A 67,817-nucleotide genomic window follows, 5' to 3' on the forward strand; every position below is an offset into this window, starting at 1 on the left:
TTATAAGGTTTAATACTATCTGTGGTTTTAGACATCCACTGAGGATCTTAAAAAGTATCCTCCAAGGATAAGGGGGCTCTACTGTACCACATGCATGAAAAAAATAAATAAATTGTGCCTATTATCCAAACAAAAACTAGTGTAGGGATCCAAATAATGGTCAAGAGTTTCTGGATCAGAGCAAGAATGCAGTCGATGATTAAATGTTAAATAGTACCAAGCTAGATGACCTCATGTAGCCATCAAAAAGATGCCATTTCTTGGGGACATGAATAAGAGCTGTCTTTACAGAGGGCTTGGGTGGACACCACCTCCATTTGTCTCTAGGACTTTCTTTCTTTTATGCTTCTACAAATGACCAGACATCTCTGTGATTAGCATGTTCTTTATTTAAAATATTTTAGAAGTTTTTAATAGCTCAGATCCTCAATCAAATCCATTAAGTATCAGAACTAAGACGTTTTAAAAACCTTTGCTCTGGCCTCTTGTCTTTTGATTGATGGCTTAAGTTTTAAAGGCACACACATTCCTATTGTTTGCTATTTTACTGGTAATCACTCAGTGGCCTCTGCAACTTTCCGACAGTTTTGGCTGTACCATTACATTTTCTTTCTAAATGTTTGCCTATGTTTTCTTGTCTTGATCAAATTTGTTAGAGGGTTTCAAATTACATTGATCCTTTCAAAGAAACAATTTTTTAAATGTTTTTATCCATTTTTATTTTTCTAATTTAAAAAAGTTATTTTATCTCTTTTTTTATTTTTTCTAACTTTATCTTACATTATTTTCTAAATTCTTGAGTTTAATGCTTTTTCAAGAATTCTTAGTTTGATATTTATGGATGTTTTAGGGGGAATATGCAAAGATTAAATGAATAGTAACCCATTAACTGCTTTGTGTATTTTCTAACGAGAAGGTCCACAGCTTTCGTTCTCAGAACATTTCAAAAATTAATAACTATCCACTTACTAAAGTTATATTCATTCTTTTATTTAGAGAATAAAAGCTTGCCTTTATTTCCGGTGGGGTAGTATAGCCCCACTCTTTAGAACATATGTTCTGCATGATTGTCTCCAAAACTTCTAATTAATTCAGTACTCAGACCACTTTAATTTAGTTTCTTCTTTGATTCTACTGAAGTGTCTTTCCAAATGCTACTTCTGACATCCACATCCCTAAACTGAATAGACACTTTTCAGCATTCATTTTATTTAGTGTCTGAGCAGCACTAAAGTCTGATGACCATACCATTTAATTTTTTGGCATCTGTGACTCCTATTTTCTTTGTTTTTCACCCACTTCTCTGAGCAGTTTTTCAGTTTCCTTTGCTGCTTCTTCCACCTCTACCTAAATGCTAAATTTTACATTTCTTTATAGAGCTGAGCTCAGTTTCTTTCTATTCTCACCCTAACTTTTTGCCAAGGTTAGCATATCAACTCCCAGGTTGTCAGCTACCGCCAGTATGCCTCAGAATCCTCAATCTCCCGCAGGCTTCTTTTCTGTCTTCTTGGATCTCATATCTATCTGCTTACTTGTCATTTCTCTAGGATAGCTGTTATGAACATCAAATTCAATTGTACAAACTGAACCTGTGATATTTCCCCCAAATCTGCTTCTACTCTAATGCTCCAGGTAACAGTAAGTGTTACTATGTTTTACATAGTTGCTCAATGAAGAGAACTGGGCATTGCGAGGAAACTTACTCTGCAATAATTGCTCCATTCAGTAGAAGAGAAGGAAGTAGTGAGCAGAATCTTATTTTTCTCTGTGTCATGTAAAATATAAACTAAGTCTCTGAATTTGATTATAAGAATGTTATTGATATATTGATGGGAAAAGTTTCAATTAGTAAATGCATATGTTTATAAAAAAATACACATATACAAGAGCTGGTGGGAAATGAATTACAAGGGTTGCAAGAAGCATAAAGCTAAATTTTAGTGCATAGTGGTTGGCATGAAACTTGAAGAAATAAGGTATTTTAAAAAGAAACTTATAGCAGAAGTGTCCAGAGTTTTGTTTGTTAGTGCTCTGGCTAGTATATGGCTCAGTGGTGTTAAAAAAGAAACCCCAAACACATAACTAGATCTTGGATTGAATAGATAAAGGCTCCACGGCAGTATCATGTTGATGGAATTCTTCTTACAGAATACACAGATTCTGGTTTTGTATTCACTCATCATGTCGGAGGTGACTAACACCACCAAAGAACCTTTCTACTTCATCCTCATGGGCATTCCTGGCTTTGAGGCTTCCCACATCTGGATCTCCATCCCTTTTTGCTGTCTCTACACCATCTCCATCATGGGCAACACCATCATTCTCACTGTCATCCGCACAGAGCCAGCCCTCCACCAGCCCATGCACCTGTTCCTCTCCATGCTGGCCCTGACTGACCTGGGTCTCACCCTCACCACCCTGCCCACTGTTATGCAGCTCCTCTGGTTCAACATTCGTAAGATCAGCTTTGAGGCCTGTTTTGCTCAATTTTTCTTCCTTCACGGATTCTCTTTTATGGAATCTTCTGTGTTGTTGGCCATGTCATTTGACCGCTATGTGGCCATCTGCCACCCCCTCCATTATGCCACTATCCTCACCAGGGAAGTCATTGGCAGGATCGGGTTAGCTGTCATTTGCCGCTGTGTTCTGGCTGTTCTTCCTTCCCTTTTCCTGCTCAAACGCCTGCCCTTCTGCCGCTCCCACCTTCTCTCTCACTCCTACTGCCTCCACCAGGACATGATTCGACTGGTCTGTGGTGACATCCGGTTCAACAGCTGGTACGGCTTTGCTCTGGTCTTGCTCATTATTGTGATGGACCCTCTGCTCATTGTGCTGTCCTACTCACTAATCCTGAAAAGTATCTTGGGCACAGCCAGGTGGACTGAGCGGCTCCGGGCCCTCAACAACTGTCTATCTCACATTCTGGCTGTGCTGGTTCTCTATGTTCCCATGGTTGGCTTATCTATGACCCACCGCTTTGCCAAGCATGCCTCTCCACTTGTCCACAGCGTCATGGCCAATACCTACCTGTTGGCACCTCCTGTGATGAACCCCATTATTTATAGTGTAAAGACTAAACAGATCCGCCAGGGAATGTTTCGTTTACTCTTCCAGAGAAAAGTGCACTAACTATTGGAATTTAAGTTTACAGAAGAACTTTTATATAAATATATGGAGTCATGAGCAGGGATACTACCATCAAAACTATTAAGTAGCATAGATGGGGTAAGGAATCAGTGCTGTATAAGAAGGTTTCAATGTAAAACAAAAGAAATTGTTTGTTTATTTTTACTAGAAATTAAAAGACTTAAAGTTTTTTAACCTACTTTATTTACTCTTCAAGCCACAAGACTTTGAGAAAAAAATATTTTAAAATATATAATCCCTGTTCTGCTTTCTTCACATAGGTACTGTTATTAAGATGTGGTGAAATATAAAATCCTGCTTTGTAAATTTAAAGTGCTGATTACTGTATAAGAAACTATATGGAGAATGTAACCTGTTCACACTTTGTAAAAAATTCCTGAAGCAAATGCCAGCTTTTAATTAAAAATAGGTGCTTGTGAAATCTCAGTCCACAATAATAAAAGAGAAGCTTCATAATCTAGGAGGTCAAATTAGTGGATAGCAGGGCTACTTAGAAAAAATAAACACCAAACATTGCAAAAATAAAGTGCAAATTGCTTGAGGTTCTGAGAAACTGTTGAACTAATATTTACGGCCATGGTCAGTGAAACTCAAGGGTAGAATTATGATTCATGGAGATGGAAATTACTGTTGAAAGAAGATGGTAAATGGCATATGCTCTCACTAATACATGGACTCTAATGAAAAAATAACTTGACGAACAAAATGGAACTGGAAACACGGACCCATGACACAGACTGGCTGCTGCCCAAGGAGAGGGAGGTGGGTGTGACTGAATAATGAAGGTGAAGGGATTAGCTAAGAACATACATGCATACTCCATAGTCTCAGAAAATAGTGTGGAGAAGGCCAAGGGAGGGGGACCTTGGTGTGAGTGAGGGTGGACAAAGTGGGGGGAGGGGGACAATAATGTCAACATCAAAAAACTTCAATAAAAAGGAAGATGGTAAATGGAGGTAAGAGTCATGATACAGACTATCTCTAGAGAATAAACATAAAAATGAGCTTGAATGTTGAGTGTGACTGTGTAGAAACAACTAAGATTTGGTTATGATTGGACTTGTTTTCTGAACTAGTTCAAATTATGCTTCTATTTTGTTGCAAACCTTTAATTAGTCATTGTGACTTGTTAATAAATGAGCTGAGTTGTTTAACTTTTTGGAATCACAGCTTCTTTGGTTGTAAAATGTACACAATTACGCCTCCATACTGGTATTAATGACTCTTACATAGAAAACGCAGGTAAACTGTCTTAGGTGTGCAGGAATACTTTTGCTAAAGAAACATGAAGTGAAGAGGAGGACGCACTCTCAATAAAACTGTAAATAGTGTCACAGAGGGTAAGGAATAAGGATTGTGGAAAGAAGTTTTTAATGTAAATAAAGAAACACCACTATTTGGAATATAGAGAGTTCTTAATAAAAAGTATGTTCTTCCATTCACTAATTCCAGAAAGTTACCCACATCAGTTGTCCAGGGCTAATGACCCATCTTCTCCAAAATTGTGAGATCAGATTCAATAGCTCATCCCAAATTATGTATTTTTAAGACTAAGTTATTAAAAAGGTTTCTTTTCCTCTGTACATAATTTAATTTTATCGTGGATCATTGAACAGATACACTAAAATAACAACAATAATCTGCTGCTGTCACAAAAACAAGAACATTCAAAATATATATAATTATCAAATTATCAAAGTGGCCCTGACTTTGCCATTTCCCAAAGGAAGATTAATCATAATAGACTTAAAAAACAACAAATTCTCAAACAATTTGGGATCTGTCCTTGTCTCTCCTCATTATTTAAAAGCCGCTAATGGGCCCAGCACCAAGAGGTCGTCAGTTTTATTCCAGGTTAGGGCACATGCCCTAAATGGGAGTAGTAGAATGGAAGAAGGAATCTCCATCCCTTTTTGCTGTCTCTACACCATCTCCATCGTGGGCAACACCATCATTCTCACTGTCATCCGCACAGAGCCAGCCCTCCACCAGCCCATGCACCTGTTCCTCTCCATGCTGGCCCTGACTGACCTGGGTCTCACCCTCACCACCCTGCCCACTGTTATGCAGCTCCTCTGGTTCAACATTCGTAAGATCAGCTTTGAGGCCTGTTTTGCTCAATTTTTTTCTTCCTTCACAGATTTTCTTTTATGGACTCTTCTGTGTTGTTGGCCATGTCCTTTGACCACTATGTGGCCATCTGCCACCCCCTCCATTATGCCACTATCCTCACCAGTGAAGTCATTGGCAGGATCGGGTTAGCTGTCATTTGCCGCTGTGTTCTGGCTGTTCCCCCCTTCCTTTTCCTGCTCAAGTGCCTACCCTTCTGCCACTCCCACCTTCTCTCTCACTCCTACTGCCTCCACCAGGACATGATTCGACAGGTCTGTGATGACGTCCAGTTCAACAGCTAGTATGGCTTTGCTCTGGTCTTGCTCATTATTGCAATGGACCCTCTCCTCATTGTGTTCTCTTATGCAATGATTCTGAGAAGTGTCCTGGAGTAGCCTCCCTGGTTGAGAGACTTTGAGCCCTCGGCAATTGTCTGTCCCACATTCTGGCTGTTCTGATTCTCTATGTTCCCATGGTTGGTGTATCTATGACCCACTGCTTTGCCAAGCATGCCTCTTCACTGGTCCATGTTATCATGGCCAATACCTACCTGTTGACATCTCCGATGATGAAGCCCATCATTTACAATATAAAGATTAAGCAGATCTGCCAGGGAAATTATTCTCCTTCTGTCCCAAGATACATGCATTAAAGATAAAAGAATGATTGTGTTAAATTACTCAGGAATTAGAGTCATGGGTTTATGGGGAGAGTACAGTAACAATTTAGAAATGAAGACTGTAAAATGAAATGCCACCATATTTTTGAGGCAGTATGACATAATCTCGGCATTTAGCAGATTTTGGGCTTGGAGGAGCTAGCAGTCATTCTGTAACTCTGTAATGGTGCATACAAGACACCATGCACTTGCCAAAGCCCATAGAACTTTACAAAAGCACAGAGTGAACTTCAGTGTATCATTTAGTACATGAGCAGATCCCAGGATGCAATGTAGAATGTGAAAAAATAATAGAGTTCTATTACAAATATATGAAACCGCCGCACTGAAAGAGATGGGGGAAATGTTGCTCACCTACGTAACTTTGGAAATGGGTGGGGTCTGTCAGACTTAAGGCAAAAGGAAGTATAATAAGTGCTTTACTCTGGTTGATAAAGTAATTTTTCATGTAGATTCAGATTAAAGTTCTATAAATACTGCATATGTGCTAGAATTGAACAATTAAGTAAAAGGGTGGCAGATGGTGGGAGCCAGGTGTCTCACTGTTCTATTGGGAAGCTACTGAAAAGTTAAGGGCAGGAGGTTTGAATTAGTCTTGAGTTCGAATTGGAAACATCAGGATGAAGTTATGTTTAGCTTAATGTGGATGCAAATGGTTAAATGCAGAAATATTTATAGATATTTGTATGAACACAGGTCAGCATACAGACATATATTTCCTTCCTCTGTCAGCTGAGATGGCCTAGAAGCAATGACAAGCCAGTAGCAACAGTCACAGACATTCCCACAAATTTGAATATTTTTGAAAACACTTTTAAGTTATCTGACAAATAAAATCAGTATAATAAATTGTAAAGCTCAAATGATTAGATTTTCAATTAGAAAATTAACTCAAGACTTTCCTATATTAAAATGTTATTCTGGCATTGTATTGCATGCTGAAATCATGTCAGAAAAAAAGTATTTAAAGTTTGTTTTTTTTTATAGAAATACACAACTAATCTATCTAACAATTCACCCTTACTGAGAATACTAAGAAATTTTGAATACTTGTACAATCTTTCTGCATTTATTTATAAAATATTAAAACATTTTACATCGTGCATATATCTTAAAATGAGCATTTTCGATGAATTTTTATTGGTATGGATTTTTAACCTGACTGTATTTCTTGCATCTCATCTTAGGAGCTATGTTCTAGTCATTTTATATATGAACACTATACATATGTGCTAGAATTTAACAATTAAGTAAATGGATGGCAGATGGTGGGGGCCAAGTGTCTCGCTGTATATCTATTTAAGTTGTCTAAACCTAAGATATTGCTTTCTCTGCACTTCATGTTAGAGTTTTATGACCTTAGACCATCGATTCCCACTATTTTTTTTATCTCATGGCACATATAAACTAATTGCTAAAACTCTGTGGCACACCAAAAAATATATTTTGTGCTGATCTGACAAAAATAGGTATAATTTTGATTCATTTACACCAAATGGCTATTGTTATGTTGGCTATTGTTATTTTTTCATTTGGCAATCTAAGGGAAAAGAGGTCAGTGCCCTCGACTAAATAGGTATTGCATGTTTTAAAAATTCTTGTGGCACACCAATGTGCTGTGACACACAGGTTGAAAATCACTGCTTTAGATCAATGGAATTCATTCAACAGACAAATACTGACAGATAATTTCAAATTCATTACTCTCTTTTACTGTGGTTTCTTGCTAGTTTCCACAATTTAACTTCTGACCTAGTGCTACACAATAGATATATAACATAAGCACAGCTTAGTTACAATTTTCTAGTACCAACATTAAAAACCAAAAAAGAAATAGGTAAAAATAACTTTCAAAGTATATGTTGTTTAACACAATATATCTAGAATGTTATCATTTCAATGTGTAAACTATTAGAAATAATAACATATTCTACCTTTTTTTCAAAATGTACTTTTTCAAAATCTTATCACATGTCATTACAATATATGTCAATTCAAACTAGCCACATTTCAAGGACTCAATAGCTCTGTGCAGCTGGTGGTCACCATATTAGATAGTGTAGCTTTAAACTTAACCATAAAAGGCTACAAATATCTACATTATTGTCATTTGGAAATTGTTATTCAAAGTCACAGCCTTTGAGAGGGTCAGAAAACAGCCAGAATGATTTACTAGATACTTTTCTAATATATTTTTTTTATTATCATGCAACTATTATTTTCTATTTTTCTAAGTCTTGAATTGTTAAACAACTGTGAAATAAATCTATTAAAAGTGATCTGGGCTCTAAGTATAGCTGCTAGGCAAACATTTTTCTCAGAGCTAGTGACTGTGAAAGTAATCTTACTGAAAATGAGATTTGATTATATAGTCAAAATGTATTCATGCATGTTCATTCCTTTGACTTGTGGCTTACATGCTTTGACTTCAGCTCAATAAAGAAACAGATAAAAATATATTGGCCACAGGGCATGGTAACATTACTGAAGTCTGAAGGGACAGGGAAAACAGGAAGAGGAATATCCAGACACAGTGACATCAGATCTATTTGGCCCTAAAAATAGGGCCTGAGATTTTATGAAAGCACAATGTGGTGCTTTTGCTGGAATTCTTAGGATCTGAAACCTGGGCCTTGTGAGGTTGTCCATATTTCATTTTGCACTTAAGTTGAGGCCATTTAGCCACCTGTTCCTCATTCTCAGAGTCTCCTAACACATAAATTCTGGGAAGAGAGACTGTTGTATGGTGGGTCATAGAGATAGTTTGCTTCCTTTCATAAAAAGAGGGAGGTTGCCTCATAGGTAGCTTTCCAATATAATTTATAGTTAAAACAAGGACAATTTGAGAGGGGAAGAGAGTGCTATTAATAATGATGCTGAGGAAAGTAAGTGTAAATCCTGACTATCTGGGGCAAACCAAAAAATATACTCACCTTAATCAAAGGTGTGTTCTCAGGATGATCTTTTATTGGAGTAGATGCTTAATCCCTGCCTAACCCATCAAAACAGAAATTTGTTTTATTTCATTTCAAGAATCATTCAGTCTCAATTTTCTAGGCTCTTTGCTAGGAGTTTTAAGAAGAAAAGGAAAAGGAAATTTGTGATCTCTGCTCTCAAGATGACCATACCTATTAGAGATGACACACTCATGTGCACTCCCAGGGACACATGTACATTGATAGGATATAAGATGGGAAGGGTTATCGATATTTCTTGTGATCAAATTCACGCCTATGTCAACACTTTGAATGCTTTGTTTCAATTCTTCCTCACAACGCCTGGTATAGAGCTTTGTCTGCAGCAGAAACACCATCAGAGTTTATGAACGGATTCAAAGCCCTTGCCTCCTTGGAGTGATTCAGAGCAATTCTTGCTTGCAGGAAAACAAGGTGGCAATTCCCAGTCGGATTGGCTTAGTCTTGATGCTATAGATGATGGGGTTGAGCACAGGAGGCACGAACAGGTAGATGCTAGACATGAGTGTGTGGACCAGGGGTGAGGCATGTTTAGCAGCGCGATGCATCACAGACACACCAATCATAGGCACATAGTACACAAGCACCGCACAGATGTGTGACACACACGTGTTGAGGGCCTTCCACCGTCCCTCCCCAGAAGCAATGCCCAGCACTGTGTAAAGAATCAGTACGTAAGAGACCACGATGAGCAGTGAGTCCAGCCCAAAGGTGGCCAGGACAATGGCCAAACCCAGGATGCTATTGAGCTTAGTCTCAGCACAGGGCAGCTGGATCAGGTCTGAGTGGAGGCAGTAGGAGTGGGAGAGGACATTAGTGTGGCAATAGGGCAGTTGCCTCAGAAGGATGGGAAGGGGTGCCATGAGTGTCACGCTCTTCAGTGTAATGCCCAGACCCATGCAGATAATGCGGGGGAAGGTCAGTATGGCTGAATAACGCAGTGGGTTGTAGATGGCTACAAAGCGGTCATAACTCATGGCCAAGAGGACGCCCGATTCCATGCAGGAGAAAGTGTGAATAAAGAACATCTGAGACAGGCATCCATCGAAGTCAACCTGGTGGGCATCAAACCAAAGAATGCCCATGACAGTGGGCAGTGTAGACACAGAGACACCCACCTCAGTCACAGCCAACATGGAGAGAAACAGGTACATGGGCTCATGTAGGGCCGGGTCTGCCTGCACTGCTGCCATGATTAAGCTGTTGCCCACAATGGCCACAATGTACATGATGAAGAAAGGGATGGAAAGCCAACTATGTTGAGCCTCCCATCCTGGGATTCCAGTCAGAAAGACAGAGAGGAGATCAAAACTTCCATTGTTCTTGGCTCCCATATCACCCACAGCAGAGATCAGTCTTCACCTGCCATTTGAAAAACAAAGCAAAGTTAGCTCCCGCCTATAGGGTCTTCTGCCTCAGCAGCCCACCTCAAAGGCTAAAGGAGGGGGATACAAGGAGATGGGGGAAGTTGGAGTCATTTATATCATTCTGAGCAAAAATATAACTCTCCTTCTTTTCCCCCGACAGCAAGAATCCTAGAATTTACATGGGATGAAAATGTTTGAGACTGCACAATCTTATGATGGACAGCATAACTTAAAAATTAAGAGCAGAAACACAGGAATAAATCAGAATCAAAATCCACATTCAGACAGTTATTAAATGGGTGATGTGGACAGCTCATTTATACCCTGGCCCAAAGCTTGTGTTTCGTTGTTTGGTTTGTAACATGGAGATAGTAATGCTATTCTCTTATTTGGATATAAGAAGCAAATGAGAAAATTAGCATCATAGGTTCAGTGTTTCAGAGCTCCACCGTGGATTCTGGCAAACCTTGATTTGAAGTCCAACTGACAGTGTATTCTCAGTGTGACCTTGAGCAGCGAACCTAACCTTCCCAAGCCTCGACGTGACCATTTGTAAACTAAAGCTAAAAATTTATCTGCCTCATATGGTTTTTGTAAAGGTTAACAAGATACTGTATGGCTTATGAAACACTGAATAAACATAAACTATTTTATTTTTAAGGATACACTAAAACTAAGAGAGAAACAGTGAGTAATGTACCAAAACCCAAAGAATCAATTTCTGCAGAGCCTAGGTTATAGTTCAGACCCACAGAGTTTTCCTGTACTGATTTTTCCATTTCACTATGGGGATGGGAGCGTAACCAAGGCTGGTCGAGGGGAAGTCATAAGAAAGAACTGAGTTGTAACTCTGACAATGTGTGTCTGAGAAAACCAGGATGCCTGGAAAAATGGTCATAACCACTTCACTCCAGGGGGAAGAAAAACAAGTTTTATGAATGAAAGTGAGACTTTGGTTTTAGAAAGTTGAAAAAAAGAGAAACATGAATAAGGGTGGCAACAGATATAGACACTTCATAAAAATTATACTAATACACAAATGACCTCTGAGTTTCAAAAGAGAGTTCAGAGAGGCGGTGGCTTTAAAATAATAGATTTAATCTAGAGTCCATGGAGAGACCAAAGACACAGAGATAAAGCACTCCATTAATGGCCAAGAGGTCAGAATGAAATAGTTAAACCTTAACCAAAAGGTGAAACTATATATAATATAATAAAATACTGTACTATGTAACATTATATAGTGAAATATAATAAATTACATTTGTAAAATAAACTTTAAAAATATGAAGTAGGAAGGTAAAGTCACAATGAGTGCAAAAGCTGAATTATTTTTAATCATCTGTGTATTCATTCACTCACATCAATAAAGGGTTCACTGATTTATTATCAATTCTTTATCCTGAAGTTTTCCAGTATTTATGTGAAGTGGTCCATATAGCTAAAGACTTTAATGAAAATGTTCCCCTAGAATGGATAAACAGGAGAATATATAGCTGAGGGAATACAAAGAGCTATGACCAAGGAGATACACATGTACAACATAAGAGTGAGGATGGCCCAGACTCCACATTCTCTTACTCCTCACTTTCAAGCCCTCTCTTGATGTACCTCTCTTCAGTGTCCCTACAAAAATTCCATGCATTCTATCTCTGCTTTCCTCAAGATTAACAACTTCCTTTAAGGTGAAATATCCTTGCTTGTGACTTTTATCCATTAATGTCCCTTGCTTCTGCCTTATAGATCAATGGTTCTCAACCTTGGCTATACATAGTAATCACCTGCTGAGTTAAAACCCCCCTGCCTAGGTAACACTCCACACCAATTAAATTAGAATCTCTGGATGAGGTATCTAATAATCGATATATTGTAAAGCTCCCAAGGTGAATCTAAAGTTAAGAACTACTCCAGGCCCATTTGGTGACGTTTCAGTCACTTTATAGTGACACTATTTTAGATAAAAAGTAACTTGCAAGTACTAACCAAGTCTTCCTTTTTTCTTGTTTTTCAGATAGCCTACCGACCCTACTCCTGACCTGCAGCGTAAACATTCCCTTGTATTTCACCAATTGCTGGATCCCACAGCATTTTGAGGCTTTATCTAATTATCTTACCTGATTGCAGTTTTGACCTGCCTCACCTAAGACTTCCTGCCACTGGTAAAACCTCACCTTGGGCAGGAAGAAACAATGAAGGCTTGGAAACACTAGCCATGACCCATGCCATGGTGGAGAAATCTGCACGATGGGAAATGGGAAGAGCAGGAGAGCACAGCTACAGGAAATTAGCTCACTCTCTGGGTGGTAGAAATGGTTGCCAGAGAGGTAATTGCCTCACTACCAAGCTCCCTCATATCAATCTCATACAACCATGTTAAGTGACTAGCTTTAAACCAGTAACTGGCTAAGCTGGAACTAGAATCTAGTTTTTCCAAATATAAGTCCTGTGGTCTTTCCTATGAAGCCCAGCAGCCAGCTTTCTGGAGCTAATACCACCTAAGTAGAAAGAATGAGCAGATACTAGAGATATTGTTATTATTTTTATAGGCTGAAAAAAAAATAACAAAATGGCAGACAGATTTTTTTTTCTTGCCTTATATGCTGACTGGGAGTCAGCTGGAAGAGAATGGGAGTTAAGTGACCTTCTAAAGTGGCCCCTCTTAGAAGTTCACTGATTCAGCTCCCCACATGACAGGCTTTCTAAGACCTGAAACCAGAGTCCAATCTTGTATCCGCTAAGAGAACCACCTCCACAGCATCCTTATGAAACTGTCACCCACAATCAGCTTGAATGCTCTAATGCTGGGGAGCTCACGGCACCTGAAGCCATCCTGGTTAGATGGCACTGCCTTATAAAGTTCTTTCTCACTTTGGGCTTAAACCTATTTCTTCCACATTATGGATAATGCTGCAGACACAGAGACTTGATCATCTTTTGAGGTGTCACTTAAATACTGCTTCACGGTATCTGTTGTTTTCTTATAAAACACATCTTAATTTGTAAACATATGTATATACTTATGTAATTATTTGTTTGATGACCGTATTCTCTAGTAGATTGTAAAGTCCATCAAAGAAAGGTTAGTATTGATGCTTTTTAAAGAATTTTGATCACTAGATACTCAGGGTCAAGCACATGGCAGAAGCCTAGCAAACGTTTAATTGGATTAATGGGTAGTTGAACAGATAAGTAGTATTTAAAAGTTTCAGTCACAATATTCTGTAATCTTCCTTTCTTCCAATTATCTATCCTAAATTCCTTTAGCTACTCAAAGTACCTGATTATTAGTTTCTTCACCACAAATCCTCCATTCAGGGCATCTCATGGGTAATCTAATAAGTCTAATATGAGTCAACAATGTAATTTGCAGTTTACAAAAAATTAATGGAGTTTAGGCTTTGTTAATAGGATTATTTTATTTAGAAGATAATATGTCCTAAAATGTACATTTACAATTCTGTAGTTCCTTTTCTGTCTGATCACATTGTCTTTTTTTTCCATATTAGTTTTTTTAACTCTTACTATTATTCATACTCAAATTTTTATTTAATCTGCAACTTTTTAAACAGAAATAATTTTCTCATACTATTTTATACAGAGTTTTCCTATTTTGTTAGAGTTACATTTATTCTCTGTTCTCCCTATCATAGTTTGGACTTGTTTAGGGTTAGACTTGTGCCTAGTTCACTCTTGTATCCCCAGCACTTCATGATTCTAACACAAACACATGCTCAAGAGATCAGGAATTAATTAAAGCATGAACATACTGCTCAGAGCCATAAACATAAAAGCATTCAGTTTTGGATTTTATAACCCAGGTCAGAGTTAAACCAACTGAGACACACTCAAAGGCAAAGGGGATCAAGTCTCTTAAAGAGAACCTAAGGTACTTTCTGCCCCCATCTCAGTTCCATGTTCCCCACAAAAAATGCCCAGCGAAGCCACAGAGACCACCCTGCTACAAGCAGGGGTTGCCACAGACCCAGGCTGAGACAAGGTCTGGAGCAGAATCTGACAGTGGTGAATCAGTACCGGAGCCAGAGGAACAAGGTTCCACGTAGACAACCACACACCAAGCCCAGCTGGCAGCAGCAGCTGAAATCAATGCAGAGCCAGTCAGTACAGCAGAACAGAGCCGGTGTGAACAGAGGACATGAAAGGCTATGTCCAACCTCGGTCATCGACAGGGTCACTATTCAAAAATTTAAGAGTATCTGTTTTGTCATCACAAAACCAGATGTCTACAAGAGCCCAGCTACCGATACCTACATAGTTTTGGGGGAAGCCAAGATCAAGAATTTATTTCAGCAAGCACAGGTAATGTCTGCTGAGAAATTCAAAGTTCAAGGTGAAGCTATGTCTCAAACATGCAAGAAAACACAGAGACTCCAACTGTACCAGAGGAGAGTGAAGAGGAAGAAGTTGATGGAACAGATGTGGGAGTTGAAGACATAGAATAAGTCATGTTACAAGCAAATGTGTGGAGAGCAAGGGCAGTCTGCTCCCTGAAGAACAACAGTAGTAATATTGTAAATGCTATTATGAAATTAACAACATAACCATCTAAAAGATGAGATTTATTTATTTATTTATTTGGTGTTTGAAAAGAGTAAGTGCAGCTTGGTTTGAATTTGTTCTGTTTCTATCATTAATAAAGTTATGGCTCCTTGTGAGATTTTTTTTAAGAGCATTTAAGGAAACGGTGATGCTTTGCACTGAGAAGCGGAGACCATAGAAGAGATGGAGATGGGGTGGGTGCAAGAGGTAGTGAGTGAAAAGTGGAAATCACAGTGAGACAGTCTGGGGCTCAGGTAAGGAAGATTTTTCTGAGAGTCAAAGCTGCAGAAGGAGATAATATGTTTCTGGTCAGTGGAGATGTTCAAGTAAAGACTGAAAAACCCTTGATGGCAGTGTTTAACTGGGATTCAAGGCCCTTTGAATTCATCTTCTGCCCTCAAGCTGATGTTGCAGATCGTCAAGGTCTCTCCTATTTCGTGACACTGAGAATATCACGGCTGTGAGTCTGTGTGGCCAAAACAGCAGCAAGTTTTCAGCCCCTGTCATGAGATCATCATGTGTCTTTCACTGCTAAAGCAGTCCCTAACAGCCTTATCCGGAAGTGTTTTTGGAGGATACAGAGGCATTTGAATGAATAGTAGTCCTTTCATCTACAACCTGTATAAAAATAAAATCTGGAGATTTTCTGTCTTTTTTGTTTTGTGAATCTTCACCTGAGGATATTTTTCCCATGGATTCTTAGAGAGAGTGTAAAGGAGGGGGGAAGAGAGAAAAACATCAATGTGAGAGAGACCCATCGATTGATTGCCTCCCGCAAAACACCGAACAGGGCTGAGGATTGAATCTGAAACCCAGGTACATGCCCTTGACCAGGAATCAAACCTGAAATCCTTCTGTCTGCGGGCTGATGTTCTAACCGTTGAGCCATACACACCAGAGTAGATTTTCTGTCTTAAACCTCTCCATCATAGGCCAAACATATCATGGCTAAGTACACAAATACCTACATTTACACTGACAGAGACTCACTTAAAGATACACATGAAAGAGACTGAAAGAACCACACAGAGGCACAAACAGAATTGTAGATGGAAAGACATTTTTTGTCCATATACCTAGAAGACACAAATAGGTTTAAACTCACGTTAGAAAGCTTTGTGAACTGTCAGTTGTATTGAAAGACTGAAGGCAAGAGCTCACAAGGGCACCAGAATGGGCCTCTGGCAGGCACTAAACAAGAGAGGAGGCACACTTTATGTTTCTGAATGAGAGCTCCTAGAGGTCAGAGCCTCTGGGGTCCTGTTTTGCCTGAGTGATGGAAAACCAAGGGGAATTAGATCTCACCTTGGAAAGCAAAATAAAAGAAAAAGCATGTCCCCTGGAGATACTGTCCTCTCTGCACAGAGAAAATAAATTTTCAACTCCTTCCTTGTGATGAAGAGGAAGATGAAGACAAATTTTTCCAAGCACCATAGCAACATCCTTACCAAACTCCAGTTATCCAGTTTCAAAATTGGAACCCTTACCACAAAACCCAGACTTTATTTTTCTGAATTCTGAGCTTAAAAGCCATATTCTAAGAAGAATCTAAAGCTTAGAGCCTAATGGGCAACTCCAAGACTCCGAGCCCAGGGAACAGAGCTTCAGGCCAAAGCCAGACCCAGAATTTAACCAGGGGAGGATATAATCATGGCTGCCTTTACTCAGTATCACTACTGTTCTCTACTCAGTTCACACTCAACCCTTAACCAAATTTCACAAGACTGAAGTGTCCTCCAGGAGAGATATCCCAGGGTACCAAAAGACCATGGAATTCAGTCACATTGATGTAAATTTGAGTTCTAGCTTTGCCATCTACCAGCTTGTTGAGTCCAGGAGATTAGCATTTCTTCAACTTGGAACCTGATTTGTAAAGAGGATTGTACTTATCTACAGAGGGCAGAGATTCAAGTAATAAATAAAAAAAAACTGATATTTTAATGTGATTGTACCATACGTAAGTTCTCCTGAAGGTCTCAATTTCAGATCCCCCAAATAACTACTTTCTCAAGTACCTAGTCTTTCCATTAACTATTTAATTTTACCTCTTCCTTATTTCAGTTTCAAATATAGTAAGAGTGTATTGAGGGAAGGGATGGCAGGAGAGAGAGCTCTTTTATTTTTGTATCAGGTGGTGGGTTGTATCCAGGGAAGCAAACAGAAGATGGGCATGGAGAATATTTTTCCTTCCTTTTATGAAACTTTGAAGTATCCCAAAGAGACACTTTGAGAACTCTGCCTACTTTGCATTATTGTAGAGTGACTATCGAGTGGCTAGAAACTTCATTGAATCTTCTTTGTTGCTATTTCTGTGCTATATCTGCACCACCTCATAGAGATAATAGGCCATGAGTCTGCATTTTCCTTTACCTCCAACACCACATTCCTAGTTTCAGTTTCCCTCAGCTTTATAAACCACTCACAATCTGACTTAGGCAACCTCTCAAGATCTTATTTCCCAAGCTTTCCCATGTGAAATCTCTGCCTGAAAAAAGCTACTTGCAATTGTCCTAAATATGCTGGACCAGTGTTACAGGCAGCCTAGAGACCCCAGAAAAGATGTTATTGGACAGTTCCCTAAGTCAGAAAGAGAGGGTCATCCCTATCCCAGTTCTTGTCTTCTCATATAAATGAATTTAAATGAAAGACCCTGATTGTGTTGTATTAAAGCAAACAAATTTATGAAAGAAACAAGGCAAGCAAATCTATACGTCTGGCTTATGAAGCACAGACAGGCTCTCAGCTAGTCTGAAGCGTGAGTTGGATGGGGTTTTGAGGCTTTATACACCTTTCTGTCTATGTGTTTCAAAATTTATGTTGAATATTTGGTAGAGATTAATTCTCAAGGTCTCTTTTTACTTTGTTGTGGCCTTCCCAGAATTCATGAGAAGCACCTGGCAATCTTATCTTGCTAAGCCTTGAGACTGCTGACTTCTCTGTTAGGGAGTCAAAAAATAACCCCCCCTTTTTTGTTTATTGGTTTAGAAACACTCCCCCCCCTTCTCTTCCCCTTCTCCCCTATGTTCCTGCATTATCTCATTAGGGAGGCTTAATTAATTAATTAACTAATTAATTAATTGTTTTATTTATCTTTATTGTTGAAAGTATTACAGATATCCTCTTATTCTTCCCCTCATTGACTCTCTCCACCCAGCTCCTGTCCCCCCAAGACCTTCACCAAACTATTGTCTGTGTCCCTGGATTATGAATATATGCATATAAGTTCTTTGGTTAATCTCTTTAATCTCTTCGCTTCCCACTTCCCTCTGAGATCTGTCAGTCTGTTCCACATTTCCATGTTTCTGGATCTATTTTGTTCGTCAGTTTGTTTTATTCATTTGTTTCCACATACAAGTGAGATCATGTGATACTTGTCTTTCTCTGACTGGCTTATTTTGTTTAGCATAATATTTTCCAGGTCATTTCATGCTGTCTCAGAAGGTTAGAGATCCTTACCCTGCATAGTATTCCATTGTGTTAAATGTACCACAGTTTTTCTTTTCATCCTCTCATCTACTAATGGTCACTTTGGCTGTCCATTTGCTCTCAAGTGTCCTTGATTTGGGGAAGATAATGGCTCACTATTTACAAGCCAGCTTCAAATTCTCCACACTGTTTGGCTTTGTTTTAACTTTCTTGTCTCCGTTTCCCCATTCCTCTTTCCCTGGAATTTTCCTAAATTTCACTGTACTATAACACCATTCTTGTAAGTTAAATGTTCTCAAACTTGAACATATATCAAAGTTACTTGGAGAACTTATTAAAAGAGATTACCTGATTTCACTCCTTAGACTGCTAGTTCAGGATATCTGATCAAGGACCTGAGAATTTGCATGTATAACAATTTCCCAAGTGATGCTGATGTTGCTACTCTGAGAATCTCACTTCGAGAACCACTTTTCCTGACTCCTGTTACTAATGAGCCTTTTTACTATTGTTACACATCAGATCGGCATTACCTGAGCAGTGTTAGAAAACAGAAGCACTGTGCTTCTCAAGTTTTAATCACCCAAGGGTCTTAATCAATGCAATTTGAATTCAGTAGGTCTTCTGTGGGGTCTAAGATTCTGTTTCTCTAGCAGGCTGTCAGATATGTGAATGCTATTGGTTATTGAATTGTACTTGGAATAACAAGGCTCTAAACTTTCTTTCTTGAATATTTTTCTTCTCATACTTCTGTCAAAATTATTACCTTCCCTTCTTTCTGCCACCCTCTACAAAGTACTCTAATCTCTTTTATCCTTTACAAACTATTTCACAAAAACAGGAAAAAAAAAAGTATCCTGCTCTCTACAGACCAAACGGGCCCTCTCTGTCACATGAAGCACCAAGTTACACATGATTTTGTTTGTCTCCAGTGTTTGTCATTTCCCTCATCCTGGGTGGAAGCAAAATTATTCATATTCAAACTTTGTTGCTCAATAGAACTTTCATCATGTCAAACATTTTCAGGGTATCTTTACTCTGTTTTTACATTTTTTCCTTAATATATCTACCCCCTTACTTAATATGTCCCACTCACCATTATAAAATTCTTAGCAATTAGCACAAGGTTTATCACACAGCAAGTGTTCATTGTACATCTGTGTCATTTATGGAGACAAATGTTCCTTTATTAGTTCCATATTAATAACTATCAAGGTCCTGGTTCTTCTCCTTTCTTCAAGCATTTCTTAAGTTGACAAACATGTCTTAGTTCTTTCTACAAAGGCGTTCTCTCAGGGTCTGCTGCCTTCCTCAGCTCTGGGATTTATAAAAGCCTTTGAGGATTCCTCTGCGTATCTCCTTTGTCCTCACACTGTAGATGACCGGGTTGAGCATGGGGGGTACAAATAGGTAGACGTTGGACATCATGACATGAACAACAGGTGGCGCACTTTTCCAGAAACGGTGGATCATGGAGACAGCAATTATGGGCACATAGAAAGCCAGAACTGCACAGATGTGTGATATGCAAGTGTTGAGTGCCTTGAGCCGCTGCTCCTGGGATGCAATCGCCAGCACAGCTCTCAGAATCAATGCATAGGACAGTAGGATGAACGCTGAGTCTATGCCGTAAGTGAGAATGACCACAAAGAGCCCATAGATATTGTTAACATGGATGTCTCCACATGCCACTTTCATGAGATCTGGATGGAGGCAGTACGAGTGATGTAAAACATTGCCCTTGCAGAAGGGAAGTCGTTTCACCAGAAAGGGGAAAGGCAGGAGAGTAGTGAAGCTCTTGGCAAGGATGCCCAGGCCCATAGCCAAGATGCAGCTGTTAGTGAGCACAGTAGTATAGTGTAGTGGGTCACAAATAGCCACAAAACGGTCAAAGCTCATGGCCAGCAGTATGCCTGATTCCATGAAAGAGAAAGTATGGATGAAGAACATCTGAACCAAGCAGGCATTGAAGCCAACATGGCGGAAGTTGAAGCAGAAGGTAGCAAGCACGGTAGGGAGTGTTGAGAAGGACACGCCCAGATCATTGAGAGAGAGCATGGAGAGGAAGTAGTACATGGGTTGGTGCAGAGCAGGCTCCCGAACCACCAGAGCGAGGATGCTGAGGTTACCTACAATGGAGATCAGGTATAGGATGCAGAAAACCAGGGCAACCCATGCTTGGCCTCTTTGCATCCCAGGAATGCCTGTCAGCTGGAGTGTATCTGGCTGGAAAGGGGTGCCATTGAGGTCCAACATGGTAGTCAGGTGAGAAAAAACAGATGAGAATGAGCCCAATAGAGTATTTTCAGGAGTTCTTCACTTTCTTTCAAACATCCTGTCTCCAACACAAAAGGTCAGAGATTGAAAGTGTTTGTCTCTGTTCCTACTTCCCCTATTAGACTACGAGTTCTTTAAGGATAGCACTGGGTTCTACTCATTTCTCTATCACCAGTGCTCTGTACCCTGTCTAGGCCATAGTAGACACTGTGAAGGTGTGATGATCAAGTGAGTGCCCATATCCTGCCAAGGCAACAAGGCAGGAGACAAGAAGAAAAAAGTCCCCTAATTCTCACCTTTACTTCCCCATCTTACCCCAGAAGCCACATTTTGGGAGTTTCGGGGTAGAGGGCTAGAGGTTAACATAAACAGGGGGGGGGGGGGGAAACAAACAAACACTGCTCATACCTTTGGAAACCCTTTGGTAGATGGTATAAATGAAACATTTATAGCTATAAAATTACAGTTGTAATAACCTTTACTCAGATTTCACCTCAGCCTCCCAATTCTTCCCCATCAGCCTACCCCTGAATATGTCAACACCAAAAACTGTTCCACCCTGAAAACCTTCAGTTACATTTTTTAAAACATTCTAACCACACCCTTCTACCCTCCAGTCCTCTTACCTTCTTATGCTTGCTCTCAGAGTCTTAATAATTCTTCCTCCTTTTTTTCCAGTCTGTTTGACTTTTAGTACTTTCTTCCTCCCTTCTTTCCTGGCCTACTCTCCCGCTAGAGCTGGCATCTTCACCTCCTCTTTGCTTCTCTTTCACACTCACACAGAAAATCCCAACTTCTATAAATTCTATAACCAAACTGGATGTGCAGATGGATAAAATGAAAGAAGCAAGTGTTTTGTTGGGGGAGAGGGTGGATTATTTACCACTGCTTAAATTTTAAAGGTATTCACATCTTTATCCATTCTTATCACCTAGTTCCTGAGGAAGAGGTATCTCTCCTTCTCCAAGTCCAGGCCATCCACCATCAGAATTTCACACTTCTTGCCTTCTCTTGCAGACACCTCTTCCATTCATCTGTTGTAGTGCATCAGCCTCTCTCTTACTGTCTCTGTCCCTTCAGGCAATAAGCCTGTGCAAGACCATCCCATTATAGAAACCTCTCTCTCTAGCTGTTACTCTATTATCTTTCCCCGTTTTTAGTCAAGCTTCTTGAAACACAGTCTCTCCAGATGCCAAGGAAGGGGACCTTGTTTATGTTTCCATTTCTCCCATTTTATTCTAAAATTCTCAAAGTTAGGGATTCGACCTTCTTGACTTTACCTACTATGACTGCTCAATTTCCTATAGTTAGGTTTCCACATTTCACCTTCCCAACTGAAACTAATTTCTCTGTGGTCACCCTTGACCTCTTTACTGCTAAATCTAATAATAAACATTCTCAATCCTCATCCATTTGTCCTCGCTAGCAGTTAACTCTTTTGGTAACTCACCTTCTTAGAACTGCTTTGTTTCTTCAGAGGCACCATTTCTCACCATTTTCCTCCTACTTTGACATCTCCTTCTCTACCTTCTTTACTAAATCCTATTGCTCTGTCCTGTCACTGTCTTTTCACAGCATCAAATTACCTCCAGGAAAAATAAGCAATAGTTAGAATGATGAAAATTGAGAAACAATATCATAAAGGACTTTTTCTCAACCTTTATCCAAAATATCTCTGTAAGAATATTTCCATGGCACCAGGTATCTTAAAACTAAAGGTCTATTCTGGAATTTAGGTATAATGGTTCTCTTAATCCTATGACTTTTTCTGGAGATTTTGTTCTCTTCTTAGTTCCCTTAGTAAAGAGAGTAAAAGTAGATGGTTACAAGAGCTTGGATCATACTCAGATAGCAATCATAATCCTGAAAGTATATGAGTCATGGGAAAAATTTTGTCTATTCACTTGGTTTCTCTCCCTTTCAAATAAGAATTCAAAGGAACTCATTAATCAGTAGTAATTCTTTCCTATACTTCACTTCTAAACTTCTCTCTTCCTCCTAAACCAAGTTCAACAGCAATGTTCAAAGAAGTCTTCTTACATCCAGCCTATCCAGATCTACTTTTTTTTTTTTTAATGATTTTCACTCTAAGACTGTCTTTAGGTTCTGAAGAAATAGGAAGACACTTGGATCATCAACAGATACTAAGGAGTATCCTACAAGATACGTTTACCCCACTATCTTTAACCCCTGATTTGCACATTTAGGCATTCAGAAGGTCATATTTCATTCACACTCCAGATTGTCTTCAGTATGGAAAGCAATGTTGAAAATTTCTCCCCCAAAGGGAATGTGCTCTGCCACCACCAAAACACAACACAGACACACACAGACACACACACACACACACACACACACACACACACAATGTTTTTCTTTGTTTTGACTGTAGAGGTATCAGTTAAGGCTTCCTAAATATGACTAATCTAGGAAGAAACATCAAGACAATGGAGACAGACACAAACAATGCTCTTCTTTGGCACAGCATGTACATGAGCATGTACACACACATACATGGTCACACAAAGGTACTAGCAAATATACATTTCACACAATTACACACTCAGGTATTCATAGGTTCTATCTCACATCAGACAGAAACTATTGCTCTCTCCCTTGGTCACACATAACACTAGCACAAGCACAGAACTTAGAAGGCTCATAGTTGCTTATTGGTTTTATAACTGTTTCAGATATCCTCCCATGTTTATGCCAATTTGAACACATACATATAAACACACACACACACACGCACTGCCCAAAATGTATTAGTATTAACAGACTTATAGTAATATTCCACCAATTATATTCCCATGACCTACTCAGTCCTGAAATGCAGCTAAGGTCCCATTGTTGATAACTTCAGTTCATTTGGTTCTGTGATTTTTTTCTCCAGCCACATACCCAAGACTTAGCTACAGGAGACAATAATTCAAATTGCAGGGGAAAAGGTATGAAATACCCTCAAAACAAAATCTACATCTAATGAATCATCCCTTTCATCTGAGGTTATGTTATTTGGTATTAGAATATTCATTCAGATAGATACCTGGCATCAGAGTCTGTGATCATGGGCTTTGGAAGAGAACAGATTTGTCTCATGTCTGGAAGAGAAATATGAGGGTCAGAGTCAGTCTTTTGTTGCAATGTGAGTGTTAAAGTTCAAGATAAGTCCTAGGTAAGAAGCCCAAGTGGGACACCTAAAGGAAAGGCACTCACTGGATGGCAGAAATTTCTTCTTCCTCTAGCTGGATGTACTGGTCTTTGGGTCCACTCAGCAGAGTGGCATCAGCTCACTCACTAAGACTCATAAATTTATGAAAACCCCAGAATCCCTAAACTTGTTTGATTGTGGTTGGTGGAGGAGAGTGGAAACAATGGAGAGGGAGGGATCAATGAGTAGTGCTGGACCTTAGGAGAATTGGTCCTAGGAGAATTCCTTTCTTGGCCCCATTAATCCCTTATGTCATCATCTATATTCATTACTATGTTAAACCTCCTTGATCAGAGAATGTAAACACTTGTATGCACACAAATATACCTAGTCATTGACATTCTAACAACCCCACAGATAATCCATTAGACATATTTAACTATTTATTTGCTAGCATTCACATTGACTCTTTCAGATCCATACACATACAAACAGATAAATGCCAATACACCCATACAACTGCCCAATATCCTAGTCACCAATCACATATCTTGACACATCAAACACACACTATAATCTGTATATTCTTACATGGATGAGAGACACTACTGTAGATTATAGAGATAATTTTAGAAATCGACAGTAAAATAAAGATTCATTTGCATACTTGAAGAAACAATCAGATATGTTTCAAATATACTCCCATGCACACATATCCAAAAGTATATATCAAACACATGTGCATATTCTCATTAACAAATCAGCAAAATGTCTGCAAATGCACATCTCTATATCTCCAGATTCTTATGTGGAATTTAAATCCATTGCATATTTTTTTATATAAAAATGCATGTTAGTATCCATATAATGTTTCTCATGAAAGCATTTCTTTCTTTTTAAATTTTTTTATTTATTTTTTTGTTACAGATGTTTCTCTTTTTTTACCCTATTGGGACCACCCTCCCCACCCCACCCCCGCCCCATCCCCGGCTTTGTTGTCCATGTCCATTGGTCATGCATACATGCATATAAGTTCTGTGGTTTATCTCTCCCCCCCCCCCACCCCCTCTTCTGAGGGATGTCAGTCTGTGCTCTACTTCCATGTTTCTGGGTCTACCGTATTCCTCAGACTGTTATGTTCATTATATTCCTTATATAAGTGAGATCATGTGGTATTTGTCTTTTTCTGCTTGGCTTATTTCACTTAGGATGATACTTTCCAGGTCCCTCCATGTCGTCTCAAAGGATAAGAGATCTTTCTTTCTTACAGCTGAGTAGTACTCCATTGTGTATATGTACCACAGCTTTTTTATCCATTCGTCTACTGATGGACACTTGGGCTGTTTCCAGATCTTAGCTATTGTAAATAGTGCTGTTACAAACATGGGGGTACATATATTCTTCCTGATTGGTGTTTCAGGCTTCTTAGGGTATATTCCTAGAAGTGGGATCACTGGGTCAAATGGAAGTTCAATTTTTAATTTTTTGAGGTAACACCATGTTGTTTTCCATAGTGGCTGCACCAGTCTGCATTCCCACCAGCAGTGTATTAGAGTCCCCTTTTCTCGACACCCTCACCAACACTTGTTGTTTGATGATTTGTTGATGGCGGCTATTCTGACAGGTGTGAGGTGATACCTCATTGTTGTTTTAATTTGCATCTCTCTGATGATTAATGATGATGAGCATTTCTTTATATGTCTCTTAACCATTTGTATGTCCTGATTGGAGAGGTGTCTATTCAGCTCCTCTGCCCATTTTTTAATTGGGTTCTTTGTCTTCCTTTTGTTGAGTTGTATGAGCACTCTATATATATTGAAAATTAACCCCTTATCTGATATATCATTAGCAATGATGCTCTCCCATACAGTGAGTTGTCTTTCCATTTTGATGATTGTTTCTTTTGCTGTGCAGAAGCTTTTTAGTTTCTTTTACTTCACCACTATATGGGACCTAAAAATTACAAACTTAGTTCAGCTTAACCAAGACGAAACAAACAAACAAAAAATAGAAGAAAACACATTTTGAGCACGATTGTTGTTTCAGGCATTACTCTCAACACTGATGCTATGCACAGAATTAAAGACCGAGCACCTATTCTTTTTTTTTTGTTTTAATTGTTGAAAGTATTACAGATGTTTCCATTTTTTCCCCTTAAGCCCCTCCTTCTCATTCCCACCCACCTCTTGCTTTCCCCAACCTAATGCCTTTGTCTATTGCTTGTGCATATATGCATATCAGTTCTTTGATTTACTCTTACAAAGAAAATAAATATTAAAAATCTGACTCGCTCAACAGTCCAGATGCCCCTAGAGGCAAATATGCCCCCTGACACTACCTAGAAACATAGCATAAACGTATTTCATAACAAAACCAATGTTTTTCTCTGAAATTATCTAATGTGCAGCACATAAGACCTGTGCATTGTATGTTTGAAAAAATAAAATAACAATAGAAATAATTAAACTTTAATGAATTATATGAAGGCCGGAACATTTAAAGAGAAGTGTATTGATGTTGCAACTTAACTTTGAAAAACATTGATAAATGGGTTGATGGGTAAATAGAAGGATGGACACATGGGTAGATATATAATAAAGATAGCATAATAAAATTAATAGTATCATGTAAGCGTTGAGTATACTGATGTTTATTGTAAAATTCTCTCAAGTTATTTGTGTGTTTAAAATTTTCATGATGAAATATTGGGATATTTTAAAAACCTTATAAAGATTTAGTTGGCATACAATATGACATTATTTTCAAGTGTAAACATAGTGATTCAACATTTATATACTTTATAATGTGATCACCACACTAAGTCTAGTCAAATTTTGTGAATTTAGAAACAAAAACAAAAACACAGGTGGAGCAGGATTAGACCATTATTCTAAAAGCACAAAGCATGTTCAAAACTGCAGTGAAATTCAACCAAATGCAAGTGATCTCAAGGCCTAGGTTAAATTAACCCTCAGCATCTTTTGTATTCACTCAGTATTAGCACATGTCATGGAATGAATTTTATGTATTTGGCATAACCAATATCTTTTCATATGGTTAAGAACAAGAATCACATTTCTCAGCTGCATCTTGTTTTGTCCCAAGGTTAACTGCTTATGATTAAGAAAAAGGCACTCATTTCCATAGCTGTGCCACACCCCAGGGTTACCTGGTTCTTCCCCCAGACTATTCTCTCTCCCTTGGAGGCTACAGAACTACACAGAGCCGATGACAATAGAGTATATGATCAATGCTTTCATGGTAGAAATGAACAATGTTACTAAAAGGGAGTCATGAATTCTACTTGATTGGGTAAGGTTTTAGGAATAAGATAGATTTTGATTGTGTGCCAGTCTTGAGGTAGTTCCCGGAAACATCTGGCTATCTTGCTGTGAGAGAGATCGTTTTATACAACAGGATTTCTACTCTTCAGAACTCAAGTTCAGTGACTCTCATCTTTCACAGACTACAGTGAGTTACACCTTACATGGTGCTGATTGTGAAGATCAAAGTCCATGGGAGATTAGTTATCTTACAAAGCTAGTGATAGAGGAAGACTGAGGTAAATGAATGAATTATCTTCTAGTCTGTATCAAGGATATGCCTGGTTAAGGTTCACTCCCACTCTTCTACCTATCACAGGAGTCAAAATATTATTGGAAGAATATCCTAAACTCTATTGATAAAGACCAGAGGTGTCCTAAAATGTCCTATAATGCACAGGACATCACATCAAGACAAATATCTATTTAGTCCAAAATGTGAATAGTGTGGAGATTGAGAAATACTGTTTTTATTAATGTACAATGGAGTTATGAATTAGAGAATTTACAAAAATATTTCTAGAGATTCTTTGAAAAGAGCTGTCTCATACCCCACATCCCATACTCAAGAGAAAGAGAAGGGTGGCACATTCCATCTTACCTGGAGTCGAGAGAAAGGGACCTCAAGGATTCTACTCAGGAAACACGTGTTCCTGAAATTTGGGGAGAGAGAGACACCACAAGCCAGTCCCTTATTCATGCCTGGGAATATAAATGGAGAGATGAACGTTACCTTGCTGTTCTGATAGCAGGATTGAATGGCAGCCTGTCTGTTTAGGGTAGGGGATTTGTTGCAGTGAGGAAGGCTGGCCATTTCCTGAAGCGTTACACACTAGAAAGAGATGGCGTGGAGCTGTCTTAGAGCCCATCCTGAAGAATGCATGGTTCTACAAGGGGGATCTTGGTTGTGGATAGAGTTGGAAGCGACCATACAGAGGAAAGATTTCAAAAAGAGTTTAAATCAAGTGGAGAAGAAGTAAAATATGGGGAAAGTTTCTTCAAATGCTCTCTGAAAGCACCCAGTGTAAGAAGGAGTCAGCTTTAAACATTTAATATAGAGCAGCTAATTGAAGCGTTAATGAATCATGAAGCGTTCATGTCCCCTTCCCTTGCCTCCCTAGAGAAGTCAGGATGAGAGAAGGGGGAAGGCTATAATCTGGACACTGGGAAGTTTACCTGATGACCTGAGGTTGGGTATTTTAATTACTTACCAGAGGATGTTCTATTATCTAAATGTGACCAGAACTCTCAGGAAACTGAGTTTTCAAACAGGGTTAAAGAAATAATTAGCCCTGTTTAATATGTAAAGGAAAAATATAAGTAAAAATAGTTATTTTCTGATTATACCTTATTTGTGGGCTTGGTGAAAATAGTAAGTAAGCCTGAGATCTCTTAGAAGGTGGTGAGCACCTGACATTACAGTGCCTGGCCATCCATCACCGGATGGTGTCTTGCATTGGGTATTGAAATGGTCTGGCAAAATGCTGAGTTATTTTTCAGCTAAAAGAGAACATGCTTTATTCTCATAAGTCATTAAGGACCACAGGAGACTAAAACCTTCCTCATGCATTTTTCGACACAAAGTCAGCATCCCTCCTCTCTCCAGGGGCGTAGAGGGAGATATAAAAGCAGCAGGCATGAACTCATTTTAAGAGACAGATAGAAGGATGTGTTGTTCTGTGGGATCTCTCATCTGACTCTCTTCTGGTAAGTCCTGAAACCCTGTCAGGGCAAGCCAGCTCACTCTCCTGAAGCCCTCCTCAAAACAGTGCTAAATTGGGACAGGGGTAGGGTGAGGGAGAGAGTGGGTGGAGGTCATCTGATAGCAGCATCTTAGAGTGCTCAGATCAGGTAGAAAGGTCCCTTGCCTTGGGGTTTTGTTTGGGAATTTCTACTAACTGATTTTGTAACTGCATTTATCTGTGCAGCTCACTTTCCAGAGTCAATTTTTTGGGATCATGCTTCCAGAACTTATTCACATTGTAGCAAGATTAGGGAAGAAAGCAGGACTCAGGGCAAAGGAAAGGTTCAGAAATCTCGGAGCAAAGTGGCCACAACCTATTATTCCATGACTCTAACAGCTGAGCCAGGACATGAGGTCAAACTGCTCTTGTCTTGTAACTTCTGAGATGAAATTAGGTAAACATTCCCCAGGAGATTAAAAAAATAGAAGTTAATCAGCTTGTCATAAACTTTACATGAACCGTAAACAGCTAAGCATTTCTTTTACTATTCATGACATAGATGAAACCTGTGGTCTTCAGAGGAGTGTCTCGATGCATCTCTCCAACCCCATGTCTACTTTTTTCTGCTTTCTTTCAGCACCCTTAGTAAATCTTTCTAGGCATTCTTTGCTTGGCCAAATATTAAAAAGTAAAATAAAAGAACCTCAGAGACACAAAAGATCTTAGAATATGTCCTTTAAAGAAACACAATTACATGTAAAGAAGAGGTACTGAAAGGACTGTTTTCTTCGGCTTGCACAGCCAGGGTGTGTCAGAGCCAGGGTTACATCCCAGGCCTCCTCGGCCTGTTCCCCACACCACTCTGGTCCCTGTGTGACTTCAGTTAAAGGAAACTTTCTGGATTCCAATTACTTTTTGCATCATTTTCTCCACAATTTATGTGACTTCAGCCTTCCCTGTGTTCAAGGGCACCAAAGCTATCTGCGTTCAGAAATGAACTCCGGTATTTCTCTTTCCAACTTCTTCTCCAACACCTGGGCAATGCCTCCAGTATTTCAGCAAGATGTTAGAGAGTCTTACAGATCTTTTTTAAATCCAGATGTTATCAACTACTTACCATGCACACTGAGGCAAGCTCACCGCAGTGGGCTTCCGTGTCCACATCTGTCAGGATTAAATGAGTTACTGGCTGCAGAATCCCTTGCCATGTGTCTAGGAAATAGCATGTACTCAATAAGTACAGTTTTTTCTCATTGTTTTCTTTTCTTCATATGCATCCAGACAACCCAGAAGGTCAGTGGCCATTGGGTATGACAAAGAATGTGAATCTGGGACTGTTCAGGTAGCCTTTTTGTCATAAACACTAAAACTTAGGTTTTTATACCCAGAATGGCTCTGGCCCTGCCCTTCACAGAACCCTGCTAGCACTGACGCCTATTTTCTTGTCCTTTCTCTTTATGTTCCCTTTACTTTTGCTCAGTTCTCTTCTGTTTTCTCTGATCACCACGATGAGGCTCTGTATTTAAAAATGGGAATTGTAGTCGGATGGGAGAGACAAGAAACAAACAAGGTTGGTCAGTCCTGGAGCCTAAAGAATCACAGTTCTGGATGGGAGACAGGCATGCAGAGACTGAGCTCTTGGATCAGAAGAGACGTAATCAACCACACAGAGAAGTGGCCACTGATTTTGTGGGAACCACGGGAAGATCTGAGTCCTACACTGCCAGAGACATCCAGAAAGTGTCCTGAAGTGGTAGTGCTCCATCACATTGCATCTCTGCGGCCTTCAGATACCTAAGGCTCCCTGGTCCCCCGCCCCCTTCCAGTCCCATCAAAAGCATTCTGAGATTATACGGTGACCTTGCCTTGCTAGAGGTTGGAGAGGAAAGAGGAGGGTAAAATAGTGGTATATATTTCTGGAATTCCTCTTCCAAAAGAGGGTGCCTAGTAATCCCGAAACATGTCTACCAGGTGAACGGCCTTCTAGCCTCTCCATTGTCATTCATAATGAAGAAACACACAAAAGAGGGTTTCTAAAACATTAACATGATGGAAACATCAAATATATACTCACTCTCGCAAGCAATGGTTGTGAGTTAGCCTCTAGGAATTGAATGTATAATATGTATAAGAAAAACTGTGAGTAAATGCAATACATTATGAGGGGAAAAGTGCCTGAATGTGGGTGAGTTAATAACAGTGGGTAAGTGGAAGTCTACAAATATGCAGGTGGAAGTGTTGTGTGAGAATATAAACCTGAGTGTTATGCATATATAATGCTACATATATGTCAATGTAGACAGAGCACAATAGGGCAGGTGCATAAACAAGAGTACACAGGTCAGGAGGCAACGTGCCAATATACTTGTTCAAAGAGAGGAAGATGCCAAGAGACAGAAAGCTGTGGCTATTTTGTAAGAGTATGAATGGGATCCAGTGTAAGGCCGGTGTGGAGGGTCATGAATGTGTCTATGTGAATAATGGAAATTTTGAGAATGCATAAGTTTTCAAAAATCACGAACAGCTTTGTGCCTTTGTAGAAACATATGGTTTCTTTGTTACTTTTTTTGCAGCAACTCTTGACAATGAAAAGAAGATGTCCAGAGGCAGTCATTTCCTCCATATCTCACCTCTCCTTCCCCTCCCTGACCAAACACACCTAACGCAGCTAGCTCCGGGGAATGTTGTCATCAATCCGTGACACATCTGAATTAAACATTTTTGAGAATATATTTAAAATAAATACTTCCAAGAGCTATTGATAATTCAAATTCTTAATGTCCTTTTATAATAACTATGTGAATTATAGAAGCATAATTTCTATTCAATTCTGCTTCTAAAACACTAAAATTGTGAAAAATACAGTTTAAATATTTTCCCTGTAACTAATTGATATTTTTAAAGTATTTGTCAATGTCATTCTTCTACTATTAAACAGAGGGAAATAGTAGCCCAGCCTGTGTGGCCAGGTGACCATAAAATATAAAGAAGGGATGTTTGCCTGCATTTTCCCCAAAACAGTGACTTCATGAAAGCACCCATTTCCAAATGAGTCGACGTCATCTGCTATGTCTTCCCCTCCTTGATTTCTTCTCCTCCAGTAAGCACAACTCTCAGAAATCTCCAGGTCAGAAGTTCTCAAGCTGAAAGTCCTCCTGCCTCCTGCCATGGAATTGTTCAATGTCACTCACCCTGCTTCCTTCCTCCTCACTGGCATCCCTGGTCTGGAGGGCTCTCACTCCTGGCTAGCAGGGCCCCTCTGTGTGATGTATGCTGTGGCCCTTGGGGGCAACGCAGTGGTTCTGCATGCTGTGAAAGTGGAGCCCAGCCTCCACAAGCCCATGTACTACCTCCTGTCCATGCTGGCCTTCAGTGATGTGGCTATGTCCATGGCCACCCTGCCTACTGTGCTCAGAACCTTCTGCTTCAATGCCCGCAACATTGCTTTTGATGCCTGCCTAATCCAGATGTTTCTCATCCATTCCTTCTCCATGATGGAGTCAGGTGTTCTCCTGGCCATGAGCTTTGACCGCTATGTGGCCATTTGTGATCCTTTGCATTATGCCACTGTGCTCACCAAGGAGGTCATCGCTGGAATGGGTGTAGCGGTGACTGCACGGAGCTTCATCACCCTCTTTCCTCTTCCCTTCCTGATCATGAGGCTGCCTATCTGCAGATCCAACGTTCTTTCCCACTCCTACTGCCTGCACCCAGACATGATGAAGCTGGCCTGTGCGGACATCACTATCAACAGCAGCTATGGACTCTTTGTCCTTGTGTCCACCTTTGGCATGGATCTGTTTTCTATCTTCCTCTCCTATGTGCTTATTCTGCGCTCTGCCATGGCCATTGCTTCCCATGAGGAACGCCTCAAAGCTCTCAACACATGTGTGTCACATATCCTGGCTGTACTTGCCTTTTATGTGCCAATGATTGGGGTCTCCACAGTGCACCGCTTTGGAAAGCACGTGCCCCGCTACGTACATGTCCTCATGTCTAATGTCTACCTTTTTGTACCTCCTGTGCTCAACCCCCTCATTTATAGCGCCAAGACAAAGGAGATCCGCCGGTCCATTGTCCGCAGGTTTCACCACATGAAAATGTGACTTTCACATTTGGCTTCAAAATCTGATGTTTATGGTAGCCATAGGCTTTCATCTATGGTATCGCCATGATCAGTGTCATCATCAAGAATAAGGTAGATATGTGTACTGGGAGAAAAGTGAAAGATCAGAAAGTGGAGTGAAGAAGCTTGTAACACATTTCAAATGTAATACATTCAGCAAACATGATGGCATTATTACAAGGATAATATGAGAGGGACTTGAGTCATTAGACAAAGTTTTATAGAAAAAAAATTAATCCAAGGTAAGAATTATTTTCTACAATATTAAATATTTCTGATATAATATTAATTAATACATTGAGTCTTTAAAGTGCTAGGTTCCGTTCTGTTCTAAATTGCTTAGGTGTGTTAAGCTGCTTATTTTTCGTAACAGTCCTATGAGGTACAGAGAATTAAGTAAACTGCTCAGGATAACACAGATACTATGTCATCCAGATGGGATTCAGTACTAGTCTGCCCGTAGTATTTGTACCTAAGCATCACAGATACTGCCTCTCGGTCCAGCAGCATCACTGTTAACATGACCATTGCTCTCCTTGCTTTCACCACCATTCTCACCCCCCCAAATTCAAGAGTGTTTAAACTTCACAATGTGAAATCTGATGTACTCTCAGAACTTGCCATAAGAAATATGAGCAAATGCAACCCAGGAAAACTGATGGAGTTGGCATCTAGAAAAAACTCTACTGCCCATCATGTAATCGTCCCCCAAGAAAAGCAATGCTGAATATCACCACATACATTTCTTTTTTGACATTGCATTAGACACGTGACTTCTCTTTCTTTTCCCTTTCTGGGATTTCCATTTGCTTTAATGCAGAGACATGATGATAGATGTTAGAAATAGTGTCCTTCTAGAATTTCCAGCTACAGAAAGACCTGGGAGAGGCTGAGTGGAGCATTGATGATTTGGACATTAGAAAATAATTCTCTCAGACTTTCTCTTAGATTGATTTTTCTTGCAGACTCTTTCCTTGATATCAAAGAAGTAGGATTCAATAAGAAATCCCTTGGTAATTTTGGTGGTCTCAGACTAAATGTGGGTTTACTTCTAGACTCAAATAAAGGAGGGATGCTCTACAGAGTCTAACCTAACTCGCCAGCCACACTGGGCCCGAGACCTCATACCAACGGAGCATACAGTTATCTAGAGTTTACTTCTCTGTACAATGCTCCACTGAGAAAATATCAAGGAAAAATACCAGATGACAGAGGGAGGGAACTGTTTCTGAATACAGATAATGTAAACATTCGGGGTCCAGTGTCTACAGAAAATCACTCATAAGTACAATAAAGAGACTTATAATATATGTGCTGTTGTCCACTAAATAAATTATTTTCAGTGCATGATTAGATAACATAATTTAGCATAATTTTATATAAAAAATAACTGAGGTGTTAGATGTCTAGAGCCAGACTATTGTGTTAGTTTAAATAATGACCTTTCTAATTCATGCAAGAAATGCTTTACTGCAACATCATATAATGATAGTAATTCATAATACCTTGAGAGTTTAGTTTTAAGTGGAGATACAGATCCAAAGGCAAGGCTTGGGAAAGCTACTATATGAAAATGAGGGAAACACATACTGATCCCATCCAGAGAGAGAAGAGAAGACATCCTTTTGCACAGGCCAGACTTTAAAACCCAACAGTATAACAGGGAAGAAGACAAGGGGCAGGGGACTATGAGCCTCCTAAACTACCCCTTGGCTCCTCTCCACTTTATTTCCTTTCTTTTTGCTCCATCATTAAGCAGAAATGCTGCTTGTCTCTAGAGCATATGGGGGAAAACATTTTTAGGTTTTGTCTCTTCTCGCGAAGCAAGGGCCATAAGAAAACTTAAGGACCACTCCGGCAATTGCCATTTTAAGAAGGCCTCAGAGAAGTCTTGTTTTTTTACCTTAAGTAAAAATTCTCTTTTAACTCTTTGTTTAACAGAATTTTCTTTGAAGTCAACATTTTCCCCTGTTGATAGCAAAATACTTAGAATTTGGCCTAGTTAAAAAGGAAAAGAGGAAATTTGTATACTTCTATATTTTGAGCCCCTTAGGCCTACCTCTAACCTAAGAAAATGACATCCTGAACATGGTTCAGCTAAGATTGTGAGGGGACTAAGTTTACGGCGGGGAGGGGGCAGGGGCGGGGGGGCTCTCTGCATAAGAAACGTCATTCTTTTGACTTACCTTGTCATGGGAGCATATCACATGCTCTGGGTCCATGCTAGGTGGGTTGATGGAGAAACTAGAACAAGAGTTATAGTAAAATAGAATTCTTAATCTCTGTGCCTCATAATAAAACTCATGGAAATGTAGATATAAACAGAATGTGATAAAGAATTGAAAAAGCACAGCTCCATATTAGATAGACTTGTATGAAATTAACTTCTATGTAGCCCAAGAGTGGGAGAAACTTCAGAAATGAGAACGAAGTAGAAGAGGGTAACAAATAGGCCCCTCGCATGGGTGACCGTTGGTCTTACTTCCTGCATAACACAGAGAGGTCCAGCCCTACCTCATGAAGCCATCTTCAGACCTATCAGCTCTGCACAGACAAGACTACTGTGCTGCTGCAGTTACGGTTCAGCTGGGTGAGAAGTGCACTTCCCCCAGAAACTGTTTTTAAAAAATAAATGAGCAGGGCACAGAGAGTCTATCTTTTTAGTTAGAATTTTCATGGATTTGTCAAACTAGGGCTAGGTGGATGTGATTTGTGTTCATATTTAAAAATTGATTTTTCCTTTACTCTTCTATTATCCATGGAAATCTTGTTTATCTAATATATGAAATAAATACAGGAGATACATTTTCTATTAAGTAATTATTTTATTAGTGTGTTTTGTACATGTGTAACTCAGGGGTCAGCTGGTACCACCTAAACATTTGATATTTCACTAAAATTTGCATAAACCTCCAATATTCTTCAAATGGAAAATATAATCCCCTGTCAAAGCTTTCTATAAATATCTGGTCATGTATAACTTACCTAAAGCACTAGTGTGTGGCAGGCTTTATGGAAAATTTAGATGACAAAGAGATCTCAACTCATAGAAATGCAAAAAGCAGAATTCGTTATTGGACAGTCTTGATCTCACATTATTTACTGCCAGTCATGTTGCTCAGAAAACTTCTCCCCAACTGTTTTTCAGCCCCATTCCTCCTAGCAGAGATACGTCATTACTGTCCTTCACTCAACCCCAGGTCTAAACACATGTGGAGAATTTGGGGGAAGGGATACAATTCTAGTGGAAAACTATTTTTCTTACCAGCTTTTCTGTTATTTTCTTTGCTACTAAGAAAAATGACAGCTCATTTATTTATTTGTTTATTCACTCAACAACATTTATTGAAATCTAAAATATAGTAGGCACAGTATTAGGTCTGAGGGCTCAGTGGTTGTGGTGTTTAGTCGCTAAGTTTTGTGAGAGAAACCTGCTTGAGACAGAGGGGTATGCCAATGTTTCCTGAGGTGTGTTTGATAACTATGTATTTCTTTTCAGTACCTCTTGCAAAGCTACATTGTGTTTTGGGTGGGTGCACTGTATGGAAGAGGTTACTGCTGGAAATGTAATCATCGTTCATGAGAGCTGTGGAAAGTCTATGTATTTAAGGTAAACATCCCATATTACTGGGTTAGGAAAAATAAGCTTCTTGCATGGCATTTTCACAATAAAAGACAGACTATAAACAACCATGGATCAGAATCAACTTTAATTATTCATTTCAGCAGTGATGGAGACAAATTCTTCTGTGAATTCTTAACAGTTTAGAACTGATAGATGACAAGTGGCTTTTTCTATAGTTGCCATGACATTATTAAAAACAAAATCTCTTGTGTACCATTAATACAAAAAATTCTGAGAGTCGGCAATTTAATAAACAAATCCTTGACCAAGTGTAGAAGAGGCAAGTAAAATAAATCTGAAATTCAAATAAAGAAATTCCTTTATAACTGAGTTAGAGACACTAGATTGGAAATATTCTCCATGTCAATTACTCAGCTCAGGTATAGAGATTGATAGTTATATTCAACAGAAAATATCATTAGGCATTTAGAATACAAATATCTACAAGAACATTTTTATAAATAAAGAAGTACGTTTCGAGTTATTAGGGAAAAAGAGACTTTTAAGACACAACTCAGGTATAAATTGAATGATTGGGCACTATTTTTAAAACAATCCTGATTTATATTCCTGATTTATAATTTTTTAAAGAACCCCTTTTGCCTTCAGTTCACACAAAAATATTATAAATAGGTTTATAATTTATCATTTACTTAGATGTCAGTACACTACTTGATTACTACTTGACCATTTTGAACAAATACAATTCATCTCAGAAAGAGAAAACCTTTCCTTCCAAGTCTGTTAATTTAAAAAATTGGTCATTATTTATTAAGCAGTAATAAAAACACACACACACATACATATGTATAATGGATTATTTTTTTCATATTAAGAAAATAACATCTTTTAGCCCAGCAAGTGTGGCTCAGTGGATTGAGTGTCGTCCTATGGACTGAGAGGTCCTGGTTCGATTCCCTATGAGGGCACATACCTGGGTTGCAGGCTCAGTCCCTAGTAGGAGATGTGCAGGAGGTAGCCTATAGATGTTTCTCTCTGACATTGATGTTTCTATCTCTCTTTCCCTTCCTTTCTCTCTAAAAAATTCAATTAAAAAATTTAAAAAGAAGAAAATAACAGCTTTTAATTTTCTGTCCCCTCAACATATTTCTCTATGATGTACATTCATTATAGACAGGTTTTATATTCCGGGGGGGGGGGTGGGCACCCCAGTAGTCCTTATCCAACTACCAACTGGAGAGTGAGTCCTTCTGTAACAATGAAAGAAATTTCTATCACAGTTTTGTGCAGTGATTCCTTATTATTCAGAGCTAAGCACAGCACACTTGTATTCAACCGGTGAGACTCACAGGGAACATCTCCCAATGTCACATGCCCTATGTTATCAGGAACCAGACTCAGGCCACCTCCACATATCCAGTGCTCAGCGCAGAACTGGACCCATATTCATCACCCTGTGTATGTTTGCTAGACGAATCAATAAGGGATTACCGCACAAAATGCTGATACAAGTACTTACCATGTCACACTGGTACTCACTTCTCTCATCCTCATGCCTTATTTTGTGACTTCTCAATTCTCTAATTGAGACTGTGATGTGTTGAAAAAAATCTAAGCCTAAAAATACTGAAGTCAGCTATGTGGTTTCTAATATTCAGCTTTAAAAAGAGAAGGAGAAAGATTCCCACTGTAAGCATGACACTAAGGGCTATGTGTGGGTCAATCTTTGTCCTTGATTTTTTTTTTTTTTTTTATCTTTGCTCATAACTGTGAACAGATTTAGTTTACATCTAAAATTTGTCCTTGTATATAGGGAAGGCTAGTTTTCCAGGGTGCTGGGAGAGGATGGCAGGGTAGCTTTCCCAGTGTGGCGGCTTGAGGGCTCCCTCTGCTGTTGAGCTAAGTCTGTTTGTAGAGGATGCTTGGCTCCCTCTTGTCCTAGCCCTGGAGCTCTGCAGGCCTTTCGTCCAAGCAGTACAAGCAGCTTGACAAGTCTATGCAGCTGCAGCAGCGTCCTCTTTCATTTGCTTCCTCTACAGCCTTTTCACCTGTCATCAGGACCTTCTTTCTCTCTTTGCCAGTGATCTTCATCCTTTATGTGGTTTCCTTCAGGCTGAGGTCATAGCCTTTCAGAAAAGCTTCTGTGCTTAGGACCACTGCTACATTCTTGACCCACTCATGCAAGAGGACTTGGACCTGGTAAAGACTGTGCCCTGTTTCACCAGTCAATCTCAAAGCCGTCTACCCAGGTTTCTATTTAGGGTATAGTCCTCTCCTATTGGAGGTGGCAGTTGTGATTTGTTTTTGTTGTTTCTGTTTAAATTTGTTGTAGAAATAAGTTTTGTTATTACCACACTGTTTCCCACCACAGAATTTCTAATCTTGGCTGCACCTACCTTGTTCTATAATACTTGAGTTTCCCTGTCGTGTAATATTGTTGGAGAAGTCATCTCAAGGTTTCCATTCTGTTTGTTGTTGTTGTTGTTGTTGTTGTTTGGTTAATTTGGCACTCATAAGGTGTTTAGAGGAAATTCATATCTATATTTCTGCTATGTTTAGGGCATCATCATCATGTCACTCAGTTCCTATGGCTTTATTTTGGAAAAGTTATTTTATGAGCCTATGAAATAAGAGCATGGGAAGGAATGCTTTATAAAATAAAAATAAAGATAACTTTATGTCCCACTGTCTCCTTTCCCACAGCATCCAATGAAGTTGAATTAAGCCATGGCCTATCACTGCCCAGGGAAACCCCCACACCATGTGCTTATCTCTACCAAGTGTCTGTGAGCCTTCATGGTCTGTGTGTGTGTGCTTGACGTGAATTTGCAGGGGACTGTTCTTTCTTTGTGGCTATCACTCTCTGGAGATTATGTTTTATGAATTTTCTGATACCCCTCAGCCACCTTTTCTCTGCTCTAGCATCTGCTGAAGACTCTGGGCTTGGGTGCTCGCTACAGGCCGTGAAAGTCTATATTCCAACAAATCGTGGGTCAAACTCCCAATGCCTTTGCAGCTGATACACCTTGCCTTCAATAACTAGTATCTATTAGCCTTCCATTTAGAGTGTCTGCCAGCTCCCTAGAGGAAAGTTAATCCTACCGCCAGTCATGCCTGGGATGACAACATGATTTTTTTTCATAAAACTTTTCTTACAGTTTTAAAGCTTATTAATTTCAGGTAGTTCATAGTCAATATGGAAAAGACATATGTTCCATTTTATAGGACTCAGGAATACTCTGACTTATTTTAAAAGTGAAAAGTTAGTCCCAGCTATTGTATATCTTTAATTTTTAAAGTTTAAAGATACTTAAAACTATTATTACTTTAAAGAGTATTGGATAATATCTATGATCTCAAGCAGCATAATAATACCCAGCCATACTATGGTTGATATGTATACATTAGTTTTTGAAATTTATTTGAAAACATAGATGTTACTGGTATATTGTGACGAATAAAAGGATCTAATTGATGATCCACTTCCTTGTTAGGTCTGAGAAAAGTTATTTTTGATGACCTGTAACACATTTAATTACAATTTAAGACAGCCTGATATTGTGAGTTAGGGATTATAGCCAAGCTATACCATACAACTGTTGGCAGGTACTCAATCATAGGTCCATGCATAAAAGGAGATCGAAATCCTCCAAAGGCATATGCTAGTGCACATAAAAATCAGCAATAAAAAAAACACATTAGGGTACCTGGATTTCTATCAGCTTTCTTCCTGATCACAGCTTAGATCCCAATAACATCTTGCATAGCCTCTTTCGAATCTCCTTAGTCTTAATGGAATAAATAATTGGGTTGAGCATTGGAGGCACAAAGAGATAAACCAGGGACATGAACTTGTGCACATGCTCAGGGAAATGTTTCCCAAATCGATGAATCATGGACACACTAACCATGGGCACATAAAAGATGAGCACAGCACAGATGTGCGACACACATGTGTTGAGTGCCTTAAGCCTCTCCTCCTGGGATGCAATGGCCAACACAGAGTACAGTATGAGAACATAGGAGAGGAGGATAAGTGCTGAGTCTACACCAAAGGCAGAGATGACAATGAACAAGCCATACATGCTGTTGATGGTGGTATCTCCACAGGGCAAGCGGATGAGGTCTGGGTGCAAGCAGTAGGAATGGGTCAGCACATTAGCTTTACAAAAGGGCAGCCTCTTCAGAAGGAAAGGCAGTGGGAAGACCATGAAGAAGCTGCGAATGATGATGGATATGCCCATATTAGCCACACGGATATCAGTGAGCACAGTTGAATAACGCAAGTGGTTACAGATGGCCACATAGCGGTCAAAACTCATAGCCAGCAGGATCCCAGACTCTGTCCAAGAAAAAAAGTGGATGAAGAACATTTGGGTCAGGCAGGCATCAAAGGCAATCTCCGGGGCATGAAAGCACAAGGCAGCCAGTACAGTGGGCAATGTAGAAAAGGACACACCCAGGTCATTGACAGACAGCAGCGACAAGAAGTAGTACATTGGCTGGTGCAAGCTCTGCTCCTCCTTTATGATGAAGAGAATGAGAATGTTGCCCAGGATGGAGATAGCATAAAGTAGCAAGAGGAAGGCAGTTAACCAGTGCTCCAGGTTCTCCATCTCTGGGAAGGCTGTTAGTGTGAAGCTGGATATGTTAGTCCCAAAACTTTTCATGAGGGTCCCTCAGTGGCTCTTAGGGAAATACAAACAGAGTGAAGTGAAATTAGACAGTGGAAAATGTAAAGACCAAGAGTGGTCACTGTCCTCAAGATGGAAGGGACAATGACATTTATATTTGATACCAAAGATAAAAAAAAAAAAAAAAAGGCTAAGGAAGGAGCAGGTCAGGGGTCAGGGGTCTTTGGCTGTAGCTCAGGCATTCTGCAGTTTGACCACATCTACAGATAGGTCATGGGCCCCCACTCCTTCCCCACAAAAATCATTTGAATTCTTTTTTGGACATTCTCTTATTCTTTCTGTCTCTGCCTTTTTTTAGGGGAAGGTTCAAATCCTTTCCAGTGGTAGAAAATGGTTTTTGCCCTTTTTCTCTACCGAATGTTATCCACCACCTTCTTCATGAAGTGAGATGCAGGATGTCCTCCATGTAGTCTTCCCTTAAATCTCTCCACATACTAATGCATTCCCTCTTGTACAAGTGATGTCATTGTTGTCTATATTCCAAGCTGTGTCTCCTCTCTTGTCTGCATTTAATCATCACTCCAGCTCCTCATCTCCCTCTGTTGCCTGAGCTCCTCACCTATTCACCAAGGGTCCAGAATCTCATGCTTCTTCACTTGTGGTTGCTTGTGGTTTTACTCTCTGGCATGTTTGCATCTATGTTTTCTATTCAGATTCAGGATTATCAAATTATGCTGCATTTTGGAATCACCTGAGGAACTTTAAAAACCTGGTTTTTTGTTTTGTTTTGTTTTGTTTTTTGCCTGAGCCTTGCTCATGCCAGTTATATCAAAAACGTTGGCAATGGAACTCAAGAATCCATATATTTTTTAAAACTTCCCAGGTGATTTTAATAGGCAGACAAGTTTGAAAATTCGAGGTTTAAATCATTTCTTTGAGCTTCACATATGTCCTACCTCACAAAAACTTCTTCTTTACTGAAGATTAATTTCAGAATTTAGTTTCATAGGAAACTCTCTTTATTGCCCTCACATATTCTTTTAGTAATCATGCATTTCTCTTCTCTCTTTATAATTAATTTCTTCAAAATTATTTCCCACTTATAAAGTTCTTCTAATTTCTCCTCTGTGTGGCAATGATTCCAAATGTGTGTCTTTAGCTCAGACTTGTCTTCTAGCTGTACTCAAGCATCCAACTCCCTATCAATTGAAATAGCTCATCAGCATCTCAAACATAACTAATGTAAAGCTGAACTTTTTAGTAATCGCCATACTTGATCCTCTCCAATATGCATCATCTCATTAAAAATCTATCACCAGGTCAGAAAAACCAGGAGGCATCTCTCATTCCCAGATCTAAATAATCTATTACCACCTTTAAAATATACTTAACATTAGCTTTCCTCTCTGTTTCCCATCCAACTGTAATTCATCCTCAGCATCTTGGATTTCCACAAGACCTTCCTTACTGACTGACCAACTTAATGTCATGCCGCTCTCTAATTCATTATCCACAAAACAGCCAAACTATTTGCTTATGATATAATAAAATGATGTTGCACTCTTACTGAAAAATTTCCAATGGCTTTCCTTTTCTTTTGACATAAAATTCAAATAGAATTCAAGCATCTTTACTATGGCATACATCAGCATTAACACTACCTGGGAACTTATCTTTCAATTATTTTAATCACTCATTACATCTCTACTCATGGTTGTGTGTTCCTGTTGTATATCGTCATACATATTTGTCTTCATGACTTTTATCACACTTTATAATTACAGTGAATTGTTGTATATGTTTGGTTATTTGATTAGTATTTTTCTCTCCCAATTTATTACAAGTTGCCATAATTGTCTGTTTTTCTTCTCATTTTGTCACTGGGCAAAGAGCCCTGGATTAGGACTCAGAGATTACCAGTCCTAGTTCTAATAATAAATATTGATTCAAAAAATAAACTATTTAAGAAGAAGATATTATGAGCTTCTTCAAATACTTATACCCTAATCACTTCAGGATTTTGAAGCTAGGAATGAGACTTCTACCAACCTCTGTGAGGGAAGAGCTTAAATCCCAATTTACCTCCACAGGGCAGCTCTGGTGGATGGGAGGAAACAGGTAGGCGAGGTGTCTACTAAAGAAGAAACACTAAGAGCTCTGCACTCTGCACACAGCATCCCTGCCAACCTCCGCCCTGTCCATGGCCTGAGCTGTAAAACTGCCTCTTGTGAGTCCCCTGGGCCCAAAACATCCTGTGCCTCAGAGGTGGCTGGGCAGCAGGGAATGCAAAGGAAACTTAGAGTCAGAACTGAATCGTTCTCCATTGTATAGAATAAGACAGGAGGCCGAGAAGTAATGCATTCACTAAGTGAAAAACAGAGCTGGATTGAATATCAGATGCTCTGACTCTCACAGCAAGTTTGAAAGTCAGTTACTGTCACATCACAACTCTTCCAGTTCACTTTCCAAACTACAAAAATATGTTTAAGTATTTTACAATTACATAACATTATTTCCATTGCCAGTGTGATGAAGTTCAAACTTTTATGTGGGCCTGCACTATGACACTGCCTTCCCTTTAAACTTTGTCTTGAGCCATCTCCCCTTTGTTTTTTCTGTTGCAACCAAAATTATCTTTCTGGTCCTTGACTATGAAAGGCTTACTTCTTTCTCGTGGCCTTCACAAGTTCTGCTTCCCATGTCTTGGAAACTTTCCTTTTTCTGGCTAGTTTCTTATCCACTAGCTCTTAGCTTAAACTTCACTATGATAGATTGCCCTAAACTCTTAGCCTAATCAATGTTTATACGATATTCTCCATTGATCTTTTCTAGTACTTGGAGAATTGTGATTATGTGATTTAATGTAAACAGTACATTATTTATTCAATGCATCTCTCCTACATAAATATCTAAATTCCATGAATGATTAGTCTATATCTTTGTTGTTCTTTAATATACTCAAAGCACTCAGCATAAAGCTTAACAAATAGTAAGTGTATAACTAATACTTTTGCCATAATTAACACCCTCAGTGTAACAGCATCAGCCTTCTTTCCATAAATATTTGCAAAATGGGTTACCATGGTATTTGGTGAGTCACACGTTAAGGTACGTATGACAGGAACACACTTATTCCATCAATGCTTTTTTGTCAATGTATCTAGATACCTATTAGCACCACAGTGCAGAATGACCCCCACTTAGGTGTTTACTTTAAAAAAAAAAGTATATTCTTGCCAAATCTAAACAATCTATTTATTTCTAGATAGAATCTTTATAAAGCATCTGAATCGCCCGGTCGCTGTGGCTCAGTGGTTGAGCATCGATCCATGCAACAAGAGGTCACCAGTTTGATTCCCAGTCAGGGCACATGCCCAGGTTGTCGGCCAAATTCCCAGTGGGGGGCGTGCAAGAGGCGGCCAATCGATGTTCTCTCATAGGTGTTTCTATCTCTCTCCCTCTCTCTCTAAAATCAGTTTAAAATTTTTTAAAATAATAGTAAAGTATCTGAATCACTTTTCTACCTCAATTCATCCAAGCCAATGTGCACCAGAGAAATTTTGACCCTAAGGGCTGTTAGTTGTCTTTCTATGGGCTACCACAGATATTAATCATGGCATCTTATCTCACTGGGTTGTAACTATTTCCATTCATGTATACTTATTGAGCAGTTTATGTGCTGGTCAACTCCACTAATTTATTTAAACTCTACAACAGCCTTATGAAACAGTTACCACTATTTTTCAAATTAGAAAACTGAGGCAGAGTGACTCCAATAACTTTTCCAAAGTCACAAAAAAATGTAAGTGGCAGAACTAGCATTTAAATCAAGGTACTCTTTCTATTGTGTTTGTTAATTTATGTTGTTCATTATTTTCCACTTATAAGTCAAATCATATGATATTTGTCTTCCTCTGAATGGCTTATTTCAATTAGCATAATATTCTCCAGGTCCATCAATCTCGTTTCTAAAGGTAAGATCCCCTTCTTTTTATGGCTGGGTAGTATTCCATTGTAAAAATGTACCATGGATTTTTTTATCTACTCATCTATTGACAGGCATTTGGGCTGCTTCCAAATCTTGGGTATTATAAATAATATTGTAATGAACATAGGGGTGTATGTATTCTTTCAAAATGTTGTTTTGGGTTTCTTTGGATATATTCCCAAAAGTGGAATTGCTTGGTTATAAGACAATTCAATTTTTAATATTTTGATGTAATTCCATACTGCTTTCCACAGTGGATGCACCAATCTGCATTCCCATCAGTGGTGTACTAGCATACCCTTTTCTCAACATCCTCACCAACATTTGTTGTTTGTTGATTTATTTTTATTTATTTATTTATTTATTTATTTATTTATTTATTTTCATTGATTAATTTTTGTTACAGATGTTTCTCCTTTTCCCCCCACTGATTTCCCCCTCACCCTCCCTCCCTGCCCCTTCCCCAGATTGTTGTCCATGTCCGCTGTTCATGCATACATGCATATAAGTTCTGTGGTTCATCCCTCCCCCACCTCCCCGCTCTTTAGGGGATTGTCAGTCTGTACTCCGCTTCCGCGTCTCTGGGACTACCCCATTCCTCAAACTGTTATGTTCATTATATTCCACAAATAAGTGAGATCATATGAAACTTGTCTTTCTCTGTTTGGCTTGTTTCACTTAGGATGCTACTTTCCAGGTCCCTCCATGTAGTCTCAAAGGATAAGAGATCTTTCTTTCTTACCGCTGCATAGTACTCCATTGTGTATATGTACCACAGCTTTTTGATCCATTCGTCTACTGATGGACACTTGGGCTGTTTCCAGATCTTAGTGATTGTAAATAGTGCTGCTACAAAGATGGGGGTACATATATTTGTTGATTTATTGATGGTAGCCATTGTTACAGGGGTGAGGTGATATCTCATTGTAATTTTAATTAGCATTTCTCTGATGATTAGTGGTGGTGAGCATTTTTTCATGTCTATTGGCCATCTATAAGTCCTCTTTGGGGACAGAAACAGTGTTTAGCTTATGGAATTTGTCTAATAAATATGTTTTGATGAATAATTAGAATGACATGCAGTTACCAAGCATACACAAATGAACAAGATATTCAAAATAAAGGCTATAAAAACAAAAATACAGAGACATAAAACAACTTGTTGGTCTAGAAATCACACATAGATTCATATAACTGGAGCAAATATTTATTTTGGAGGGATAGGGGATGTTTAGGAGTAGTAAAACATAAGAAGTGGATACAGTGGTGATATTATTAAGGTACATGTCAAGGGATTTGGACTTTATCTTTAAGCAATAAAACCATTTAAGGTTATGGATGTTTTAAAATCAGATAGATTCTTTAGGGAGATCATTCTGGTTGCAGCTTGGAAAAGTGAGAGAAAAGAAGGGTGAACAAGATAAGTTTGGAGATATTGCCAGAATGAAGTAAGGGGTAATACTGAAGACCCAAAATAACATAGCAACAGTGGTGAAGTAGAGGCAAAGTTTGGATAAGCCAAAGTATAACTAAACTTACTATCCAATTACAGATAAAGGGGTAAGATAAAATAGCTCATTTCTCTCTCAAGGTTTGTTACATTACTCTAAGATTCCTCTAAAAAAATTTAAAAAATAACAATGTCCAAAATGGCAAAACTGTTTTTCTCTTATTTTAACTAGAAAGTATATAATTTAACACATTAAGGAAATATACAAATAATTTTTTATTTGTATTGAGGATAGATTTTTTTGTTTTATTAGATACCTTTTCTGGAATCTACTATTGTTTACATATTTTTTCATTATTTCACTAATTAACATAAGTAGTTATATTAAGGGATTTCTGAATGAGTCTTTTTTAATCCTAGAATATGTTAATTGTTCTTTGTTTATGTTGCTTAATTGTATTTATAAATTTTAGCATTTACTATGTTTTCACTATGTGTTTAAACTATAGAAATTTTGCTGATATAATTTTTTCTGTATCTTTTATCAGGACTATATTTGCCCTTTTACATAGCTTTCTAATATTTTATGACTTAACATATATAAGAAGAATTATCTGTTTCTTAAATTTTGGGGGAAAGTAAGGAAAAAATCATGTACTATATAGTATTTTGGAAATGATGAGAGTATAGTTGTTAACTTTCAATTTTTTTCTCAATCACCAGTTAATTCTTTATTTATTTACATTTTATAATTTTTTCCAAAATACCAGTTTACTCAAGACTTTGAGTTACTTACAGAATGTTCTACTGTCATTTTAAAAATAAATCTAATTTAGTATTATATATGATTATTAAGTTTTATGTTCCATTCTATTTGATTTTTCAGAAGTTGGTCTATTCTGTCAGCTTATTACAGAATTAGTTATTGGATTACTTCCATTCTTTTCCATTCATGTTCATTCACTTCTTTTATCCTAACTATTTCCAATTACTTTATATAGTATTTTATTCTTTTATAATGTCCTAAATTGAATGCTTAATTTCTTTACCTTTACTCTTTTGTTTTTCATAAAAATACTACCCTGCCCTGGCCGGTTTGGCTCAGCGGTTAGAGCGTCGGCCTGCAGTCCTGAGAGACCCGGGTTTGGTTCCTGCTAAGGGCATGTACCTCGGTTGCAGTTTGTCCCCGGCCCTGGTCGGTTGTATGGGTGGCAGCCACTCGATGTGTTCCTTTCACATCGATGTTTCTCTCTCTCTCTGTTCCTCTCTCTCCCTCCCACTCTACCTGAATAAAAAATGGAAAAATGTCCTCGGGTGAGGATAAAAAAAAAAAAAAAAAAAATACTACCCTAATTTACCAAATGTTATTATTAATGAAAGTTATATTACATAATACAATGTATATGCAATGTATATTACATTTATCTCATTCTAAAGCTGGGTGGACAGTGTGTGTCATTGAAATAAAGATTGACATTCATAGCTATAGCTATTGTAGCATATATATTATTTTAACCATTATCCTTTTGATACAGTTATTTTATTTTATTTTATCTTATTTTATTCAATTTATTTTATTTTATCTCACTTAACATGAGAACTACTCTCTTAACAAAAATTTAAGTGTGCGATACACTATTGTTGACTGTGGGTACAATGTTCCACAGCAGATCTCTACAGCTTATCCATCTCGTTTAACTGAAGCTTTATGCCCATCAATTAGTAACTCCTCATTTATCCCTGCCCCAGCCCCTGATAACCATCATTTAATTCTGCGACTCTATGAATTTGACTATTCTCTGTACCTCATATAAGTGAGATCACGAAGTATTTGTCTTTCTGTGACTGACTTATTTCACTTAGCATGATATTCTCAAGGTCATCCATGTTGTTGCATATTACAGAGTTGTTTTTTTTAAAGTTGGACTAGTATTCCATTGTATATATACAGAGGACATTTTCTTTATCTGTTTATTGGTTGATGCAGATTTAGGTTGTTTCCACACCTTGAATATTGTGAGTAGTGTTGCATTGAACATGGAGGAGCTAATAGTTTTGAGATCCTATTCTAGTTATTTTGGATAAAAACCTAAAAGTGATATTGATGTATCATATGGTTACTACAGCAAAAGCACAGGCAACAAAAATAGAAATAAACAAGTGGGACTGCATCAAACTTATGCACAACAAAGAGAACAATCAACATAGAATAAAGGCAACCTATGAAATGCAAGAAAATATTTACTAATCATATATCTGATAAGGGGTTAATCTCCAAATATATAAGACACTTATAATTTAATAGCAAAAGAACAAATAACCTGTTTTTGAAATGGACTAAAGAGTTGAACAGCCATTTTTCAATGAAGACATACAAATGGCCAATAGGTATATGAAAAATGTTCAATATCTCTAATTATCAAGAAAATGCATATGAAAACCACACAAAAAATATCACTTTACACTAGTCAATATGGTTTTTAATAAGAAAATAACTGCCATTTGACCCAGTGATCCCACTTCTAGGAATGTGGTACATATACACAATGGAATGCTATGCAGCTATAAGAAAGAGAGATCTCACCCTGGCTGGTTTGGCTCAGCGGTTAGAGCATCAACCTGCAGACCAGACAGTCCTTGGTTTGGTTCCTGCTAAGGGCACGTACTTTGATTGCAGTTTGTCCCCAGCCCCAGGCCAGGTCGTGTGGGTGGCAACCACTCGATGTGTCTCTTTCACATCAATGTTTCTCCCTCTCTCTTCCACCCTCTGTCTCTCCTGCTCTATCTGTAGATAAATGAAAAATATATCCTCAGGTGAGGATTAAAAAAAAAGAGAGAGAGAGAGAGAGAGATCTTTTATCTTTTTCTATCTGTAGATAAATGAAAAATATATCCTCAGGTGAGGATTAAAAAAGAGAGAGAGAGAGAGATCTTTTATCTTTTGGATGACATGGAGTATTATGCTAAGCGAAATAAGCCAGTCAGAGAAAGACAAGTATCACATGATCTTCCTTATTTGTGTAATATAATGAACAAAATAAGCTGATGAACAAAATAGACCCAGAGAAATAGAAGTAGGGTTCAGACTGACAAACCTCAGAGGAAGGGGTGGAGGGGAAGGAAGAGATAAACCAGATAACATGGACAACAATGTTGTGAGGAGGGGTGGGCGGGATCAGGAGGAGGGTGTCAACAGGGGGAAAAAAAGAAAAATATGTAACAAAAATAAATTAATTTAAAAAAATTTAAAAAGAAAGCAAAAGATAACAGGTGTTGGTAGTGATGTGGAGTAATCTGGACCCTACACCTGTTGACGAGAATATAAAAGAGTAAATTTGCTATGGAAAATAGTACGGAAGTTCCTCAAAGAATTAAAACTAAAACTGTCTTTCCTTCATCCTGGGGAAAAAATCCTTCACCCATTGTGGCACTATTTCCATGGTAATGAGTTGTTTTCTTTATAATGATTCACTTTGAACACTGGTATTAAAAACATATTGTGACAAATTTGGGGACTAATTATGAGGATGTACATTTTTGAATTAAAAAAGAGAAAAATTAAGCCAATGTGTTTTATTAAATTATGACCCAGTTTAGCTTGCCAAAACATGTTGATTTGAGTCTTAACTAGTGCCAGGATTCTACTAAACATTTGGTGGCAGGAATCCTAATAGTAGGTTAGTGCCCAAAAGAAGATTTAAAAAGCCTTTTCAAAATAGGTCTGGAAAACTCAAATTTGTTGAATAACAGTAAATAAACCCAGAGTCTTGTCCTTTCATGAGAATTCATCCTTAAAATTTGGTTCCCAGCAGTATTTTGAAAAGTCTCTGACGAATCTCTTTGGTTTTGATGGAATAGATAACAGGGTTGAGCATTGGAGGGACAAAGAGATAAATGAGAGACATGAGTGTGTGCACATACTGTGGGGCATGCCTGCCATAACGAGCTGCCATGGACACACCCACCATGGGCACGTAGAAGATGAGCACAGCGCACATGTGTGACACACATGTGTTGAGTGTCTTTAACCGTTCCTCCCAAGAGGCAATGGCAAGAACAGAGCGCAGAATGAGCACATAGGAGATGACAATGAGTACAGAATCCAGACCAAAGGTAGAGATGACAATGAATAGACCAAAAATGTTATTGATGGTAATGTCACCACAGGGCAGGCGGATCAGATCTGGATGCAGACAGTAAGCATGGGAGAGTACATTGGCCTTGCAGAAAGGCAACCTCTTCAGAAGGAAAGGCAATGGGAAAACCATACAGAAACTGCGAATGATAACAGACATGCCCATACGTGCCACACAGGCATCAGTGAGCACTGTGGCATAACGCAGTGGGTTACAGATGGCCACATAGCGGTCAAAGCTCATAACCAGCAGGATCCCAGACTCTGTGAAGGAGAAGAAATGAATAAAGAACATTTGAGCCATGCAAGAATCAAAGCTGATCTTCTTTAAGTGAAAGCAAAATGTGGCCAGTACCGTGGGCAGCGTGGAAGAAGACACACCTAGGTCATTAACTGACAGCAAGGCCAGGAAGTAGTACATAGGCTGATGCAAGCTCTGCTTCTCCTTGATAATAAAAAGGATAAGGGCATTGCCCACAATGGAGATAATGTAGAGGGTACCAAGAAGCAGAAATATCCAGTGCTGCAAGGTCTCCATCCCTGGGAGACCTGTCAGGGTGAAAGGAGGTAGCTCTGAGCTGTTGTGGAAGTGCTCTCCCATGCTGGAACTGTTTCTTAGATTCTATGACCACTATCCTGTAAAAAAGACAAATACAGTTTTATCAATGGCCTAATATTTTAAGACTCTTATTTACCATCCAGCCCCTCACTTTATGGCATTAGTCGATTTTGTTCACCAAATCACTCATTCTTGTCTCTCACTGTCACCAATATTTATGAAATTGCTGTAGTTTTCTGTTGATCTATCTAGCTAAATAAATTATGTTGCCTTTCTTTATACCTGTACCTGTTGCCACTTTGCTCATTCTCACATTTAAAGCTATGAACTCATTTTCAATCTATGGGCATAACTTTGTTCAAGATCTAAGGCAAAACTGTTCTGTCCTCTTCCTGGGCACTCTACTCATTTACTGAACCATTAAGTTTTCTTCTTTCCATCCTCTTAGACTGCTGAACAGTTCCTACCTTATTATGACTCCCCAGCTTTTCACTCCTTTGTAGACTCTCAGTTCCTCCATACATATGGACAGAAGAATGGTGAAAAGAAAGATATCCATACTCAGAGATAACCTTCCAGACATTCATTGCATGCGCTAACCCCCGTATTTCCACTCATCTTTTCATCCTTCTACCCATTCATCTTATGGAATTACTTTTCTTCTTAAAGAGCTTAATTTGTTGAGAATATGTTTAGTACTTTATTTCAGAACGGAATAATTATTTACTGATAATAGTCATTAAGTACTAAGAAATACTTAATAAAAATAATCATTTTCCTATACCATGGAATTGCTTCTCATCTGTGTTCTCCATTTCTGTAAATAATAACATCATTGTGCGTAAGATTGAGACTCAAAACCCAAACACACCACTGACTTCCTTTTCTTTACATTCTACATTAAACTGGGTAACAATTGAGGAAGGTGATGACCCCAAAGTGCCTCTATCAGCACTTTTCTTCATTTCCTTTGACCTGCACTTCATACTTCAGATCTAAGAAAATTCACTCTTTTACCATAATAACAGCCTCCTAATAAATCGCTTGCCTCTCTCTATTTCATTCTCTAATCTGAAGTAGAACTACTATTTTTTAAAGACAAATCTAAAACTGGAATTGTTCTGATTAGAAATCCAAACTCACTAGCATAGCACTGAATGCCCTCTGTGATCAGTACCAAATCAATATTTCTGGTCTCAGATCTCAAAATGTTCTTTCTTGTATCTCAAGATACCTAGATAGGTCTATTTGCTGTTATCCAAACATAAACCACAGCTCCTCAACTCCCAGAGGTTGCCCAGAATATGCATATCCATTCAAACCATCTTCAAGGCCCCAGGATCAATGGTGCCCTCCTTCGTGAATACTTGACTGGTCATTGCCAGTGGAGGTAACTTTTCTCCCATCATTCTCACAACTATAGGTTTGCATCTCCTTCTGTACCTGTGTCTCCACCTGCCCTGCATTATAACTGTGTAAGTCCTATCTTTTCTACTGACTCACAGCCCACAAGAAGTCAGCCCTAACTCGTTTATTGTTTCAATCCCGACCATGATTAGTACAAGGTACTAAACAGGAGATATACTAAGTAAGTCACTGATCTCTTCTGGATTTGGGCTGTCTTTGTTGTAAATTGTAAATTCTAAGAAACTTAGTTAAAGAGGCTGTGTAGATCCACAGGTGGACAGTTGTGAAACTCTTTGGAACAAAGACTTTGCAACTCTGAGTTCTAAAGCCTGCCCAACACCCTCACATCCAGCCTTTAATCTGCCTTTGCTCTTTCATCTGCATCAGAACTTCTCTATCTTTTCTTCTCAGGATGCATTTTTTTTCTCCATTCCATATTCTTAGAACCTCTTAGCTTTTTTTCCTACCTGAAATGTTTCCTAAATGTTTTTGTTTGCCTCTGTGTGCAATACGCAGATCCCTCGATTTAGAGTCTTTTAGCACCAAGTAAGGTCCTGCCAGCTGTCTTCCAAGCAGCCAGTGTCTTTTCATGTACCCCCTGATGCCAGAGTTTTCTGAAAAAAAAAGTGTGGGGTTGCTTATTCACACCAAGGCATCTATATCCAAAGTATAGCCTCATAGGGTGTCTCTGCTGGGAAAGTAATGATTTGAAGCCAAAAGCACGGCAGGATTTCAGAGAAAAAAGGCTAAAGATAGAAAATATAGACCTGAAAAGGTAACAAAAGTGAAAACATGCAGAAAAAAAAACAACAAAAACAAAAACTTGACTCAGATTAGGAACAGCTTTTCCTCCTTTATATTGTCATATTCTAACACTCAGGATTTCTAAACTAGAGGCAGAGTGCCACAGGCCTGAGTCTAGTGTCTGACACCCCAATTTACCTACCTGGGACAGCTCCAGGCATGGAAGGTGCAGAGGAAGGGAGAGCAGTAGTGGGGGTCCTGCATGCCCTGCCATAGTCCCCAGTTACCGCTACCAACTTCCTGGCCTGAGCAATATAAGGTTGCCTCTAGGAAATCCCCTGAGCTCCTACAGCCAGGAGCTCGTGGCCTACTGGGTATACGAAGCTCCCACAGTGCTCCACACCTCTCTGGCTTACATTTCATTGCTCACACACAGGAGTAGGAAGGATAAGAACTAGAGGGAATAGCAAGACTATTCTATGGAGCTCCTCATGTTAGAAAAGAGGTTTTTAGAGCCTAGAAAAGACATCTCAAATTTTTACTGCTTGTTAGTGGCAGAATATTTAAACCTAGTTCTTCTAACTTAGCTTATGGCTTTTTTACTAGATAACTATGATCCATATCCGCAAGAAATACTGAACCCCATAAAGAATGCTTAAGCCACATAGAAATTAATTTCAACATCTGAATGTATTTAAAAAAGTAAAATGCTTACCTGGACCATCCTTGAAATTGACCCCAAACATGCTAAGAAGCACTGGTACATTGTGGCTGACCACACACACAGTATAATTATAAATTAAATTATAGAAAGTATTTGCCCAGGTTCAGAAGGTGTTGAGAGTGCTGCAGTGTGTTGTCTTCTTCACAAATGCTTACTGAACACCTGCGAGGGGAGACAGCATAAGTAATACAAATTAGCTGGCAAAGTTTTGAGCTAGATGGACCTGAGCTTGAGTCTAGGATATGCCACTTGCCTTGAGAACGTTTCTCACCCACACACAGTTCCACTGCCTCACCTGTAAAAACGTTATAATCATACATCTTAGAATGATTGGGATGATTAAATGCAAAGCATTTAGCTTATTGGCTGCCATATAGCACTTACTAGATGGTAATGCTTGTGTTTCAATCACGAACATTGGGTCCTGAAGTTAAAATAACTGGGAATGGATAATGACTGAAGTGTAAAACACAATAAGAATAAATTATTGAATGGATGTAACTCATTTCTAGAAAAACACTAGAGATATAACTGAAAGGAGTAGTGTTTAGTAACCAGAGACACATACTTGAACGGGATTGGGGAGGGCAATAAGAGAAGTTGGGTGTAGAAAGAACTTCTCAGATACCTGATGTTTGTCTGAGACTAACCATGCTGAGAATGTAGGATTCAGTGCATTGCCTAGTACACTCTTACATCTTCTCACAGTCACCCTGATTGTCACGGGAAAGGCAGGAAATCACCCAAGACCTGATCAATACAGAGATTTGTCTGAATTTTATGTCTGTTGTTTCTTTGTCATAAATTGATCTCTTTTAACTTTCCCTTATGAAAAAAATACTCTTTTTTATTTATTACAAGGTCACAATCCCTACCCTAAAGGTATATGATGTAAGGTATATCTTAGCAAACGTAGCTATAAATAGAGTCCTTCATTCAACATTAGACACAATTTTAGTCGTGGGAATGTGTAGATGAATAAGTATAACAATTAATATGCTAGTTTAGGATACTTCTAGGGAAACACAACAGCTCAGTGTATGCATTTCATTACATGCTTCTTAATCCCCTTGGTAACTTCTAGAAGGAAGCCCTCCTGTCCCTTGCTCTCTTTAGATCACTTGCTCCCCAGCTCTATTATACAGCCAGTTTCAAGGAACCTTGTTCAATTGCTTTTCTAGGTTGATATCCTATTTGCTAGATCACATTTTTTTTTTTTTCTTTTTCTATATTTGTTTGCTGGGGGCCTTTTACACTTTATTTTAGGAAGATTTTTTTTTATTATTTGGATACCATGGTTTTTTTTATTTAAATGCAATACTTTTGTTCTCTCTTTTTCCAACTGTTTGTAGAGAAACTTCCCTGTGCCACACACTTTGCTAAGCATCTTAAAGGTCTGGGACTGATTCCCCTGTGTGAGTTTTAGGGGGATGGTGGGGTGGGGTAAATTTTCCCATTCTCCCAGACACTAGTTGGATGTCCTGCAATTCAAATAAATTCTGATACTACTTACCAGAAATAGCATCAGATCCCACAAGGTAAAGGCTCTGTCCTACAGGACTGCCCTCCTCTGATTAGTGGAGGGGCTATGGTAAGCCATAATAGCCTACCTCTTCCAATTCCCCCAACACCAAACCCTGTGGGATTGGCTCTTCACAGTGGAATCCCAGTGGATGCCTCTTACTGTCTATTCCCATGTGCCATTGAGACCTGTTTGAAAGGGCAAGGCAATACCTCCTCTCCTCTCCTTCCACCTGAGCAGGGCCTACATGCCCCTCTACCATGCTTGTTGGCTCCTAAGATCTTGTCAAAGATTAGTCCTAAGAAACCTCTGGCAGATGAGGAATGTGAGTGCCAAGGATCCCAGTGCTAGTAAATAGCACACCAGGAACATAGTTTATTCTTCTTGACCTTCAGCTCCAGGCTTTCTTTACCCCTAGCCAAGTCCCTACTCCAGAGCAACTCTTCTTAGGGGACTTTCAAAAGCCAAAATGTAGGGTTGGCTAGAATGAAGGTGACAGAAATATAAACATCAATGATACTCGGTGTTCACAATATTTCCTTAACTTCAAAAACATTGTGGGCATTGTCTCTTTCAAATCAACCAAATTTAAAGGAAAGTACTCTCTACCCATTTTATAGATGAGGAAAGTAAATACCCAGAGGTTGAGTGAGGTTCAAAGTTATAATACCACTGAGAGCCACATTCAAACATAGACCATTCATTTAATCACCAAACGTATTCAGAACACCTAATAATTTTTATCCAACAAAGACCCTGGAACATACCTCATCTATCTGTTAATCATTACCATCTCTCTCTCTCTCTCTCTCTTTTTTTTTTCTGTTTATGCTTTCTTTCCTATTTGAATGTCTCTCTGTCTTTATATGTCTTTCTGCAAACTCTCTCAAAAATAAAGAAGCCCTGGCCAGGTAGCTCGGTTGGTTAGAGCATCGTCCCAGTAAGCCAAAGTTGCAGATTCAATCCCCAGTGATCAGGGCACATACAACAATCAACCAATGAACACATAAATAAGTGGAACAAGAAATAGACGTTTCTCTCTCTCTCTCTGAAATCAATAAATGAAAGAAAGAAGGAAGGAAGGAAGGAAGGAAGGAAGGAAGGAAGGAAGGAAGGAAGGAAGGAAGGAAGGAAGGAAGGAAGGAAGGGAGGAAGGAAGGAAGGGAGGGAGGAAAGGAAGAAAGGAGGAAAGGAAGAAAGGAGGAAAGGAAAGAAGCTAAAATTAGTCTCTCTCACCCTTGTGACTGAAACTTCTGCTTTCCCCAACAGTCATCAGCTAAGATCTGGGAGACAACCTGAACCCTTCTTCTGTACTTTACTCAGACCCAGTGCTTGCATCAGCTTCATCTACAATATCACAGAGAATTTTAAGTTTCAATGATTACATAATTCTTTTATTTATTTATTTGTTTGTTTGTTTGTTTATCTATTTATTTATTTATTTTAAAGAATAGTGCATTAACTTTTAGAGAAAGGGGAAGGGAGAGGGAGAGAGAGAAAGATCCATGTGAAAGTGCAACACTGACCGGCTCCCTCCTGCACGCCCCCTACTGGAGGTGGAGCCCACAACCCCGGCATGTGCGCTGACGGGGAATTGAACCAGCAGCCTCTCAGTGCACAAGACGATGCCCAACCAACTGAGCCACACTGCCCAGGGTCCTAATTCTATTATTTTGAAAGTTTGGTTATTAATATATAATTCATATACCATAAAATTTAATTAAGTTTTTAGTATATTTACAATGTTGTGTAACCTTCATCAATATCTAATTTTAGAACATTTTCATCACTCTAAAAAAAGGCTCCACAGAATACAATTAAAAAACTTAGGTGGCAGCTTTAAAATATAAATATTTACAATAGACTGGACATCATATTCTTTTCTACGATTTAGATATTAAATGACAATTTTTAAATGTTTTTAAATGTTTTTGAGGGAGCATATGCTATTTCAAAATTATTTTAGAAAGTATCCAGGCAAAAACTGTGAAGACTATTGGTTTGAATTAATATGAGAGGATATAGGTACAGTAATCTCCCCCTATCTGTGACTTTGCTTTCCATAGTTTGTTACCTCTGGTCAACTGCGGTCTAAAAATATTAAATGGAAAATTCCAGAAATAAACAATTTATAAGTTTAAAATTGCATCATTCTGAGTAGTGTGACAAAATATTGCACCATCCCACAGGGGACCTGAATCATCCCTTCGTCCAGAACGTCCATACTATATACATACCTGCCCATGGGTCGCTTAGTAGCTATTTCAGTTATCAGATTGACTGTTGCACCATCACAGTGCTTGTGTTCAAATCATCCTTATTTTACTTCATAATGGCTCCAAAGCTCAAGAATAGTTAAAGCTTTATCTCAGGTATGTATGTATAGGGGAAAATATAGCATACATAGAGTTTCGGTACTATCCATGGCTTCAGGCATCCATAGGGGTCTTGGAACATATCAATCATGAATAAGGGAGGGGACTACTGTATGTACCAGGAAAAGGAGTAGAGTACTTTAAAGCCTTTGATGGAAGGAATCTATGGTGCAAAAATTTGCTGTATGATTAATGTCAAAGGATATAAAGTGATCTTGTTAGAGGACTGATGTTGTTCATCCAAGGGCTAGCTGTGTGGGCATGACACCTGGGCAACAGCACAAGGCCCACGTTCAGAAGCTCTTGTGTTTCCTTCAGTGTTCTGCTTCCAAACTCTTGACATTCTTAATTAACTTTCAACTTTAATTTTGTGAAATGAAGTCTAATGAGACAATAGAGCATAAAAGCATTCCCACTGACATTTCTTGTCACCCTATTTGTATATAGCATCAGTAATGCCCTATGCACAGAGAATACCATGGACCTACAATGTTATGAACATTTAGTGAAATGCACAGTATTAAGGAAGAAAGAAGAGAAAGAAAGAGGAGAGAAATTAAGAGAACAGCAGGGAAGAGAAATAAAATTACTAAATTTCATTTCCACTTTTCTTGAGAATTCTCTGTGGACAGTTTCCCTTCCCATTTCAACCCCTCCTTATTCTCTCCCTTAAAAAAATGAGCACCATGGCTCAAATCCCTAGAGCAGACCCCCTGGGTTTTCACACCCGAGTTTCCACAGACAGTCAATAAATAACCTCACTTACTAAGCTCCTTGACCAGAGGAGGCTAGAACTCAGAGCTAAACTGAAAACTCACTGGGCTCACAAAATTGAGGACAGATTACATATTTCCACCCAGACATATCAACACTTAGACACAATTATCCTCCAAACCACACCCATATAACCAGCACAAAATCACAGCTTGCACATCCATAAACAAATCATTGCATTCAGATAGACAACTGTACAAACTGTCACTGCACCATGTACCCTCCCACACAGCTTCACACTCACATATGACATGGGTCACCAAGCTCCAACCTTAGTATGCTCAACTTGTAAGCATCCATTACTCACACAGCCATGTTCTTGAAATCAGATTCCTCAAAAATCTGTTGAAAAAAAGAACTGAGTTCATTTCTTAAAGTCTAGGTCTAAGAGGGAGACCTGAGAAACTTGGCCATCATAGGGACCCAGACACAAAGCTGAGGGAGATGAATTTGGGCAGATGCCCTATTCCACCCAGAGTGGGGCTCCAGCTCACTGTCTTCATTTCCCTGGAAAAAAGCCTTGCTTGTACCTAATCATTCTGATCCCCAGATGCTCACTGAGTAGCAGCTTCCTTACAATTACCATTTGAAATCTTCTTTTGTAGGCAGGAATAGGCCAGGGAAATGGGAAAGAGCAGATGTTAGTGACTCCAACCCTCCACTTTCCATTGTCCAAGCTTCTCATCTCTAATGGCTGGGACCTCCAGACAAATCAGAGGGACTCCCCACTTTTCTCTGTCTCTGGAAATCAGATGTAGAAAGTGATTGCTACATTAGTTACTGACATTAAAGTGCCTTTGCAAAAAAAAAAAGGAGGGGTGGGATTTTAAGTGCTAGGCATACAAATGTACAGTTAAGTGAGATGAAAACACCAAATGTTAAATCAGAAAATCTGAGGCCTAATTTTAGTCCTGACAGTAACAGGCTTTGTGATCTGGATTATATCAGTTCACTTATCTGAACTTGGACTTCCTCTTGGCAAGACAGAGGTGAGTATGATTATTATATTCTGTATCACTCTCATATGCAGCTATGAGACAAGGAACTTATAAAAATGAAGAGGGCATTGTTTTGGGGGTCTGAAATTTTTAATTCCATTTACTGTATTCTTTCTCAAACACAAAAACTGTGTGAGATAAGTAAGCCAGGTGTTGTCATTCCCAATTTAGAAATTAGAAAATTGAGTCTTGAAAAGGTCATAAGACTTAACCAATGCTAAATAGTAAATAGTAGAAAAGCTGAGACTAGAATTCCAGAGTTGTTGCTTTTTAATTGTTGGGTTTTTTTTAGTTAAAGTTTACAGTCAATATTATTCTCTATTAGTTTCAGATGTACAGTATAGAGGTTAGACACAATCATGAAGATTACAGAGTTGTCCCTCTGATATTTCAAGTACCCACCTGGCCTCCTACGTAGTTATTATGATATTGACTATATTCCCTATGCTGTACTTTACATCTCTGCTACTATTCTGTAGCTACCAATCTGTTGCTTTTTATACACAGAGACTTCCCAGAAAGAAGGAGTAATTGTCCCAGGCCATATAACACTGTTGTGATAGAATCAGGACTTAAATTCAGAATTCCAGGCACCCTACAAAGGATTATTTTAGGTATATGACATTATTGAAGGAGGATGTACATAATACTAGCTCTCCACAACAAAAAGTAATTCACTCTTCCAGGCTGTATACTGTTGGTGACCTCCAGGCCACTCCACTCACTCCTCAATCTGCCTCTATCATCAGTTGACATTCTGATGAGAGCATTAATCCAACCATTGCACTAGTGGGCACACCATACACTGAATTGGCTTTACCATAGTTGGCAGTGCTGCATCTCAAGTCAGAATGTCTGATGCATCTGTTACTTTCTCTCATAGTACCATCATGTATGCAAAAACAATAGTTATTTAATCATGAGGCATTGGAGCATATTCAGGTTGCCTAGTCCCTTCATCAACACTATAGATGCGATACAAAAATAAGTCATTTGAACAGACATGTTATAAATACAGATTAAGTCAGTAAAACATGACATTAAGGCAAGACATCAATGGTATGTTATTAAGAGTTATCAGAATAGAACCTTTTAGTGAACACTGAGCAAAATTTCTAGGTACAGATATAGCCATCTTGTGTTACAACTGTGTAAAGACATAGTCCCAAGCTCCACAGACTTTTGCAAAATAATGGATGAATAAAAAATATAAAGATGACTAAGGACTAGATTAGAGAGAGGAGGCTTCTAGGAGGCAGAGACACTTGCTTGCCATTAAAAAACTAAAGGGGTAAAAAAGAAAAGGGGATCCTTGAGTGAATGGAATAGCATACACTAAAAAAAAGAGGCAAGAAAAAATTCTAGATGTATGTGGACAAAAGAGAGTAAATGGTGTGCAGGATGTGGTGGGAGATGAATCTGTAAGGATTAGACAGAGAAAATGCTTAAATTCTTAGCTTGGGGCTTAGAACATAGAACTCAAAGCATGAATTCTGAATGTAGAAAATAGCAGATGATAAGAATGATTATATGTAGTAGTATTTTTTAAGATTCTTGAACATGCTAATAACAATAAATATTTTTCTCATACTAATATAGATTATTCACAGAAAGATCACAGTTTTATGTGAATGAACCAAATATCTAATGTTACAGGACAGGTGTACTATCACCCCTTGGATAGAATCTTATTTGCCAGCCAGAATGTCAGCTTCCAATATGAGTGATGACAGTCTCCCAACCACTCTCTTTCTGATGGGGATCCCAGGGCTGGAGTGGGCCCACATCTGGATTGCCATCCCCTTTTGTATCATGTATGTGGTAGCACTGGCTGGAAATGCTGCCCTCATCTTGGTCATTGCTATGGACAATGCACTTCATGCACCCATGTACCTCTTCCTTTGCCTTCTCTCACTCACTGACTTAGCTCTCAGCTCCACCACAGTGCCTAAAATGCTGTCCATTTTGTGGCTCCATGCTGGTGAAATTTCCTTTGGAGGCTGCCTGGCCCAGATGTTTTGTGTCCATTCTATCTATGCTCTGGAGTCCTCAATTCTTCTTGCCATGGCCTTTGATCGATATGTGGCTATCTGCAACCCTCTGAGATACACAGTTATCCTCCACCATACAGTTATAGTCAAAATTGGTCTTGTTGGGATATTCCGGAGTGTGGCCATTGTCTCCCCCTTCATCTTTTTACTGAGGCGACTGCCTTACTGTCAGCACCATGTCATGGCACACACCTACTGTGAGCATATGGGCATCGCTCGACTGGCCTGTGCCAACATCACTGTCAACATTGTCTATGGGCTGACTGTGGCCCTGTTGGCCATGGGTCTGGATTCTGTGCTCATTACTATCTCCTATGGTTTTATCCTCTGTGCTGTCTTTCGTCTTCCATCCCGCGATACCCAGCACAAGGCGCTGAGTACCTGTGGCTCCCACCTTGGGGTCATCCTGGTCTTCTACATTCCTGCCTTCTTCTCCTTCCTTGCCCACCGCTTTGGGCAACACCAAATCCCCAAGCATGTGCACATCTTTCTGGCTAATCTCTATGTGCTGGTGCCTCCTGTGCTCAACCCAGTCATCTATGGGGCCAGGACCAAGGAGATTCGGAGTCGGCTTCTAAGACTGCTTCACTTGAAGAAGATTTCAGTATGAATTCTGAGCAAAGGTTGGAAGTGAGAAGAATAAATGTATATGGTAGTTGTCTAGATGCATTTACATGGGCAGAGAACTATGATATGAGAGGAATGTTTTTACACGAGAGGAATGTTTTTCTGGAAAGAAAAGGTCAGATTTGCCTGGCCGGTGTGTTGAGGTTGAGTGTTGACCCATGAACCAAGAGGTCACTGGTTCGATTCCTGGTCAGGGCACATGCCCAGGTTGTGGGCCCGATCCCCAGCGGGGGGCATGCAGGAGGTGGCCGGTCGATGTTCTCTCTCATTGATGTTGCTTTATCTCTTTCCCTCTCCCTTCCCCTCTCTCTCTCTAAAAATTTTAAATAAAAAGAAAAGAAAAGGTCAGATGAATGAGAGATATCAACAACCACATTGAAATATCTTTTTTTCTGAGGCTCCTTGGGGAACTCAGAATAGCCCAGAAAGGTGATAATATTTTTTGTTTTGACTCAAAAGTGACTGTGACTTAATAAAGAGTAAGTCAGTTGCTGTTCTGAAAAGAGTCTGGGTTTCACGGGGGGTGGAGGGAGCTATTCTACTCTGAGTTCAAGTAGGAAAAAAAAAATTGAAGTAAATTGTATCTGAGTTCCAATATTTTGAGTGATTAAGCACACAAGGTTTAACGTCAGAGTGCTTGGATTTGAATCCTGGTTCCTTCACTTGTTTTGTGGCCTAGAGCATATTGTTAAATTTTCCTCTGCCTCAGTTTGACAAACTGTTAAGTGGCGAATAATGACAATATCTCTTAATGTTGTGTTGAAGAATAAATAAATTATTCTACTCCTATGTCTCTGGGTCTATTTTGTTTTTTAGCTTATTTTCTTCATTATATTCTACAAATAAATGAAATCATGTGATGCTTGTCTTTCTCTAACTGTCTTATTTCACTTAGCATAATGCTCTCCAGGTCCCTCCATGTTGTCTCAAAGGGTAAAAGATCTCTCCTTCATACAGCTGCATAATATTCCATTGTGTAAATATACCACAGCTTTTTTATCCATTCATCTGCTAATGGACACTTGGGCTGTTTCCAGATCTTAACTATTGTATATACCACTGCTAATATGTATTTCTTAATTGATTCATTGGAATTCTAAAACGTCATCACAATAGGCATCTTATCTGTTTCTTACATAATGCTAGTACACTCTCAAAAAATGTTATGAAAAAATATTATGGACCACGCTGGTATATATCCTATTTTTTTTGTTGTTGTATTAATGAATAAATGGATGTCTTTATTATGTTACTGTGATGAGTAATGACAATGTATGCCAAGTATAGTGTCTGGCACACAGTGTATGTTCAATGACTAGGTTTTGTTTATTTCATATTACATTGGGCTGATCAGATAAAGCCACGTCCACAAGGATCAAGATAGAGGGAAGGGAGAGTGTTTTTATTCAGAATTGCAATCACAGCAAAGAGTATCACGAAACCCATGGGTGAGACGAAGGAGAAGTGGCAGTTCTGGCCATGGGAAAGTTCAAGTCTAGCTGTAGAGGCAAGTTCACCCTTGGGGAGTTGTCATGAGCCAGGGCTAGTCATGTCTGCGGTCTCAGAGGAACTCAGAGGAGAGAGAGCAAAAGGGTAGAGCAGGAACTGGAAGAGGAGGGACAGGATAATGTGCAGGAAGCAGCCAACCAAGAGGACTACTGAAGAACTCGAGGAAGCTGAGATTACATTCCTAGGGGCCTCAAAAGCCAGACCAAAATCAAAAGAACTGTGCAGCCCTTACAAGTGTTATAAATTTATTGAAACAGTGATGTATTCAATTTCAGTTTATTAATAGCTTTATTTAGGTAAAATTGATATAGAAACACTGTACTTGTTTAGTGTGTTTGGACATATGCATACTCCTGTGATGCTATCACCACAGTCAAGGTATTAAACACCTCTGAGGAAAGATGGCTGTGGGAAGGACTGGAGGGAGTGTCAGTGTGTGAGAGAGTGAGCTAGTGTATGAGAGTGTGAGTGGACATGAAGGTGGACGACCAAACTCATGCAGTGCAGAGATGCAGAGCAGAAGGTACCTGTGCTGTGAACAGGAGCAGCCGGCTATCTCAGTAAGTGGCCCTTCAGGGTACTTCTCCCTGCACCTCGGGGAGGTCTCACCATTTTGGAAGATCCCGGGTCTTCCCTGGGAGGTGGCAGTGGGAGTGGCTAGGTCCCAGCAACCTGAGCCCACCAGCACACCAGGCATCATCAGACCAGTAGACACTCTGTGTCAACACAGACTAGTACACAGTAGTGGAGCTCCGAAGGTGCCAGACGTGGAAGCTAGGGACAGCCGGGAGCCCAGCATCATCCCCCATAGTAGTAACCCAATCAGAGTGGAGATATACCCCCAGCAACAGAGGCTGGGGAGCAGACATCCATTCTCAGGCAATAGAAGCACAGACCAGCAGCTGAGACCCATCCCCAAATACTACAGCAAAAGCTGAGCAGAAGTTGAGCCCCACGGGGAAGCAGCACTCCCTAGCCGCCAGCAGTGGGACCTGGGGCTCCACAGAGGTCTGTGCAGTCCAGCAGCTCACAAGAGCAGTGGAAGCAAGAGCCCAAAGGAGACTTGTGCTATCCAGCTGCCCGCCTGCAGGACCTGTAGGGTGCGGGGGCACCAGAGAAGCCTGTGCGACTCAGCAGGAACTGTGTGATCCAGTTACCTATGAGACCTGTGGGGTGCTGAAGCACCAGAGAGGCCTGTGGGTCCCAGCAACCCATAACATAGGCATAGAGCCAGGACTGTGTGATCCAGTTACCCATGAGACCTGCAGGTTACAGAGGCACCAGAGAAGCCTGTGAGACCCAGCTGTGTACAAGATAGGCATAGAGGATGTGAAAATGGAGGCAGAGTGAATAGAAGATACACCTACAATCTCCCAGGACCAAACAGGAATTACAATTAAAATAAAGACAAATCCTTGGAAAAATGCAACAGAAAAGCATTAGGACAGGACCATATAACCAGGGACACTGGGAGGATAGATGGAGGTGTAAGAGGGTGGCGAGCTGGGAGCCCACAGACAGCAGCAGTCTTAGCTGTGAGCAGTGCCCTTGGGGAACAAAGACCAAGCCCTCTCCACAGTGCAGAGAGCCAGGGCAGAGGCTAAAATAGCCACAGCCACTCACCTGGGGGCTATGGCAGAAGGAGGGCGGACTGGGCTGGAACTCTGTGGGGACACCCGGGATTTGGAGGACAATCAGAGGTTTTTCTGAGTTGTGTTCCTTCTCAGAGCTGTGGGGAAAAGCAGCAGCCCACTCCCCCACCCCCCCGGAGATTCAGCCTTACCCAGGTGAGGCAAAGAAATGCAAATTGAGGCTCATTAACAACCAGCATCTATCCCACCCTCTGGAAATCCACTTATGCAGAACATGAGGGCTATATTCCAAGGCTCTGAGTAACTGAAATTACTAGCCTCCAGAAAAAGCTAGAGGATAACAGAACATTTCCTGGGCTTGCAAACCTACGAAGGAAAGTAAGACTTGCCTGTGGTGTTTAATGTGGGCCCGCACAGGCCCATCCAAACACAGTAAAGGGAGCCACAAACAACAGAACATCAACACACATAGAAAAAATTTGGCAGGCTCCAAAACTCACTGAGATAGCCCAAATAGTGAAACAAAAAAACAAATCCCAAAGGAAAGAACAAGAGATCTCTATCGAAGATGATATCAATGAAATGCAACTAAGCAAATTATCAGAGGTAGAGTTCAGAGCTATGATCTTGAGGAAGCTCAACAGCATGAGTAAGGACATCAACACCATAAGTAAAGATATATAAACATTGAAAACCAACCAAGTGAGAGTGAAGAATGACACAGCAGAAATTAAGAACACATTGGAAGGACTAACCAGCAGAGTAGAGCAAGCTGAAGACCATATCAGTAAATTAGAAGACCGGGTAGGAAAAATCAACTAATCAGAAAACCAAAAAGAAAAAAACAATTAAAAAACAGAAAGATAGCTTAAGAGAACTGTGGGACAATTGGGAACGTAATAACATTTGCATCATAGGAGTCCCCAAAGAGGAAGAAAATGGGCAAGGGTTAGAGAATATATTTGAAGAAATAGTGACAGAAAAAGTTTCTAACTTGGTGAAGGAAGAAGGCATTCAAAATCAAGAAGCACAGAGAGGCCCAAGTAAGAAGAACCCAAACAGGCCCAAACCAAGACACATAGTAATTAAAATGCCAAAAATTAAAGACAAAGAGAATCCTAAAAGCAGCAAGAGATAAGCAACAGGTTACCTACAAAGGAACTCCCAAAGGCTATTTGCTGACTTCTCAGCAGAAACACTACAGGCCAGAAGGGAGTGGCATGAAATAATCAAGGTCATGAAAAACAAGGATCTGAATCCAAGTCTACTCTATCCAGCAAGGCTACCATTCAAAATAGAAGGTCAAATAAAGAGCTTCACAGATAAAAAAGGCTAAGTGAATATATTAACACCATACCAGCACTGCAAGATATGCTAAAAGGACTGCTGTAATTAATAGAAGAAATAGGGAGAAAAATAGAACCACACTAAACAAAAATGGCAATAAATAATACATATCAATTATCAAATGTGAATGATTTGAATGCTCCAATAAAAAGACACAGAGTAACTGACTGGATAAGAAAGCATGACTCATATACATGTTGTTTCCAAGAGATCAACCTCACAACAAAAGAATCACATAGGTTGAAAGTGAAGGGATAGAAAAAAATAATTCAAGATAATGGAAAGAAAAACAAAGCTGGGGTAGCAATACTCATATCTGATAAAGTAGATTTCAAAATGAAGTCCATAATTACAGACAAAGAAGGCCACTACATAATATTGAAAGGATCTATCCAACAGAAAAATATAATCTTGGTAAACATATATGCACCCAATATAGTAGCACCAAAACATATTAAAAATCTTCTGGAGGCCCTGGCCAGTTTGGCTCAGCAGTTAGAGCATTGGCCTGCAGTCCTGAGAGACCCGGGTTCGGTTCCTGCTGAGGGCATGTACCTCGGTTGCAGTGTGTCCCCGGCCCTGGTTGGTCCTGTGGGTGGCAGCCACTTGATGTGTCCCTTTCACGTCAATGTTTCTCCCTCCCACTCTACCTGAACAAAAAATAAAAAGGTGTCCTCGGGTGAGGATAAAAAAAAATCTTTTGGAGGACTTCAAAGGAGAAATCAACAGCAAAGTAATCATGGCAGGGGACTTCAACACCCTGCTGACATCACTGGACAGATCATCTAGACAAAAAATTAACAAGGAAACACAGACTCTAAATGAAGCACTAGATCAAATGGATTTCATAGATATCTACAGATAATTACACCTCAAAACTGCAGAATTCACATTCTTCTCAAGTGTACATGGGACATTCTCAAAGATAGACCACATGTTAGGGCACAAACTAAGTCTCTACAGGTTC

At 39.3% G+C, this 67,817-nt stretch overlaps 7 protein-coding genes and 2 pseudogenes across 7 annotated transcripts; 5 read left to right on the forward strand and 4 right to left on the reverse strand.

The window, feature by feature from the left end:
* Positions 1 to 2,166: 2,166 nt before the first annotated feature.
* Positions 2,167 to 3,129, forward strand: LOC118628913 (olfactory receptor 51Q1-like). The gene has a single exon (XM_036259914.1). It carries the CDS (start codon positions 2,182 to 2,184, stop codon positions 3,127 to 3,129), a length of 948 nt encoding a protein of 315 aa, XP_036115807.1. The 5' UTR covers positions 2,167 to 2,181.
* Positions 3,130 to 5,034: 1,905 nt separating this feature from the next.
* On the forward strand, positions 5,035 to 5,911 carry LOC118628581 (annotated as a pseudogene).
* Positions 5,912 to 9,296: 3,385 nt separating this feature from the next.
* LOC118628496 (olfactory receptor 51I2-like) lies at positions 9,297 to 10,247 on the reverse strand. Its single transcript, XM_036259488.1, has one exon. The coding sequence runs from the start codon at positions 10,245 to 10,247 to the stop codon at positions 9,297 to 9,299; it is 951 nt and encodes a 316-aa protein (XP_036115381.1).
* Positions 10,248 to 14,208: 3,961 nt separating this feature from the next.
* On the forward strand, positions 14,209 to 14,839 carry LOC118628582 (annotated as a pseudogene).
* A 4,711-nt stretch (positions 14,840 to 19,550) lies between these two features.
* Positions 19,551 to 20,558, reverse strand: LOC118628403 (olfactory receptor 51I1). Its single transcript, XM_036259313.1, has one exon. It carries the CDS (start codon positions 20,517 to 20,519, stop codon positions 19,575 to 19,577), a length of 945 nt encoding a protein of 314 aa, XP_036115206.1. The 5' UTR covers positions 20,520 to 20,558; the 3' UTR covers positions 19,551 to 19,574.
* Positions 20,559 to 31,798: 11,240 nt separating this feature from the next.
* On the forward strand, positions 31,799 to 32,855 carry LOC118628413 (olfactory receptor 51I2). Its single transcript, XM_036259378.1, has one exon. It carries the CDS (start codon positions 31,870 to 31,872, stop codon positions 32,806 to 32,808), a length of 939 nt encoding a protein of 312 aa, XP_036115271.1. The 5' UTR covers positions 31,799 to 31,869; the 3' UTR covers positions 32,809 to 32,855.
* A 7,293-nt stretch (positions 32,856 to 40,148) lies between these two features.
* LOC118628387 (olfactory receptor 51I2-like) lies at positions 40,149 to 41,084 on the reverse strand. The gene has a single exon (XM_036259297.1). The coding sequence runs from the start codon at positions 41,082 to 41,084 to the stop codon at positions 40,149 to 40,151; it is 936 nt and encodes a 311-aa protein (XP_036115190.1).
* Positions 41,085 to 50,277: 9,193 nt separating this feature from the next.
* LOC118628448 (olfactory receptor 51I2-like) lies at positions 50,278 to 51,222 on the reverse strand. The gene has a single exon (XM_036259418.1). The coding sequence runs from the start codon at positions 51,220 to 51,222 to the stop codon at positions 50,278 to 50,280; it is 945 nt and encodes a 314-aa protein (XP_036115311.1).
* A 10,197-nt stretch (positions 51,223 to 61,419) lies between these two features.
* Positions 61,420 to 62,466, forward strand: LOC118628263 (olfactory receptor 52D1). Its single transcript, XM_036259105.1, has one exon. It carries the CDS (start codon positions 61,429 to 61,431, stop codon positions 62,383 to 62,385), a length of 957 nt encoding a protein of 318 aa, XP_036114998.1. The 5' UTR covers positions 61,420 to 61,428; the 3' UTR covers positions 62,386 to 62,466.
* Positions 62,467 to 67,817: the final 5,351 nt, after the last annotated feature.

Source organism: Molossus molossus, unplaced genomic scaffold, assembly GCF_014108415.1.
Source record: "Molossus molossus isolate mMolMol1 unplaced genomic scaffold, mMolMol1.p scaffold_m16_p_13, whole genome shotgun sequence".
NCBI classification, from domain to species: domain Eukaryota; kingdom Metazoa; phylum Chordata; class Mammalia; order Chiroptera; family Molossidae; genus Molossus; species Molossus molossus.

Excerpts from the sequence above, each read along its gene's own strand:
- LOC118628913 (XM_036259914.1), top strand. The coding sequence starts at position 2,182 with ATGTCGGAGGTGACTAACACCACCAAAGAACCTTTCTACTTCATCCTC.
- LOC118628496 (XM_036259488.1), bottom strand. The coding sequence starts at position 10,247 with ATGGGAGCCAAGAACAATGGAAGTTTTGATCTCCTCTCTGTCTTTCTG.
- LOC118628403 (XM_036259313.1), bottom strand. The coding sequence starts at position 20,519 with ATGTTGGACCTCAATGGCACCCCTTTCCAGCCAGATACACTCCAGCTG.
- LOC118628413 (XM_036259378.1), top strand. The coding sequence starts at position 31,870 with ATGGAATTGTTCAATGTCACTCACCCTGCTTCCTTCCTCCTCACTGGC.
- LOC118628387 (XM_036259297.1), bottom strand. The coding sequence starts at position 41,084 with ATGAAAAGTTTTGGGACTAACATATCCAGCTTCACACTAACAGCCTTC.
- LOC118628448 (XM_036259418.1), bottom strand. The coding sequence starts at position 51,222 with ATGGGAGAGCACTTCCACAACAGCTCAGAGCTACCTCCTTTCACCCTG.
- LOC118628263 (XM_036259105.1), top strand. The coding sequence starts at position 61,429 with ATGTCAGCTTCCAATATGAGTGATGACAGTCTCCCAACCACTCTCTTT.